The sequence below is a fragment of the Mytilus edulis genome, chromosome 2 (genome assembly GCF_963676685.1).
Source record: "Mytilus edulis chromosome 2, xbMytEdul2.2, whole genome shotgun sequence".
Taxonomy (NCBI): Eukaryota; Metazoa; Mollusca; class Bivalvia; order Mytilida; family Mytilidae; genus Mytilus; species Mytilus edulis.
Window position 1 is genome coordinate 64,110,541 of NC_092345.1, and position 66,143 is coordinate 64,176,683.

Sequence of the window (66,143 nt, forward strand, 5' to 3'; positions counted from 1 at the left end):
TACCATTTCAGACTAATTTAATATACTAGTAGTGATATCTTTTTGAAGATTTTTAGATAAAAAAATATACTGTCCAGGACATAATGTGCTATATCAATTAAAATAATGGCGTCCCGTTTAAACAATGTAAAAGAAAGAAATTAGTATCTTATTGTATGGTAAAGAATGCATTACTACATATGAAATATCGCAATCTTATCAAACAAGAAAAGATTAATCACCAATCATGAAATCTGTAACATTTAGCCTGAAAAGCTGTAACAACTTCAACAAGTCCGACTCTTACTCATCTTTTTATTGATATATCAGGAAAGAAAATTATAAAAAGGTAGTGGACCATATTGACAAATAAGAACTAGAGGTATATATTTTGCTTTCGATAATTAGCTATGTTTTATTTAAAGTTTTGACGTGCTAATACATACCCTTAACGATTAATCAATAGTAAAAGCTATCTTTCAATTAAAATTGTCCAGTGAGATGGTTAATGTATCAATATTTAAAATTTTTTAAGCGTTAACATCAGCTAATAGACTTCATATATGTATTTGCTTTCCACAGAGTAAACATGTACCATCCAATAATAGTCTGCTTCGTCGTAATATCTATTTGCGAATTAAAAGGTAAGAAAATCTTTAACTTCTCATTCATTTTGTATAATGATCATAAATATGATTTATATGAACTAGTAGGAAGCCTGTTGTTTAGTGGTTGTAGTTTTTTGGTGTTGTTCATAGGTGTTTCTCGTTTCTCGGGCTGTATAAACATTAGACCATTGGTTTTCCTGGTTGAATTGCTTAACACTTGTCATTTTGACGCCCTCTATAGATTGCTTTTCGTTGTCAAATTTTTATACATCGTGACTTGGATTAAGAGTTGTCTCATTGGCACTCATGCCACATCTTTTTTTTTAAGTTTGTCAATATCATAATTCAACTTTTGGGTTTTTTTTGTATAGCAAGCAGTAGTAGCCTGTAATTCACTGGTTGTATTTTTTTTTTTTTTATTGTACATCATGTTTTTTCGTATACCGTTTTGTATGTACTTAGTAAATCATTCCGTATCTTTTTCGTTTGAATTTATTTTTCTTTTGTCGTTTCAACGCTTGTTATAGTTAACTTTATGGTTTGTTTTTGTCAAATGTTTTATTAACTTAATCCTCATTTGGCCTCTGGTAAAGAATGTCATTATTAATCCTACCACGTCTTCTTATTGTTTATTGTTTATCCGCAGAAATCCATTTTAAGTATTTTTGTGACACCATGCAGCCTACTCTTGGTTTTCGTAGGTTGTGTAACCACATGGTAAATGCACACTCACTTTCATAAACATGTGTGATTTATAATTGAAAAGAGTAAATCAAAAGTTTGATGTAGAAAAAAAAATTACTTTAAAAATGTTCAGTATTACAATCCCTTCACAGTTATATTTTGATCTGAATATCTCCTTTAATTCTCAAGAGCCAAGTCATAAAAAAAATCAATCTAGACAGGGTTATTTTCTAAAAGGGAGTAATTGATAAATCTGAGTAAATAGGGATTAATTAATGAGATGTGTTATTGAAGCAAATAAAAATTACACTTTTGATAAATTGTGTATGAGTAACAAGAATAGCACTAGGTGTTGATAATTTTGTAGGAAAAGATTTATGTCTAGTGGAAGGAATGGTAATAATAAGATAGATTGGGGGCCTAAATGAAAAAAAAATTGGAGTTTTTAAATAGTTGTCAAAATATAATTTATATCATGTTTTTTTCAAAAACTTTCAAACTTCAGGTTTTGCAGATTTTGTATAGATTATATATGGAAAACCTAGTTTTGTGTGATAAGAGAAAACTAAACCATAGACAATGGGGTCAACGTACTCATGTGTTGGTTATATTAATATGAAAAATTTTACGCATGCATTTGAAAATGTCTGTACCAAATCAGGAATATGAAAGTTTTGTCATTTGATTTTGCCATGTGGTTAGGGACTTTCCGATTGAATTTTCCTCGGAGTTCAGTATTTTTGTGATTTTACCTTTTACATACTACTCACTAAATTTGCACATTCCATTAGATTTAGGCCGATTCTTATCTGCTCTTTCAAACTTCTAGATTGAGGGGGACACCATGGCAATATTCACTAGTTAATTTTGGAAAGGAATTGCATATCCCATTGACATGTAAGATATGAGTTTGGTGGGAAACTTTTGTTAATCTATTTTATATTGTAGACCGCAATTCTTCGTGCTTTGAAAACATTTACAACATAACTTCCAATGGATAAATCTAATTATTAGTATACAAGCAAATCTAAATAAGCTTTATCACTACTAGGTTTTGTCTATGAACCGCTCCCTAAAACAAGTAGTGTTTTTGAACGGTTACTGATTGTATAATCCCAACGGATTCACAATTTACTTGAGTTATTTCGCGATAAAAGAACTGAATATTTTCGCTGATGCAATCTGCAATCCAAACCATGATTATTTTTTTTCTTTTATTTACTTTATAATTAAAAAGCTAAAATTGATTTAGTACATTTGTGATACCAAACAAATACTAATGATCATTATTCTTAAAAACAATTTACAGTGAAATACAATATCATAATTATATGACAAACAATTTAACTGTTAATCGTTAATTTGTTCTCATCTCTAATTGATTTTAGAAAATTCAAATGTTAAAATGGAAAACGTATAGAATATAAAATTCCTAAAGGGACATTAAATGGAGGATATTATAACATAATTCTTTACGGACAGTTATGAACACTTCTTTTAAAATTGTCTTACTTTTTTACACATTTAATGACAATGGTGAGTAAATTCAAACTCTAAGGTTATTGCATGAATATTGGTGAATATTGTTCCGAGTAGATATTTTTTATTGCACGAGGTTCTGATTTTAATATATATATATATATATATATATATATATATATATTTCAAGATTTAGTAAAAGTTTAATCTAAGAAGACTTAAAGATGATTCATTTAACATCAGAATCTGACTGACGAAGGATATCTGTTATCCGAAATATTTATAAATAATTACATTTATAGTTCCTTTTTATATCATTGGTGTTGTTATGTACACTTTTTAGGCGTTTATATATATATATATATATATATATAAAAATTACAAGGGTTAATTTACACCAAAATCCATACAAAAACACTTTTATTGTAAATCTAAAAAAATAAAAGAACATATATAAAAAAGTAGATGTGGTATGATTGCCAATGAGAAAACTTTTACAAGAGACCACATGACACAGAAATTAACCCCTTTAGGTCACCGTGCGGCCTTCAACAATGAGCAAGCCCATACCGCATATGCAGCTATAAAAGGCCGTGAAATGACAATTTGTTTGTCACTGAAAACGCCATCAATTTGAAACTTTGTTTGAATTAGTGCAATGTAATATATTATGGCAAATTTAAAATTAAATATGTTCTGTGTTAAATATGTTTTTGCTATACATTATTCTTATGTTCAATGCATTCGAGATTGTCCAAAGTCATTTATATAACGGCCCATTTCAGGTGTTTAAAATGTTCAGGTTATCTGAAATTTTGACTTGTTCCCTTTTCTGAGAATATAAATACATTTGTAAACATACATTTAATGGGTTTAAGAAATCAGTAATGAGTAGTGATATCTATAAAACACAAATGTTTGATTATATTTGCAGCGTAAATCAAAACAAATTTCAGAATAATTTAGATGCTTCTTTTACCAGGTCGTTGATTTATACATACATTTATATGTTCAGAAGTGGAGTATATATACTTAAATAACTGTTTTTCCGGACCTAAGTTTGTTTTTAGGTGTCACACCACCAATTACTCCCTCCAATTTAGAACGTATATGACAGTAGGCCTACTCGGACAAAAAATAGTGCATTTGATGTCATTGTTTAGCTAAACTATTAACCAACAAATTGGCAGAAATGAAACTTTTGGTAAAAGAGAAATATATTAATATAAAAAAGAAGATGTGGTATGATTGCCAATGAGACAACTGTCCACAAGAGACCAAAATGACACAGACATTAACAACTATAGGTTACCGTACGGTCTTCAACAATGAGCAACGCCCATACCGCATAGTCAGCTATAAAAGGCCCCGATATGACAATGTAAAACAAATCAAACGAGAAAACTAACGGCCTTATTTATATAAAAAAAAAATGAACGAAAAAAAAATATTTAACACATAAACAAACGACAACCACCGAATTACAGGCTCCTGACTTGGGACAGGCACATACATAAATAATGTGGCGGGGTTAAACATGTTGGGATCCCAACCCTCCCCATAACCTGGGACAGTGGTATTACAGTACAACATATATATATAAGAAGACCATTCTGAGCTTAAATTAACTTGTTTATGAGTTTGCATTCAAAATTGAGGATAAATGCACTCCATAGTATACGAATTTAAGATTTCCAGAAAACCAGGGGTTATTTTCGGAAGACCTCTTCTTTCTTATATGATTTCAAACATCTGTTGAAAATTGGCATGTAGAAAGCTGATACATGTACAATTAATGATATACCTGGTTTCTATGAAGTTAAACTTAAGGTAAAATATTTAGAAAGCTGTGAAAATTGCAAAATTTGGTTGAACAGATAGGTCCTTTCAATTGGTGGTCTGACACCTATATATCTGTCTTGTTTTACTAACGTCATTCCGTCTTGCTGTTCAATATAGTTTCCTTCGACTGTTTTATTAATTGTTGATTTCTGGGCCTTTTATAGCTTACTATGCGGAAAGGGATGTGCTCATTGTTGAAGGTCTTTAGGTGAATTATAGTTGTTAATTCTGTGTCAGTTGGTCTCTTGTGAAGAGTTGTCTCATTGGCAATTATACCACATCTTTGTTTTTTATATCAACATATATATCAGAATGAAAAATCGTGTACACAAGACACGCCACGCCGTTCGTCTACAAGAGACTAGTCAGTGGCTCTCGAATCTAAAAAGATAAAAGGACAAATAAAGTATTGAGTTTAAGAGAATTGGTGGTCCAAAATTCTGTAAGATTCAATCAAATACAGCTAAGGTAATATATTCCTGCGTATAAACTAGTATTTCGTGAAAAAGAGTTTTTTTTATCACATTTCATCATAATTATGACCATATCAATGATAGGTCACATCAAAACACATATTCTGACTAGTCAGATTGTGATGGTGATAGCCTCGCAGAGTATACCTCCACTTTCAGTGGCATAACCCCACTACCTCAATTATTATTCGAATTAATCAACAATCAATAATCATTTGTGATTGTTATAAATTGAAAGAATGTGTATGCCTTTATACTAGTTTTTTATGGGATATGGGGTATGGGGTATATATTTTAATTGTGAGAACAATTGTGAAGTAAGAAGTTTAACAACCTGTTTATTTTAAGAAAGCTTACACCATAGGCTTTCATTTCAAACCATACATGAATATGTTCTTTACTCTTGCATATGGTAGACCTTAATAAGTGTATTGTCTTATATTTATAGTACCTCATGTCGGTCAAATTGAATCTTTTTTCGTGACTCCGCATCCAACAATGCACATTGGAATCGAAATAACAGCTGTGCAAAGTTTCGTGCTTTAACAAAAAGTAATTATTTTTTCTCATATCCGCCGTAATATACATGATTGAGCTCAAAAATGCCAATGAATAACATATTTTGGTCGATTTCACAGTTAGTGCTTCTTCTGATTTATAATTGGTTATCTAGAACAAGTAATTGCATGTACTTAAGATGAAAGAAACAAAATCAAGAATTGAAAGTGTTACTATAAGTCAGAAGAGCGTTAGCTACGGAGTAAAATAAGGTAAAAAATTGATAGATTATGGAGCTCCTTTTCCAGATATTTAAGTTAAAAAATAAAAGAAATCTACAATCTGGCTAAATTTTTGTACATTGGTAAACCACTCCTAATGAGCTATTACAGTATTATATGAAAAGAAAAATGGTTGTTATGGGGGGAAATAGTTTACTCTATATCGTAGGAAGAAAACCAAGGAGTCCGAATATCATTGGTAATCATACAACATCTCCTCAATTTGATTTTAAAGTCACATCGTGATTACACATAAATTGACAGTATTACTCTCATTGACATATTTTTAGAGAAACATTTTATTAGCATTAAGGTTGATAATCCGTTAAGAGTCTGAATTATATTTTGTTATTTTGAATGTATCAAGAACAATGTGATTTTTTTAGAATCAAGGTATTTTGTCTTTAAATCGGAAGCAATTACAAAGATGCTTTTCAGTGCCAGGTACCAAAAAACGATGCTGCAAAGAAGGAAATTAATTTTGCAATCTGTAAATGGCTTGATTATCAAGAATATAAGAATAAAAGAAAGTAGAAATTAGCATGCCGCAAATGTTGCATAGTCGATTAAGCAACATTACATGAAGGGAACATAATTGATAAATTTTTCAGTATTGGCTCTTCTTTATTTTGTGAAAATAAATAAAAGTATGTTCAGCGTTATTTAAAACACTCCTTACAATAATTTGATTTTACTAACAAATAATAAAGTGTTAGCAAGACCATAAAATTAGTTTTATAATCGATGATGAAAATATATTGTTTAAAGCATTGTACGGTTTTTTAAATTGCAGTTCCTGTTTTCAACAAATCGAGTTGAGCATATTAACCTTTTTCGTTTGCTTATTCAGTTGGAGTATAACATTTGAATTTTAAATATAGATTCACTTGATAGGAATACATATTTTGAAATTTGTTAAATAATTTAGTGTTTATGATATTGATTTGCATCGAACTTTGTCTTTTGACATTACAGCTAAAATCGATCTCCGATGTTAGTCGTATGTTATGTCTACATTCTTCACTCTTGAACAAAGCTATGATTTTTTAAATGCAAAACTACAGTCAAGATGCGTCATTTATAGACAAATAAGTGTCAGTGAACGTACATGTCAAAACAACTAGTCCCATCCTTTTGAACGTCAATAATCTGAATTATAAATGATTAAATTGGAAATTTTGCTTAAGATACTGTGTTCCAACCGGTTATTCAAAATAACCTGCTTACATTTGTCCGTTATATATTATTATGTCGAGCAATGGTGTATATTTTTTTAGTATCTGAACTTTTTTTCTTGGGCATGGCTGAGTAAAATTGAGTTTCAGGCAAACATTAGCTTAATATATATTAGAATAACTGCGACATTAATATTTAGACGGGATTCATGATTTGTATATAACTTTACGTTAACCTTTCCAGCTGCAAGTTCTTTTAAGGAGTAGGGGTTTATCTAAGTTTCACAATTATTTGTAAGGAAAAAATGAATAAACTCCAAAGATGTAACTCTAACTAGAGGAACAAGTTTTTTTCTTAAGTTATCCTACAACTAAGCCTTCCAGATGTTTTCCCTCTAATATAATCAAATTGTCCTTCTTACTTTAAGCGGTTTTTAACTCATCAGTTAATTTTGCTACTGAAAGACATTAATCGTACCTATATATATGATCGAAGTAGCAAGACGTGCTTATCAATCACGCAACAATATTTACAATTTTTCTCATTGTCAAGCTTCAATACCCCCAACTAGCTTTCTATATTTTAAAATTGCTGTAAATTTTGTTGGTTCAGAGCGTTATGTTTAGCAAATACGAGTACATCTTCTGTCATGAATAACACATTTTTCGTCAGGGGTAATTGTTTTGGTCGCTCTCCCACCCGTAACATATAACAAAGATGTCCTTGAAAAAATGACTGTAATTTGTAAAGGATAACCGTAATATATAAAGGGTTGCCGTGACTTTTAAATGATGACCGTCAATTTTAAGAATATCCGTATTTGTATTCAGATCTTTTTGCTGAGTTTGTCTCGGTTAGCGAATATAAATATGTCTAATCAATTTCTTTTTAACTATTTGCTGTATTTTGAATTCATGACAATGTTGTATACACAGAGGAACAAGTTGTCAGTAAGCTGGAGTCTCTTATTAACAACATTTTTGTTGAATTTAGAGGTAGACCACTTTTTTAAATTGTCGGCATTCCTATGAGAATGATAACTGTGCCTCTCCATGCGGACTTCTTCTTCCTTTCGTAACGTTTGGAGTTGCTTTAGACACTTGTGAAAAACAAAAAGATCAAAGAACTCAGATCATTTAATTTCACATTCAGATATAAATTGATGATGTTCTTTCTTTTAACTATCCAAACTTCTCCGATTGGATTCAATTTATATTTCCTCCATTGCTAGAAATTAAAGAAACAACAAACACGGCTTTCTCTGTCTAATGTTTAGACTTTTACAACAAATTTGGCATAAGCGGTTATCTCAGTACAAGAATCTATAACAAACGAAACGATTTTAATTTTTGAAAATTATCAATTTCTCCTACCTTAGAAGCAATATACCAACTGCACCTACATGTGGAATTATCATTTCCCAATCCATTTGGTTTCCAAAAACGTATTGCATCTGCCACTCAGACTTTGTTAATCGTCACCAGTGTCTGAGAAGAAAGTTGATGAAGAAGGTGTATGCAAGAAAAAGTCTAGTATTTTTTTTCTAAAAATGGGAAGATACCAAGACCTTGTTGATATATATGTATTCAAATATCATCTTCACAAATATTACACGATAGTATTGAAGTCTATATTCTAGGTACTGACGTTGTTTATCATCTCAATAACATTTTATATTATTTTTTTATTTGTCTTTGTTAATTATTGCTTTAAATGTCTATCCGATTTTTGGTAATAGTATGAAATTCAAAACAGTGTAGCTGTGGCCATTGATTGACACATTAAAATCATTCATTGACTGGGACAATTTAGGTGAACGTTTGTATGTAACGACCAATGCTCACTATGTACTTTTTAAAGACACTTAAACTATGGGGTCACCAAAGGTTCTCAACACCTAAATAAAGTAATTCGAAAAATTAATCAGAAATAATACGATATTTTGATTTATATCAATTATATAAATCAAAACACAAAGGTTATTCCTGATTAATTTTTCGAATTATTTTATAATTAAAGGCGTTAAGAAACCTTTGTTGACCCCACAGTTTAAATGTCTATCGTAGGTACGTCATGAACAGTGGTTGTTACAGACAAACGTTCACGTAAATTGTCCCAGTCAATGGATGATTTTGATGGGTCAATCAATGGCCACAGCTACACTGTTTTGAATTTCATACTATATACAAAAAGAAGATGTGGTATGATTGCCAATGAGACAACTATTCACAAAAGACCAAAATGACACAGACATTAACAACTATAGGTCACCGTACGGCCTTTAACAATGAGCAAAGCCCATACCGCATAGTCAGCTATAATAGGCCCTGATAAGACAATGTAAAACAATTCAAACGAGAAAACTAACGGCCTTATTTATGTAAAAAAAATGAACGAAAAATAAATATGTAACACATAAACAAACGACAACCACTAAATTACAGGCTCCTGACTTGGGACAGGCACATACATAAATAATGTGGCGGGGTTAAACATGTTAGCGGGATTCCAATTTCCATACCCATTTGACGTTGTTTGGTACTTCCACATGTGATAAGGTTACTTTTTGTATTCTTGTCTTTCATGTTTCATAATGTGCTATATAAGCCTTTATTTTCCTTTGTTGACATAGCTGTTGTTTTAAGACTATTACCACAATGTTTACTGCTGTACCCCTATTTTTGACATGCTTACCTATTACAGTTTATTTGTCATAAGAGTAACATGATTAGGTAGCTATAAAACCAGGTTGTATCCACCATTTTTCTATATAATTAAATGACTATACCAATTCAGGAATATGATATTTGTTATCCATTCGTTTGATGTGTTTGAGCTTTTGATTTTGCTTTTTGGTTTGGAACTTTAAGTTTTTAATTTTCTTTGGAGTTCGTTATTTTTGTTCTTTCACTTTTTTTTTAAATACAGGAGCCTTTAATTCAGTGATTGTCATTTGTTGATCAGTTACATATTTGTTTTTCGGGTTTGTTTTTTTTGGGGGGGATTAATTAGGCCGTTAGTTTTCTCGTTTGAATTGTTTAACATTTGGCATTTTGAGGCCTTTTACAGCTGACTATGCAGTATGGGCTTTGCTCATTGTTGAAGGCTGTACGGTGACCGATAGTTGTAAATTTCTGTGTCATTTGGTCTCTTGTGGAGAGTTGTCTCATTGGCAATTATACCAAATCTTCTTTTTTTATATTTAAATAACACACTTTTATTTAAGTGTAATTGATTCACGAGGGATTTATTATTTCAATGCGCGAAACTGTTTTATTTCAAAATCGATATGTATCATACCTGTTCGAATTAAAAATATAAAGATATAGCGCAAACAATCCAATAAATGACAAATAATTAATGAAAGAAGAAATTAAAAGAATTCTCTTGAGCAAATTAAAAACTAAGCATTGGAACCTGAAAAGGCAGTAAAAACTATTATAGTCTCGACACTGAAATGTTCTTTTGTGGCTTTCTGATGTAAAGATTAATAATTCATTGACATGTTGTAGTTACATGAACATTGCATTATAATTATTTAATGATTTTTGTTTTAAAACTTTTAGCCATTCGCAGTTACTTTAGTTACTAAAATAGTTTTCAATTAGTTAAAATATTAGCATTTTTTAAAAGGAAGACAATTACAGATTGCATGTGTACATGTAAAAAAGTATAAGCTCAAAGTACGAATGAAAACGACATACCTTTAAAGTTATATGAAACCTCAAATTAAAAAAAAATGATTCCTATGGATTTTTTTGTAACAAAATGGATAGTTTTCACTCTTTAACTTATGTACATATACTTTTGTCTGAAGAAAATTCTTTAATTTGTCCACATTTAGAAGAAGTTTACTTTTTTTAATTGCTTGAAGGATGCAATTCGCCGACATATTTTCCGTATGCTTAGTCACCTTAGCGTGACCGTTTTCGTACAAATGCGGTGATTGCAATACGCATGGATCTGTCACTAACTCAACTTTCATCTGATAGGACTTGTTAAACGTGTGCTCAATATCCACGCTTCTTTGTTGATGTTTACTATAAGATGACAATCGGTAAATTTCGGTTTAAAACACGACAAGTAATGAGCTGCCATATTTTCACATCATAACAAGCAGAGAGAGAAAAAAAATGATATGCTGGAAAAGATGGGTGACACACACCAAAGTGGCTTTCAAACTCAATGGTCCAAAAGAAATTGACAACGACCTGGCAAATTTAAGTCAATAACATGGATAATTTTAAAAATAAAGACAGTTTGTTAATTTCTAAAATAATTAAGCTCGAGTCGTAAAATATATTAAGAAACGGCTGCAAAGAAAGTGTAAATCAATCTGAAAAAGAAAGACACATATTAAAGAGTTATATGCCTTTAATGAAAAAATGATAATAGAATTCACAAAGTCATGTTTAGTAAAAACAAAAATGAATATAAAAATTCAAATAAAAAAAAGACGGACGATTCCAAAGGAAGGATAAAAGATTATAAAGCGAAGAGAAAGCGACAAAACCATTGCAAACAAGTGAAACTGTGAGCTACTGCTCACTGATGATACCCCGCCGAAATATTTAGGTAAACAGGGCGTTCTTAAGTAGTGACTCTGGAAACGCATCAAACGGTAAAGCTGCCTTATATAAACCCTGAAAACAAATTTCAGGATTCTTTGTATTGTAGTTTCTGAGGAAAATGTGACGAATATTTTTATGTGACGAACTAACTGACGGATGGACTGACGGATGGACAGACAGAGGTAAAACAGTATAACCCCACTTTTATACAGGGGTATAATAAACGAAAAGCTAAGGCAACGAACAACAGTCTACAAAGCACAGATAAGTTAAACAAAAAAACTAAAAGTGTCAGAAATTAATAACCTGCATTGTAAGAAAAATAAACAGCTGCGCCATGAGCGCATGATACGCCCGACGTCTTGTGTGGAAGTTTTATGCAATAATCATAAATAGTTTCTGAGAAAGTTTTAAGCAATTACCATTTATTGCTTTTGAGACACGGCGGGACATGTGAAACACCCCCCCCCCCCCCCCCCCCACCCTGTTTTTTTTTACAAATATCACTAAAATAAAATTTTGAATCAAACCAAAAAGGATACAGATCTTTAGAGTAATATAACAAAGAAGTCTGTACAGTTTCAAGCAATAATCATAAATTGTTTTTGAGATACGGCGCGAAATGTAAAAAAAAAACTCCCCTTTCTTACAAAATACTCAATAACTCAAAAATAAAATTTTGAGTCATCACCAAAAAGTATACAGATCTTTAGATTAATATAAAAAAGAAGTGTGTAAAGTTTTAAGCAATAATCATAAATCGTTTTTGAGATACAGCACGACATGTAAAAAGCCCCTCCCCCTTTTTTACAAAATACTCAATAACTCAAAAATGAAATTTTGAATCATCACCAAAAAGTATACAGATCTTTAGATTAATATAACAAAGAAGTGTGTAAAGTTTTAAGCCATAATCATAAATCGTTTTTGAGATACGGCGCGACATGTAAAAAACCCTCCCCCTTTTTTACAAAATACTCAATAACTCAAAAATGAAATGTTGAATCATCACCAAAAAGTATACAGATATTAAGATTAATATAACTAAGAAGTGTGTAAAGTTTTAAGCAATAATCAAGAATCGTTTTTGAGATACAGTGCGACATGTGAAAAAAAAACACCCCCCTGTTTTAGTTACAAAGTGCCGTAACTCAAAAAGTTTAAATCTTATTTTCACCAAAAAGTATACAGATCATTTGACCATCATAAAGAACAACTATATTAAGTTTCATGAAATTTAGATAAGTCGTTCTCAAGTTACGGTGCGACATGTTTACGCCGGACATGCAGACGGACGGACAGACAGACGGACGGACGGACGGACGGACGGACGGACGCACACCGGAAATTTGTATACCATAATAAGTCCCGTCAAAATTTTGACGGGCGTATAAAAAAATGTAAATTAATGACTTATGTAGTGGTCCGTTAATAGGGTAATTTTGTACATATAATTTATTGTTTTTCAAGTCATTGATGTTTTTTTTTTCCGTTTGCATTAATATTGTTTTACATTTTGTCATGACATGCCCTTAATAGCAAACTGTGATGTAAAGGTTATACGCATATTAAAATATCATATGGAGACACTACAAACAAGTCAAAGTCTGAAATGGCCTATATTTGTACTTATTTTTACTCGACCAGTGTAAATTAGTCTGATATTACTCAACTGTAGTCAGAACCATACATTACAGTCTAAACTTGTACTCGACCTTTACTAGTACTCAACCATTTTATACGTGTCTGAACCATGCTCGACATAGTATTAATCATGCCCGACCTAGTCTGAACCATATTCAATTTAGTCTGAACCATACTCGACCAAGTCTTAATCCACCTAGACCTATTTTGTGTATCTATCTATTGTATTTCATCAATTTAGAAACTGTTTATGTATTTTTGTCCATCTGATGAGTTAAGCCCTTTTCAACTAATTTTTATAGTTCGTTCTTATGTTGTACTGTTATACTACTGTCCCAGGTTAGAGGGAGGGTTGGGATCCCGCTAACATGTTTAACCCCGCCACATTATTTATGTATGTGCCTGTCCCAAGTCAGGAGCCTGTAATTCAGTGGTTGTCGTTTGTTTATGTGTTACATATTTGTTTTTCGTTCATTTGTTTTACATAAATAAGGCCGTTAGTTTTCTCGTTTGAATTGTTTTACATTGTCTTATCGGGGCATTTTATAGCTGACTATGCGGTATGGGCTTTGCTCATTGTTGAAGGCCGTACGGTTACCTATAGTTGTTAATGTCTGTGTCATTTTGGTCTTTTGTGGATAGTTGTCTCATTGGCAATCATACCACATCTTCGTTTTTATATTGAACAACAGCTTTTTTCCATGGTGTCTAGTTTAGTTATTAATGCAGTTTATTTTATTAAAAAACAATGTATAATATAAAAGAGTATATAAAGCAACTTAATAAATTTTAAAAATAACACCTTAGCTTTGATAAACTAAGAATTTTGATCTAATCATGAAAAAAAAAAAATGCCATAGAAATTCTTGATAACCTTTTAAAAAAAAGAAATGTGTTCCAAAATTACATTAAAAAAATATTTCAATTAAATCTAAATATTTTTTGTAAAAATTAGAGACATGACATATAAGAAGCACTTTCATAAGCTTAATTACCTCAGTGCATGTGTGTTTTACAGGTGAAAAGAAAGCCCTTATTTTCTTAAACTCGTGTATAAACAATACAACGTCAATGCGAATATAAATTTAACTCTTCAAATGCAGTGACACTCATATTAACATTACACAGAAGAGTAAAAACGATTCAAAACATTATGTGTATGCATTCTTTGGTGCACTAATGTTTTATATTTGCGTTAGGTTGTTATCCCTTAATAAAACTGCTGACTATCACAAAGATCAGAACCATCATTTGTTTTCAACACTTACTTAGTTTAAACAATATCACCCCGTATAACCCCGATACAAATGAATCCGGACGTTGACGCGTTTGAAGCGATAATCAAGACAACATTTGGAATGACAACGATTTCAAATGCCTCTCTAGAACTTATTTGAGTATATATAAATATGTCAATGTGCATGTTAGTTTATTTATTCAATTATACAGTTGTTGTCAGTTTTAGATATTTCATAGAACGTTTGATAAAACTGCTACATGCAAAACGCACAGACATGGTGCAATTTCGTACGTTTTATGAGCTAAACAATGCTGAATATCTTTTCGTGCATACTTTTTTGCGTATTAATACTTTAAGCAATAATAAATAACTATACGTTGAATAACTACGTGCCTTCAAATGTTCCCTAGAATTTAGAATAAACGCAATATCATACCAAATATTTTTTCTCTTACTGTATTGTTCGTTCCACCAAATGTGTCGCGTTCGTTGTGCGTTTTTAAATAATCACTGTACAGTTCGTTGACAAAAACCGTCACAAATCACTTTCTTGTCAAGATATTCGAGATGGTGTCGTCGACCCTTTTTCTGTATTTTATTGTAAATGTTTATCTGTTAACTTAGTCAAAGTAGTTGAACTTAAAATATCAGTCATCCAAAGCCAAAATTGCAATGTTTAACCACCGTACATCTGATAGGAATGTTTCTATTGAAAATTGGGACTTTCAACGTTATTCCAGATGAAATTAACAGTTAATAAATATATTCCAGAGGAAATAAAGTTTCAAAAAGTATAATATAGTCAATAAAACTTTAATGACTTACTTTTCACAATTACTCTTCCAAATGCCGATGTTGGTTCAAATTCGCCTAGACGAAAGCAGACATAGGAGCTCGTTAAATTTACTGTGTCGAATGCCTTAGATGGCATTCCAACTGCTTTATTTTTTTATCTATTTTTTTTTTTACATACAAAGCTTTGTAGATGTTGTGTGATGGCCAGTGAGACAACTTTCCACCAAAGTTTAAATGAAGTGTGTGTATAAAGCAATTATTATAGTCCAATGTACAACATTTAACAATGAGGAAAACCTATACCATATAGTCGGCTAAAAAAGGCCCCGATATAAAAAAAAATCTATATTACCAATGTACTACAGGCTCCTGACGTTGGACCGAATCACAAAAAAAATGCGGCGGCGGGATTAAACAACCCCCAACCCTCTCCTTAATCTGGGTCACTGGTGTTACAGCACAACATGATAAAAAAAAACTGTACAGTTGCAATTGGCTCAACTCAAAATGTCGGTACAAGGCACAAAAACCATATACATAAAATATCGAAAAAGGAGTAATTGTAGTAACTGATATTTATTTCAAAGCGAATTGTACTTAAGAGGTAAATCATGTATCTAAAGTATAATTAGCCAGTATATATATCCAACGGTTTTAGGTAAAGACGTAATAAACGCATGAACTTTTGCAATGCCAAATATAAGTTACAGATTTAACAGGTACAGCAAAACTTTCTACATTGTAGCCAAATTTTATTTATTTTTTTTATGAAAGAATTTGGTTAAGGGTGACTGGGAAATATACTATTAGGTATGGTCACTTTGGTCTTTTTCCGACCGACAGTAAAACCTGACCGACGTTGGCCACCCGTTTAGTTGCGAGGGATGTAAATGTATACAGTCACGTCTAGTCCGAATGGGAATATAAGATCCAATGTCTCGTGTAGAGAGAGCACTACACTGTACAAACCCTTGCAAAACCTTTATAAGAGGTCCATAAATGGCCTGTTGAAAAGCAACATTTGTGTCCTTATTCAATATACCTCATTTTATCCAGTGACAGTACATTTTTTTTAAGACATGAAAGAAGAATCAAAGCAAATGTCTAAGGTTGAGTTGATGATTGATGCTTTTTACTGCCGTCCTTGACAGGACCATTCCCGATTAAAATTTGACAAATGTCTGATCAAGATCCTGTAAATCGTGGATGGAAATTCAAACTTTAATTAAAATTTAAAATTTGTGTAAACAAATTTTTCTTAATCACGACAACAATCAGATATTATTCAGGAAGCGTCGATATTCAACCGTTTCCAAGCGAATTTGTCCCGATAATCCAGTTCTCAATCCGATTCTAATCCGATTTGTATCTTTCGCATGGTAAAATTCGACCGAGTCTGTCACGACTGCGTCCAGATTATACCGAATGTAATCCGACAGAGTTCAGACAGTGACCAGACAGTGAACTGACGCTGACGGAAGTTATCCGTTAGAAAATTGTCGTCATATTCGGGATAATCAGGTACTGTCGGAACGTAATCCTATCATGGTTCACTCTATTGCATTGCAAACGGCTTTGTCTGGTCTCAGTCGTATTGCTTTCTGTAATTGTCGGGACTCTGACATGGGTATCATTGATGAATTTCGTATTAATAACGGGACTGTTCCGGAACGGTTTCGACAAAGAGGGTTAGCAATCTGGACTCAATCGGCAGAAAAACAGCAAAGAAAAATTTCTCCAGATCATTCCCGTTCCACAGAACACCGTCCAAAAAACACAGAACCTTGTTAGGATTTTGATCCGATACAGCAGAATCTGTCACGACATAGTCACGATTGTAATCCGACTTGACAAAATCGGCTGAGTTTCCCTGAATGTTACGGGACGCACCTAACTGTCGGGGTGCTTCGCCGAACTACCAGGACCCTTCCCGACCCGTAGGAATCTGATTCGAATCTGTTACGAATTTAAAAGACTGAGTTTAGACAATGTCTTATCGCTGTCTGATCTCAAACGGGAGCAATAATCGGCAATGTGTGAACGCCGCATTATGCCTTAAAAATAAAAAAAAACATAATTGAAGAAAGCAAACAAGTTAATAGCAAGAATTATCTCTTCATCTTTATACCTTCACATTAAAAAAACTGCATTACTATTGAAGGCTTTAAGTTACATGTTCATTGTATACACATATTCTTTAGCCTTAATGTAACTGTATTGTAATCTATGACCCCTATGGTCTCGCCTCTGAGATTCAAACCTAAAGCCTATAATCCATTTATTGTTTTTGATTGCCGTCTATATAAAAAAAGAAGATGTGTTATCGAGACAACTGTTCGCAAGAGACCAAACGACACAAAAATGAACAACTATAGGTCACCGTATGGCCTTCAACAATGAACAAAGTCCATACCGCATAGTCAGCTCTTAAACACACCGAAATGTCAAATGTAAAACAATTCATACGAGAAAACTAACGGCCTATTTTACGCACAAAATAGTGAACAAAAAATAATTATAACCACTGACTTACACGCTCCTGACTTTGGACAGGCAGATACAGAATATGGCGTGATTAAACACGTTAGCGGGCACCCAACCCACGCCCTAACCGTACATTGAATGTCGTATGGTAAACACTTTTAAAAATGCCATCAAATTAGAAATCGGACGTGTATATATGTATGCTTAGTCATATTTGCATCTGTTAAGTTGAATTTTCCTACCAATTTACACTTTCGTATACATAAGGATTGTTTTTACATGAACAAAATACCTCAAAGATCGTTTCAACAATACAACGGATATTATGGGTTGCTGTCTGCATGTTATGGTTGTAAATTATTTTTTTCAAACATGCATATTGGTTATAATCATATCAAAGCATAATTTAATACATGCAAAATTCATTGAGAAACGCAATATTGTGTCAACGAAGCGTACAGTATAAAAAGATGTAATGACAACGAAGCGTACACAACATGAAAATAAAGACACTTTAAAACGTGTACTTTTGTGTTTCTAGATACAACATAAACATACGATCTTTATAAGTCTGTTAATTTTAAACTATGACATTTTCAAAAATGTATGTTTTAAAAACTATGAGATACGAGAAACATTAAGTTTTGAATATTTAAAAATACCAAGCACGTTTTATCATTGATATCGTCGTGCGTTTTTTGATGTTTGTATATAAAAATGTCACATATTTCAAAAACCTTTTAGTAACTAATGAGTATTATGGGAAAGAATATATTGGAGCAAAATATCCGAAGAATAGATATTGGATTTTCTTTAAAAGTATGAATTTCTAACTGTCCGAACTCACGGTGTGTTTGATTCGAACGCGTCAACGTCCGGTTTCATCTGTATCGGGGTTATACGGGGATTATATTTCAAAAGTGTACAACAAATACAATTATACAATATACATACTGGGATTCGGAAACAAGAAAAACTTATATAAATCCGTTTCCATTACTTGCACTTACTTACCTCAATTCAACCAAAGTATCGGAATTATTGCTACATGTATATGAACAGTAAAATACAATTAATATGTATATTTATATGCATACTTACATTCTGGAGAATATATGCATGTCCAAGATCATTTAAATAAATAAAATGAACAATATATAAGGTTAAGGATTAATCACTTTGTGCACTTTACATCATAAATGTAGCATGTAGAATGTAGTTAAAAGAAAAAGACTTATGACTAATTAAGCATAGTAAAAACTTACTATAATCATAGCTGTTCTATCCTAAAGGAAATTATATGTATGGAACATAAATATGAATCTAAAATCATTAAAATGTTTCCTAATTTCGTATAGATGTATACTGATTTCGACTTTGTCCTGCACAGCTACTTTTGCATAAATACTATTTTTATATAATATGTAGTACCCGAAATCTACTTTTAATATTCAGTACTATTTTTTTACTTTAGAATTATTGTAATATTTAGGTACCTGTATTTTATAGAACATGATTTGTATTTGAAATTTAAGTACTACAGATGTTTGGTTGCACGGTTACATTTTCAGCATTTTGAAAGTTTGTCATTTTCAAATCTCATAAAGTTATGATGTTCAAACATGGAATTCTGTGCTCATTGTTGGTATTATTTTTATACCAATATTTTAAGTACAAATCAAGTACTAGAAAATACAAGTACCCAAATATTACAATAATTCTAAGTAAAGAAATAGTACTAAATATTAAAAGTAAATTTCCAGTACTACAGATTTTAAGTACAGAAATAGTACTTATGCAAAGTAGCTGTGTAAATCTATTTAATGGATATCAGTTTTCTCAATTGAAAACCTTGTACTTTGCAAGTTTCCAGTATATTATATTCTATTTGTTAGTTTACACATATTTATTTATAGTGGATTGGGAAACAAGTGATTGAAAATTATTTGTTTACAATATTGTTACTGGAACATGCAACTTTCAAAAGTACATTGTACTAGTTGTTATTCCTATTATATTCATCGTTTGTACTTTTTCCTTGTAGTATCATCGCTTTTCTGGAAAGAAATCTTCAAAGCCAAAAATCAGACTGGTATGAAAGTTTTTGATTTTTGGAGAATGAAAAATTTACACTGTGGATTTCATGACACAAATAACCTCTACAGACATGACTATATTGACAGAATTAACAAGACTTGTATTAAAGAAGTAAGTATCTATAGAGATAAGATGTGGTATGAGTACCAATGAGACAACTCTTCAAGTAACAATTTATAAAAGTAAATACAGTATATACATACATTAAAACATAATCTGACTATAAATATGCGGACATAATAATGTAATGTTACAGTGTCGTTAATTAACAACAAAAGAATGCTACATGAAGGAGGATAATAGATATGTTGCATACTGTTATCTATGAATTTCAAATGTATGGAAAATTTGATATATATTGCAGGTCTGTTTGAATTTAGATGTATATTTCGTTGTATCTCAACGATATCATTTGCGTGTTACAATTAAATGAAAAGTTGATGTAAATAACCTTACGACACACTTAAGTAGAATACTACTGCCTTCAATGACAACGCATCCGTTTTGAATTTTCCTCGGAATTCGGTATTTGTGTGATTTTTCTTTTTTTTTTCATAATATGTAGCAATACAAGAATAACGTTATAATAATACAAATAATCAATGTTTATATTATACCTCAGTTATCTTTTTCTGTTTAAAATAAGAACACAATATTTTTACTATTTTTTTCAAATTGCAAGCGTTTAACTATTTAACCGGTCAATAGTTTCCAACTATTGGACCTCGATGAATCTATTTGACCACGAACGTCATTATATTTCGCGGAATTTCCAATGCAGCTACGTGATTGGGGGCTTTTGAAAATACTGCTGAAGTAACGACGTCGCGGTTTACCTATTTATGTAGGTGTGACGTCAGTGTAGGACGTATTCTTAGCATTTCCGAATATTTATGAAGTAAACGTTAAACAATATGTTGGATTTCACACTTTTTTATATAACAATAATGTACTTCCCCCGCTATTTATTGTCTGTTGTCTTCTTCGATATAATAAAACGCTTACTTACTGGATATTCGTGAAAAAGTAAATTTATTGACCACTCGGATACAACTATTGCCCTCGCCTACGCCTGGTGGCAATAGTTGCACCTCGGGGACAATAAATTTACTGATTCACTCATACCAAGCCAAAAAGTATACACTATAAAGAGAGAAAACTACAGACAGTCAATACATATCGAATCGCATTTATCTGAATTTTATCTGAAGACGATATAGCAAAAAAATTGAAAAGCCTTAAGATTTTTTTCAACGATATTGATAAAACATAAGCTATGCAAACAAATTGAAATGATATAGTATTGACAGATATTTCGACTAATAAATGTTCCTTAACCTTTCTTTCATGATCTACAACTATAGGGTCATCGGTAGCCAATTTGTCTAAGTAGTCAAACTACTGTATCCAACTATCCTATCAACACTGAGATTTTGAGTTTGTATCAAGCACGGGAAAGTTGTAACCGACTGCAATCTCAATTGACTTCTATTGTCAATATTCAAGATCGTGCAGCTCTTACTATCTTTGGATTTCAAATGTTTGGCTTTGAGCGGTAAATCCAGAAAAATGCTTCGGACACAAGAAATTATTAAACGTGTTGTTTTCATTTTTTTTTACAAGAGATGACCAGGATATTGACGAATGAACAAATCTCGAACATATCTTGAAGTAGGAACGTAATAGAAGCAGTAATTATTGTTAAACAAATATAAAGAAACGCATAAAATATACCGATTTTAAACGGATTTTATGATATAAATGAAAGACGTTTCAAATATTCCACTGATACATAATTATCTAACGATACAATGATGTTATTAGTGTTGAAAGCATGAAGACTTGAACATCACACGTATTATTATTCGAATACTAGTATATTAACGACTTTCGCAATGCTATTAGTAAAACAAATATTTGTAGGATTTTGTTGATTAGAAACAATTATAAAATTATAATTACTAAATTATTGTTGTCGGATCGTATATTTCCTTTACTCAACATTTTTCATTGGATATTCAAGTTTTAACCCGCCACCGCCAAGGGTGACTGGGGCATAAAAATATGGTCATATCAGGACTTCTGATCCAGGTGGAAACCTTTAAGTTGAGCGTCCGTTTGGCAGTGCAGGATGTACAAGAACGCAGCCAAACCCTGTCATAATATCATGACGTTTAATCCAATGCCTCGTGTAATGCTCTTTGCACGGTAAGAACCCTTGTATCAATTATATGATGGGTCCGTATACATAGGTAGCTTGTAACAAGGGTATATTTATTGCGAACCCTATGATAGTTTTCCATTTATTCACCTGCAAGTTACCTGTCGATTTAAACTTTTGGAAGTTCTATTGTCCTATCTAACAAATACAACAGGTATTGTTCTCTGTGTAGTTTATTCACTGGGACCTTTAAATTTCTTCCAAGAGAAATATATCACTCATTGATTAATTTACCTGAACAAAAAATCGAACTGTCAATGATGAAAAAATACTTATACCAATACTAAGTAAGGACTCACAAAACTGCATGTGGTGTTGTATTTATTCAATACCAATAACTTGTTTTTAATGTGTTCAATATTATTGCGAACCCTATCATAGTTTTCCATAGATTCACCTGCAAGTTACCAGTGGCGGATTCAGAGGGGGGCGTAGAAGGCGTACGCCCCCCGTTTGCTGGCACTTTTTTTTTTTTTTTTATATAAAATGATTAATAATCAGTCTAGACTTTGTGAATCTTGTTGTGTATTTAATTTTAATGCGACAGTTCTCCACTTATAAAGATATTTTTCGCTCGTATTCACTGTAATATATTATTGATTATGTCAAAGTTATGTGATTCGCTACGGTGGAGTTGACAAGTATGTCGAAAAGAAATCCGTCACTCAGTCATTTTGAAATTCAGATTACAGTAACACATGTTTAGGCTAAGGATGATGCCTTCAAAGTATTGAGCAAGACGTATTGACTTCTTTATCACAATTCCACCCAACAGAAAATTATACTCCATTACACTCTAAAAAAACCGGGCGTATTTTTTTTTTTTTGGGGGGGGGGGGGAGGATTGCATATGAATCCCATATCTGACCGGAAGGTCTGTTCCGCCGAACTTATATACTAAATATTTTTTTCAAAGCCCGACTGCAACCGGCCTGCTCAGTGCTTGGTGTGGCCTATATGACTCCATGTGTCGAACGTTATTCATAACTTCATTTTCGTTTCCGATTCATTCGTAGCCTTTTGGTTGAGTTGTAACCCTCGCTTCCATTGTTGAGTGAAACATTTCAACCAAACATTTCAATGGAAAAAAAATCTTGTTTGTTTTTCCTCGTGTCGGTCGTATTGTAAATTTCATTGAATAGCCGTATATCTTGTTCACAACAAGAAATCTGTAAAGTTATGCTAACTAACCATACAACAAACGGGAATTTCCCATGTTTTTTACTGACAAATTCCACTTCAAATATATTAAATAGTACATAGCTTTGGATCCATTCAATCATTTTATAATAGACAATCAATGAAGAGAATACGACACCAAAAATGTTCAGCCCCTACACTTTAACTAAAATGCATTTTAAACTTATTTTATGTTTTTTAGCCAAAAAAATGGTCCCCAAAATTTTTTCGCCTAGCTCCTCTCGGCAAAATTTATTACTTCGCCCCCCCTTTCCAAAATCCTGGATCCGCCCCTGGTTACCTGTCCATTTAAACTTTTGTAAGTTCTATTATCCCATTGAACAAATACAACAGGTATTGTTCTCTGTTTAGTTTATTTGATGGGACCTTTAAATTTCTTCCAAGAGAAATCTATCACTCATTGATTAATTTGCCTGACCAAAAAAATATCTTCTTTGTTCACTGAAATACATGTATAAACTCACATAAACTGCATGTGATACAGTATTTATTCAATATCAATAATATATTTTCAATCTGTTAAATATAAGCACTGATTTAATTATAAAATGTTTATTTCTGATTTTTTTTTTAACTACTGCATGCATTTATGTTTTAAAGAATTTGCATGTTTTTTGCGGTTGTTCAGTTATAAAGAATACATTTATGAAGACCTTTATCTAAACATTATCATTTCAAGTTTTTACTTATGAACAGACTAAAAAAAAGCAAATTTTAATAGGTAAAATGTTGAAATTTGATCAGAAATCAACATTAAATTTTTAAATCAGTGTTTATATCAAACAAATTGAAAATGTGTTTTTGATTGAATAAATACAACATCACATGCAGTTTCATAATTACTTATTTGTACATGTATTTCCATCATTGACAGTTCAATTTTTTGTTCAGGTAAATTAATCAGTGAGTGATAGATTTCTCTTGCAAGAAATTTAAAGGTCCCATTGAATAAACTAAACAGAGAACAATAGCTGTTGTATTTGTTAGATGGGACAATAGGACTTACAAAAATTAAATGGACAGGTAACTTGCAGGTGAATCTGTGGAAAACTATGATAGGATTCGCAATAATTCCGTATCCAATATACTATCGTTTACCAATGGCATTCTAAATTGACACGACCTAAATGTATATATTGCTATTGTTTTCTCGTTCTATTCATGCATGAACTATTAGCCACTAGAAGTTAAGCAACTACCAGCTAATAAACTTATCAATCAAGTTTAAAACAAAGAAATATGTCAGTTTAAAAAAAACCATAAAGTAGTTTGAACCAGTTAAGAATAATGATTTCTGGTTGTTTTTTTTTTTTTTATCAAATGTGTCAACCTCTGAGGATTGCAAAACTTCTCAAGTGGTAAAAAAAACACTAGTAAAAGGAGTAAATAACGTTTAAACGGGATTAAAAAATACACAAGGGGTGTATTAATAAACATGCGAAGAAAACTTACGACTATATAGTATTTTTACGGAAATTTTATCCTGTCCAGTATGTACATAATCATTGCTTCTCTTCAAGTTGATCTCACAGACAAATGCATGTAATATGAACGATAATAAATATTGTTTAGATGATGGTATGTCAACCCGTGTTTATTAAGAATGTTGATAATCATATTGACTTTCCCTTTTTGCTCAGCTGACGTGGGAAAAAGGATAGTTATATCCCTCCAATAATAAATATTTGTGGTCCCACATGTCTTTTTTATTAACTTTTGGAATGTAGATAACAATTTTGGCTAGTTATATACTTATTGATAAAGTGTAAAAAATAGATAACAAGCTAAGAAATCACTGGAAAATAACTTATTTTGTACCAAAAACTTAAGCTTATGTCCCAAAAAAATCGATTATCGCATGAGTACAGAACAAGCCACAGTAGTTGGAAACATTTCACAAAAAAACGTTGCCGTAAGTATGTTCAAATCAAGATGATATTATCCTTTAGGATCAATCATTCAACTTCAAAGAGGGGTGGGGGGCTAAAAAATTTCCGCGCGAACATTATATTCTTAGTTTTTCGACGCTATCAATCTATTTTTTCAAATTCTTTAACCAGAATGCAACTCATCTTACGTGGGTTTTTACACCTTCTGCAGAAAGGAAAAAAATGCCCATCCAAATCAGAAAAAGATTTTATCTTTCTGAAACACAAAATGCATTTTACAATTATATATATATTGATGCCAGGCCTTAAAACTTTCAAACTGGACAGGTAAGTCTGTACTCAGAGTAGTTTTTGTTGTGTAAATACCATTTTGTCCGTTTGTTATGATGAACCTTTAAAATCATCAATTCAATGTGAGGAGTTAGCTACAGAGAAATATTGTCATGACATGAAATATTTCTTGTAGTTTAATTGCAGACGATGCGAATATCTTTACATAAGTGTATATGTTACATTTATCCTTTATATGTACTATGTATAAATAATAGCTCCTGTTTCGTACGATTCGTCAAGTTACGTCTTTGTACAGTCGTTCATCAATATTCTGGTGCAGAACGTTGATGAACCAGGGATCTGTCAAAGAACGTCGGATGGGATAACACCTTGTTGCTACATATTCCGTATGAACTTCACAAATAATTCACTATGGTCTTGAAGTATAGATTCTGCGTTCTGATGTTGTTTATCATCTTAATAACGTATTATTGTTCTTATAATTTTTGTTTTCTTGTCTTTCATATTTGCTAATGCTTTGTCTCTATGCCCTTTTGTGTTTCTTGGATACATAATGACATGGCTCTTTTTAGAAGAAATTCACAACAAGCGTATAGTTATGCGGCAAGCGACAAGGGACACTTCTGATTTAGATTCTGCAGAGGATATACATAAAAGATCTATAGTATAAGAATAAGAATACTTTATTAATCCAATTATGGACCCTTGCAGGTTTCAAATTTCATACAATGATTACAATGAATTGTGTTATAACAATGAAATAATAAAATGAAATACATCACAATAGAACACTGAACAGATATTGCATGCACATGGAAGAGAAAGTAATATGGGAGACTTAAACAGATATGGTGTTTTGAGCTGCATAAAAATGAAATGCAGCCCCAACGGATTAGATATAAGGGTATTTTTCTCCCATGTACACACAGCAACCAATTACTAGATATTTATGTATATAATTATTTTTTTTTTTTATAATTGCAAGAATATGATAAGCACCTTAGAGATTTGACTGCAGTTTATTAATGCATATATAAGCATTTACATATTAATAGATGAAATATGCATACACATAGATAGAGAAATGTGTATTTAAATTTAATTTTTTGAATTTAAAATATATATATATATGGATAAACTAAAAGAGATTTAGCCATTTACAGAAATTGTGGATCTCAATTCAAAACTCTGGATAAGAAAAATACTTAACTTTTAAAGTATATGTTTATCTTCAGTGGACATTAACAATAAAAATTTTGATTTGCAGTCTAAGTTATTAAAATTTAGACAGTGCGCATGAGCTTGTGCAAACAATGATTCCCGACATCTATTATACAATGGACAGTTTATTAAACAATGGGACTCATCTTCTATATCATTATGAGAACACAAAGTCTTCTGTGACCTTTCAATAGGTTCTTATGTCGCTCTTTTTCTACTCGTAATTGGTGGGCACTTATGCGAAATTAACATAATATTTGTCTTGATTGAAAACTTTGAATATCAAGATATTTTTCCATTTGGAAATTACTTTTATGAGAAAAATATATATTTTGCTTTCCAGTAACATTATCTTTATCATTGAACCATGCTTTTAAAAATAATGTCTTTAACTTTTTCATAATAAGTTGTTTTAATCTATTAATTGAATAATCAAAACAATATGTTTCTTTCAATTCAAGCTTTTGTAAAATAAATTTAACAGAGGAATACCATGTCATAGTGTTATTTTCATGCGTATTTTTGTTACATAAAAACGCTTCTTTCAATAAATTTGAGTTACAATGAAGTTATCTATGCAGATAGCTTATCATAGATATAACAGTATTAAAATATATAGGAAATCTACCTAATTCTGATTGTACAGCAACATTTGTACTTTTATTATTTAAGCCTAAAATATGCTTACAGAACTTTAAGTTCATTTTATCAGCAACATTATTCTGGTATATTTTTTCAAGTACATTTGTAGCATCTTTTTGACAAGAAGCAGAGTTGGTTTTAAACATTCCCCATATCTCTGATCCAAACAAAATAACAGGTTTAATGGTATGGTCAAACAAATGTAAATTTGTTTTAATACTAGCATCTGAGCCAGATAAACATCTATTACGTGTACATGAAGCTTTTAAGGATTTATTAAAAAAGTCTTCTTTTTGCATAATTAAATGGGCCATTTGACTGGAATATAACTCCAAGGTATTTATATTTGAAAACAGTTTCAATTAATTCATTTTTAAAATAGAATGGCTCTTTTATGTGGCGTCCACTTTTATTAAAAATTAAAACTTTAGTTTTTGTAAGTTAACATTTAGGCACCAGGTATCACAGTATGATTCCAATGCCTTCAAGCGCTTTTGAGGTCCATCAGCAGAATCAGAAAATACAATGACATCATCTGCATACATAAGACAGTCTATGCGATAAGTGTTGAGTTTTACGCTATCAGGACAATTTAGTAAACTGTTAGGTAGAACATTCATGAATAGATTAAAAAGAGCAGGGCTTAAAACGTCCCCTTGTCTAACCCCAATATAAGAGTTAAAACATGGACCTAGTTTGTTATCAACTTTTATAGCTCTTAGATTATTGAGTGTATACATGTGTTTAATTAACTGGTAGAATTTTTCCCCAATGTCAGACTTGAGCATTTTGATAAGGATACCTGGGTGTATCACAGTATCAAAAGCTCTTTTAAAGTCAATAAAAGAAACATAAAATGTACTTCCCTTACAATTAGTATATTTATCAATTAAGCATTTGAGGATAAACATGTGATCTGTTGTCCTTGATTTATTTCTGAAGCCAGCTTGGCTATCAGTCAAAATATTTCTCTCATCTAAATGGTTAGAAAGTCTTGTTTTTAACACAACATTAAATAACTTTCCAATACAAGAAATTATAGCTATACCTCCGTAATTTTCAGGGTTATTTATATCTCCTGATTTATGTATAGGTATACAGTATCCTTCACACCGTAGCTTTGGATAAGTACTATGAGTAAATATATATGTGTCTGTCTGTTGCTGTACTGCTTCCTAATTTACCACAAGTTTCCAAAAAAGACAGTTTACATTAAAAAAAATAATGGTTATTTTCTGGGTAAATGATGTTTCCATTAAATTCTAAATTAAAAAGTTTATAAATGCAGCCTATAAGGGCTGTTTGTCTAGCTTTAAGCATGTCATTTGGTATCAGGTCCAGACCACATGCCTTTCCAGGTTTTAAATTGGTAATTTCTTTAAATATTTCCTGATTAGTCACTTTATAGTCTAATACATTTGACATGTTCTCTTTTTTTCTAAATCAACAAGCATGTTTTTAATAGATTTATTTTTGATTTATTAGTATCCGATAGAGAATTTAAATCTTGGAAGTATTTTGTCCATGTGGTGTTATTTATAGAGATTTCTGGGACATCCCTAGCTTCTTCTGTTTCCCCCTTTAATTTATTTACAAGGTTCCATTATTCCTTTGGATTCTTAGTTAGCAGCTGATTATCAAGTTGTTTAACAATTTTTGATTTAAACTCCCTTCTTGTATTTTTTTTTTAACTTTTTGAGTTCTCTATAATGTTTAAAATAGTTATTTCTAATATTAATATTATATTAATTCTCTCTTTTTATTGTAAGGATCTTGATCATACCATGTTTTCTTATTAATAGTTTTCTTTTTATATTTATAAGATTTGAATTTGAGTGACATTTTTGCTGCTTTAATAATAATATTCTGCAGGTCAGTAGCACAGAGCAGAGGCGGATTTAGCCCCCCCCCCCCCTTTGGGAAAAAAATTGGTTGCTTATATAGGGAAACATTGAAGCGTGACTGGAGCGGGCCCCTCTTAGGTCAGTCAGTGGGCCTCCACTTATGAAAATTTTTGGATCCGCCACTGCAGAGTTTAGTATGTTTGATATATCTTGATAATTGTTAGTTTAGAAAAGCATTAATATCAAGTTTACATGATGGGTAACATAAAGCATCCTGTATATTCTATTCTATTCATAATTTGAGTCAATGTTAACCTAACCATGTGTCTGTCAGGGTAAGGATTCGGTCCAAGTACTTTTTATCTTCAATCCTTTATGGGTTGATGTAATACAGATACATATAATCGCTTAATAAAAAAGCAATGAACGAGGATGTTAAATTTTATAATACCTTTTTGTGCTTCTTTGTTACACATTTGTTTGTTTTTATAGTGATTAAGATTATAACACAATGTTTAACTGTTGTACCAATATGTTTGACATATTCACCTATAATGTCAGTTTGTTTTGTTCACCCATCGTTGTCAATATAATGACACCATTTTCTACATAAGAAAACGCCTGTACCAAGTCAGGAATATGACAGATGTTATTAATTCGTGTGATGTGTTTAAATTGGCTTTTGATTTTGCCATTTGATTAGGGACTTTCCTATTTGAATTTCCTTCGGAATTCAGTATTTTTGTTATTTCACTTCTTATGATACAGTTAACACTCTCCTCTAAAAAAAAGAACTAAAATCGACCCGTTAACTGCTCTTGTCTTCATTCATCATCTAATTGTACATTTTCACAAAAGTACTGTGATATTCCAAATTGATGCTCAAGTCGTAATGGAAAAAGAAATGGTAATGATTTATATACTAGGCCTTGTATTCTAAGTTATGTTATTGCCAATTTTTTTTAATAAATTAAATTCAGTTACTGCTTTCTGATATTGAAAACGATAAATCATTTCAACAAAATGTAAGATATTTCTTTTTTAGTGGTATATTATGTTTGATGACAACAATTACGTCAAATACACAGAAAGTAGTGAAGATGAAATGTCGGGTAATCTTGAAATGGTTCTCCAGAAAACTCCAGATTTTGCTAATCCGCCAAGGACAATGACTAACGACCAATTTCTAACAAAGTGGGTACAATAAATTGTTATAATTGCTAACTTACAGATAATTACACTCAAATATGTATTGTGTGCCTAAATATGTGTCCGCTTATATTACCATATGAATATAGTGATATTGCCATATTCAACAGCGTAACACGAGGAATAAATCTTATAAAAAAAAGATGTGGTGATTGCCAATGAGATAACTATTCACAAGAGACGAAATGACACAGATACTAATAACTATAATAGATCATCGTACAGCCTTCAACCACGAGTAAAACCCATACCGCATATTCAGCTATAAAAGACCCCGAAATGACAAATATATAACAATTTAAACGAGAAAAACTAACGACAGGTTGATACAAATAGAAATACATCTAACAAAAAATGTTGACGTGGCCGGGTACTTGTACATTCCAACAACAAAAAACACTGATTACAGATATGAAAGTACTCGTAGTTACTGAAAGCTAGTTCAAAACAACTAACAACCAGTGAAAACAATCATGCATCTAAGACTAAATTATCAATCGGTGCACTGCGAGCATCCAATGGATTAAGTGTAAAGAAGTCATATACAGTCAGAGAAAAAAATGACCCTGTACAATTTCAAGAAACAGATATCACCATAATGTAGATCCATCAATGTGCATATGTATATAAAAAAATATTTATTTTATTTCATCTCCACATGTTTTAACTTTGTATAGAATTGTTATGGTGAATAAAATATGAGAGATAAACATTTATACATACACCATTATATCAAGAGATCTATATTCGAGACAAAACTTTTAAAAGTTAAATGTAACAATCAGCTTCCCGAATATATGGCCGATGGATTAAATTCATTCAGTCATGATAGTATCTGACCTCCTTTGTCGAGTTACTTAGATAGTTCCCATGTATAAACTTGCATATTTATTCAATTTTCAAATGTACCATAACAAATTACTCTTTTTTATTTTATTTTTTTCCAGTCAAAACAAATATGAATACCTTACCCTGAATCAAGACAGTAGCAATATATATTATGGGATATATTTTGACCAATCTGATCCAGCAAACTGTCCACAGTTTGTGTGGAGCCAAGCAGGTTCACCATACACAGGTAACTTTTATGAAACTGTAACAAACTGCAAAAAAAACACTATTCATTTGATTTTTTCTGTTGTCTACCTTACTAAAACTTAGAATATACCATGTTTCCTTCTTTTTCCATTTTAGTATTGAAAAAGGAAAAGGTTTACTAGTTCAGTTATTAAGAATAAAAATGTGATCGTCATTGGTTGAATTTCTATTGTTTATCATGTTTAAAACCAATCAAAACGGTTTTATGTACACTTTTGAAAATATTACCCAGAAATCATTAAATTCTGAAACGGCGAATTCGGGAGCAATATTGATTTATCATTTGTTAGCCAGTTTGATCGTCTGTCTTTCAACATTTTTTGTGATTTTTAGGTTTGTTAGAAATTTGAGTTGTAACAACATGGATTTTAGACGGTGTGCGTTTAAAAATAACAACTTTTGGACCAATTATGTTGCTTTTAATCGTCTTAATGAATTATTGTTAACCTTTTGAGATTTCATCGAGTTAACATTTTAATGTAGGACTTTGTAAATACAGCCGGTTCACAATTTTTGGGAGGTATATGATATTCATAGATATTTTGTTATGTTTACCTACTGGTTCCCGGCTCTCTATGGTTCATCTCGTAAGAGACATCGTTTGGGAATATTGCCGGTCAGTGTCTGCAGCTGAATGTTGTTTAATTTTTAGAGAAAAAAAATATTGGGTATAGACTGTGCTATTAGTCTATTCAAGGACCTTATTTCCCATTTATCAATTTCAGTTCAGTGAAACAAATTTGTCTTTATTAATTTCCTCTCTTTGACCCCCCAAAAAATGCAGCAGGATTACTCAGTTTACTGTAGTAACTTATTAAACGATTACTTTTACCAGGAGCAAATATAATATCTGTAACATATGATGAAGGGTCAGCAGGAACGTGAACTTTCAGTGTTTCTATATTTCAGATACTTTCTAGTTTCTTCTTAGTTAGTTTCTTCTTTGTGATTTTTGTTATCCATATTCATTAGTATTCATTATTTTTTTGTATATGTTATTCTATCCCTCTGATTAATCTAATAGAGATTACAGTTGAAATTTTTTATTTCCTTATTTTGGAGCAGATTTTATTTCAAATCTTTTTTTTCAGTTTTCTTCGTGATTTTGAACACATATTGAGTATCATATCCCTCCTTTGAAAAGAACATTACTGTTTTGAGTATCTAAACTTGTTTATTTGAAGATGTAATTTGAATGTTCTGTATACATGTATTAAGACACATTTGTCTTTGGCTGTAACTCAAGCAACATTTCATAGATATTCCTTCATGTATACATGAATATTGCTGATTGCTCATTGTTTGTTTGAGCAATTTTGAGACGTAATAATGACATAGCAAAAGAATGGTACTCTTATTCCACCACGAACATTTAAGAGTGCGATCAATGAGGTTACGATAACAGTTTAGAATACAAGCCTTTAAGGATAGCAAGTGTTCATACGATCATTTTTTTTTTAAATAGTATTTACCCGTCGTTTATTTCACATGTTTCATCACATATGTGGGCTTAAATAAAAGTTAATTATACTGAAATTATGAAGTCCTTTAAAAATATTGCATATGTACGCGATTATTAGGAGGACAATTCTTGATAACAGATTGGTTGATACCTTTTCCACCTTCAATCCTTTTTTGTGATATACATGGAATTGATAACTAATTTCATTATTTTTGTATATACTAGATGAACAAAGTCAACTTGTATCCAATACTTTTACGCTTTCTACTTCATAAAGTATTTCATTTCAACAAGGAAATTATTTTGATATTACTAATATGCAATATTTTTAGAAAATGTGTTAAACGAAGAAATTAATATCATTTCTTTTAATATCTACGAATTAATTGTTTGTCATTCTCATCTCTTTTTGTGTATGTTCATTTATTTTGTTCTGTTTGATAAATAGCAAATAGTGATTGTGTAAATGCAATGCTTTCGTTTCATGGTAACGATGCTTTAAGTTCTTTATTTTAAATAAGGTAGTCGATTGGCTTCTTCTTGTGTCAAAAACTCACTTTCTGTGTCAACTGATAGTTTACTTTTCTCGTATTCCAATTTATATTGTTTCTATTAAATTGACATTAAAACAAGGAGCGAAAAGTTACTACTTCTGGTCTTAAAAAAATGCACCTTTGGTGTCATATGATATCATATAGTTCACTGGTTTGATGAAATATGGTTTATATATACTTTTGCTCATGTCAAGGAAATAATTTTACAATTCTGGGTTTATATGTACCCTGATATGAAAAAAGTGGAAAAATGCTTCTTTCAAATTTTACAATATCACTATCTGTTGACTTTTGAACATTGTTGCTTATCGTGCACATATGAAGTTAAAGGTCAAAGGTCAATGACATCAAATATTTAGTATGTTTGAATAAGATATTATATCAAACTACTGTATCGACATTTTAACTGTTTCTTGAGAAAAATAAAGACTGAGCAACACGAACACCACCAAAACTGGGGGTGATCTCAGGTTCTCCGGAAGGGTAAGAAGATCCTGCTCCACATGTGGCACCCGTCTTGTTGCTCATGTTATTAAAGGCAAAGCTTTTCGAAATTACACAATACGAGACTTCATTTATGGAAATCGGGAAGATTCATGTCAACCATACCTTTTCAAGGACTAAACATCGTTAATTATATGTCTTGATAAAATAATAGGACAGAAAACATGGCGCAGATGTTGGTGTTAACTGTATATAAGATTTATTACAATGTTGACAATATTGTGTTTACATTGTGCACTGAACATGAATGTTTTATTGATATCATGAATTATTTTGATAAAAACAACATAATAAATTCCAAAGTTTCATGCCACTCTTATAAATCGAAATCAACGAATGAAACATTTGTATAATTTTACAAATTGTGTACTCGGTGATTATTTATATTTCAGAAAGTTAAGACACATCAATTATCATACCAACATGCTAACGAGTTAATAATATGAAATTGAGTGTGACACAATTTGATTTGTCACCCAAATGTTTGAATGTACGTTTTTTTTTTACAGCAAACGCAGACCCATTGACATTCAGTAATATTGAAACACGTGATCAGTTTTATGTCATTTTGAATATGTATGGTAGGTATCATTTTCAATGAGAACCTTTGATAAAAAGGGCAAAATTTATGATGGTCTATACTGATGAAAGTTGGGAACGTGTCGATATTAACTAAAAAATATTACAATTGATACAATAGCTCGATCATTAAAATAAATAAAGTGTTCAACATCTTTTTTCAGTTGAACTGTTTTTTCCTTAACAAGTACCTTTATTCATATGAAAATATCTTACCAAACTGATGTTACTTATATGTATTTAGGAAAAGCTGGAGCCCGCCTACAAATGCAGGATTTGTCTGCTGTGTTTAAGACCAATTGGAGACATTGGGCTGCTTTGGGCATTTGGTGTTGTCGTCTCCTTGATACATCACCCGTTTCCATTTTCAATTCTATTACTTGCATATGATATTGTGTAATACACGTATTTGAGCAACAACAAAAAAAACATTTATATAAATCATATTCTTATTTAAATCAATTGTACATTCAAATCATCACTTAGAATGAAAAAAGTGCATTGTCGTGATTTAATGTATAGATATAAGAAAATTTGACATTTATGTGGTATGAATAAACAAAAGTACCATGCCACTGCTGGTGGAGCCAAGAAGGCAGCACTTCTGTGCTGACATAAATAATCATTGATATGGACATATTTATAAATAAACTGTTTACAAACTTTTGAATTTTTGAAATGCTAAGGCTTTTCTGCCTCAGAAATAGATTTCCTGAGCTGTATTTGGCAAAACTTTTTAGGAATTTTGGTCCTCAATGCTCTTCAACTTTGTACTTTCTTGGCCTTTTTTACTTTTTTGGATTCGAACGTCACTGATGAGTCTTTTGTAGAGGAAACGCGCTTCTGGCGTTAATACAAAATTTAATCCTGGTATCTATGATGAGTTTATTTGATACTTTACGATCAAAATAAAAAAAATAAAAAAATTTTAAAAGGCATTTCTGATGGAGAAAATATTTCTACCTTCTACAATGGATATCGTCTATAAATTTAGGATAACAAATGTTTGCTTTGTTGCTTGAATACATAGATAATTAATGCATATCGCTCGAGTGATCTGCAAGTCATGTACATTTCTAACTTTCATATGTTTTCTTTTTTTTTTTGTAGATCGCTGTCAATTTGAAGCAACAAGCCAAATTGAAAATTCAGGACCATGCCCAGGTAAGATAGACTAAATTTTTGTGGTGATGCCAACTTTATCATGATTTTAAGCGCTTCTTTAATTTATGTTACTTGGGAAGATGAGCAAGCAAACCTGCAAGTCAATTACACTTTTACAAAACGAGCCCTTTTATCTTCAATGTTTATTGATTATATATATATATATGGTAAACACGTATAACTTCAATAGTTTTGATGTTGAATGAAGGCATAATAAAGATTAAGTGCGTCGAACATGTAGGTCTGAAATAAACTTTAATCGACCAGCTCAAGACTAAAAGTTAGAAAGGCAGAAAGGCGAGATAATTAAATAAAATTAAGTGCGTGACAACCAAAAATATAAGGAATAAAATCCTCATAATCGTCTACGGTCAGATTTGCTTGATGGAGGTGCAACCTGTAGCAGAGTTGCATTACAGTCTACGATTTTTACATGTGAATATGAATGTGATTGCATCGAAGCGTTAACTAAAAATTCACCAAAAATACCAAGCTTATAATCGTTTATAAGAGACCCGCGTTTCGTCTTCATAAGACTCATCAATGACACTCTTAAAATGTTATTATATGCACTTCTTATGATTTACACGTTCTCCCCGCTAAAACCTTCAACCTGTTTGTTTACTCCTATACTTATTAGGAATATAAAATAATCTTTTTCTTATCCGCATATTTATTGTTTAGTTCCAACCATTCCGATTGTAAGCACGTCTATGACATATGTGACCACACAGTCAGGAGCCAATCTTAATCTTGATTGTTCGTTTGACTCAATGGTCGATGTTAGTGGAGTGAAATGGGCATTTACTGACAGAAATAATGTATACAGAGAGGTTAATGAAACAACAAACGCATCTAAATACGGTGGATCGACTATTAGCACACCATCTCTTACAGTAAAAAGCTTTTCACAGTCTGATGAAGGCTTATACAGCTGTATCGTGGAGAATTTCATGGGACCTGGAACAAGCCATGCAATAAATGCCAGCGTAGCACCTTGTAAGATTTTCATAAGTATTACAGTCTAATCATAATGTGATAAGTTTTTTTAATGTTGTTTGTTACATATATTATCCGTAAACTTTAATAAATAATAGTTTTCTGTACAATCCGTTGTGGGTTTTTTTTCTCTAAAATTGCCTGCTAAACGGTATTCGTATTTTACATATTTCATTATTTTAAAATTAAAGGTTGTTGGATGTAGAACGAAATCAAGGTTGTGCAAGCCTGATACTGTTAGCATCAAATGCTCATAACATCTAAATAAATGTTTATAGATTTAGAGGTGTTCTGTAAACCACGTTACTACTTATTCAAATGATAGTTTTTAAACCAAATGTTTGAATAGCTTAGTGATTAAATGCTGGTTTTATGGTGGTGCTATACAACTATAGTCTTCTATTAAATCCAAGCTTTTTCGTTTAATATTTATGTAAGGAATGTATACGAAAATACATTGTTATTGATTTTATCGAACATTATAATGCTTTTTTCTTCTTCGTTTATTTTTAGATGTTGAACCAATGTGCCCATGTAATTGTGATTATAAAGATAAACTGGATTATTGGGCAGCTCAGAATCAAACCAACCACACTATGGAGGAATGGCGGGAGATTTTAGCACCAGTTCTTGAAAAACTCGAAAAGGAACTTAAAGTTGATACAAGTAATTTATCATCTACAGTTAATAAAAGGATAAGCGCAAAAGATTCCAGACCATCTTCACAGAAATTGGGAATGTTAGGGATTGTTTGTTTAAGTTTGATCGTTGGTGGCATTATTCTTGTTGATATCACATCGCTCCCACGACATTGTCAAACCGCTAAGAGCATTTGCACAGGTGGAAGTTAAGATTTGACACTAACCGATATATTTTAAAGCAAATAAAAAAAGGGTTTCGAGTGTAAAGGTCATAATGAGACCATTTACCAACATAATACAATGTCAATGACATCTTCTTGTCAACATACTGTTTTCGCTGATATCTAAATTTTATTTTATTATGAAAATCAAAGTATTTAGTCCTACCATCGCTGCATGTCCGTAAGAAAATAATATTGCTTTTTTACAGTTCATTTCAGATAATTTATTATAGAGAGCTAAATCTTAGACATAAACTGGTTACAAAATGGGTTGTAAATAAGTCCTTGCAACTGTTCCTTTACAATTTAAAATATTTAACTTCATTTTTATTCTTTAGAAGAAAACAACATTTACCATGTTTTTTTTTCGATTAGAAAAAACCAGTCCATTGGTGAACAGAGCATGCTGGCCTGAATATGTCTTTTAGTTTTTGTGTAGTTTTTCTCATTTACGTTCGCATTAAACAAATATTAAAATGGACTATAGCTATTCAATGCATAACTTAGCTGCACACATTAAATTGTCAATTTGTTGCTAAAAACAACATAACCGAACAATATACCTCAACAACCCAACCCTGCCCTCGCATCCACAAAAAGAATTAAAAAATCCTAGACCAGTATTATCTTAATTGTTTGTGGTTATGAATGCTTTTGTATATTTTTTATATATTATAAGTTTGTCATCTTTTTAATGTTTTATATAATTGGTAATCTGATTAAGGTTTGTCTGTGGAGTTTCTTCACTGATTTTTCACTTCGAATAAATGTTTGAATTTGACAATGCTTTGGTTTGTTTTATTTTTTGGCGTCACGCACTTAAGCATGAACATGTTTAATTTTTATTTATTTCTTGGCATAACATTTGGTAAAAATGGAAACATCTAATCATGGTCATCATACAGGATTTACATACAAAATTAGTATATTTCCTGACAAAACCATATTCCTCAATTATATATAACGTTTCACATAATGAAAATAAAAACAACGTGTTATATAATATAACAGTAAGAACTTCAAATGAATACACAAACAAAATGAAATCGAAGTGTATGCTACAACACTTTAAAATAAGAACTCTTAACAATATTCTCCTAAAAACAATAAAACTGACATTAAATCAATTATATTCGGCCGAGGTGCTTTCTAGATTCACATTCATTAGGAATGCTAAAAACAAATATTAGAAATTCAACCATGGAGACAAAAATAAATAAAATAATAAGCGATGAGCTAGTTTACCAGTAGTGACTCTATGAATATAAGGGCAGATCATATAAGTTAAACTCTATCCCTGTAGATTATCACATATAAAATGTTGCATAATTGTTTAGTAAAAAGTTCTAAACTGTTCATTTTTTTAAATGATCGATAAAATGGGGACATGTCGACATATTTTCGTTCTCATATGATGCATAATTAGTACAAAACCTTCTCAAAGAAAAAGTGAAAACACAATTATGCTGAATTATTTAATTACACTTTTAGTCTTGTCACTCTGTTACCCACATTTACTTAAATTTTTTATCTCATATAAATAACCAACATTTCATTAAGTGTTTATCTCATATATCCATGTAAACTTGAGATGAAGGAAACTAGAAGATACTTTTCTCAATATTGCAATAGAAGGACGCATTCAAACTTGGTTCTATTCCAAACCTGATGAATTTCAACTGTCCAATTGGAAACTTTCCATTTCTCTACAGAAAAAAGGAGGCGAACGATACCAAAGGGATACATTTAAACTCATCCGACTTTTTAAAAAAAATTGATTTTGCAAAAATAAAATACGACCAATAGACAAACAACAATACATGAAATACAACATTGAAAACTAAAGACTGAGCTATACAAATTCTGCCAAAAATCCAGTTGATCTCATGTGTTCAAAATGTTTAGGCAGTAACTGCTCCACATGAGACAACCATAGTGCTACCCTAAACAATATTTTGTAACCTATGTATATATATATATATATATATATATATATATATATATATATATATATATATATATATATATATATATATATATATATTTATATATATATACAACTCGCCTAATGAATAAATCTGTTGTAGAATTGTCACTGACTCAGACGTACTTATATATATACAACTCGTCTAAACATCAACCCAACAATGTTAGATCTGTAAATTTGCTTTCGCAAATTTCTGGTTCTTCCCTCGCCGGGATTCGAACCCATGCTACTGAGATACCGTGACACCAAATCGCCTGCACTGTAACCGGTGCACTAGACCACACGACCACCTGGGCTTCATAAAAATGACGCTTTCGGTGGCCGGGTTTTACCTTTCCACGTTAGTTTTAATCTAGCGTCGTACTACAGTTCATGATATATATATGTTACAGTAAATAGGTGAAATTAGGAATTACATGTAATTACTAAAATTTAGGTATTACATGTAATACCCGATGAACTTAGTAAATACAAGTAATTCATAAAACGGCCCAGTAATTACCAGTAATTACTAATTTCAAAATGATTTTTTACACCTATTTACTAACTGTAAAACCAATGTTGTAATATATGGTCAACTGATCAAAAGTTATGGTAATACTAACTTGAAAATCAGTAAGTACGCTTAAAAAGTGATCAGCCTAAAATGTGCATTTTTGCTATAGGTGCATTACCTACGAGATTTTTAAAAAAATATGATTTTTGTTGTTAAATTATTAATTAAAAATTATATAGTGAAATTATATTTCACTTTCAGCAGCCTATCTGTTTCTATTTTGTTGAATAAGCTGAGAAACATGGTTGATGACTTGTGCAATTGCAAGTTAATAATTGGGCCTCATTGAATACATATTCATTTGACCCTCAATTTAACCCCTAGCTGGAGATGGGTTACCAATGTATTCAGCTATCCAAATTATAAGGGTTTCTCAAAACCCAGTGTCTCGTCTACTTTTGCTGTGTGAGTCGCAGGTCCAACAAAAATAGGAAAACAATCATTAAAATTTTCCTCTAGATACTATCTTTTGACTAGTTCTATAAGAAGATTTTGTCCAAATTTGGTAAAAATTAAGGATGGTTTATGAAATCTAATATTTAAAAAAAAAAAAAAAAAACTGCAAAGTGTATGTTATGTTAACTGCATAAAAACTAGTCCATTTATAAGTAATATAAAAAAAAGGATTTTTTTTTACAAACTTCACTTCTGGGTATTATCTTATGATCATATTAAGCTTTTGTGCACCTTTGGTAGAAATCCAGGATATTTTGAGAAAGTTATTAAAATTTAACAAACTTTAACCACAGTGTGAATGTAATGTAAACTGGCATAAAACTAAGTCCATTTATAAGTAAAAAACGGAAAAACTTGATTTTATTTTTACAAAATTACTTCTTGAAATTTATCTTTTGATCATTAACAAGCTTCTGTTCAAGTTTGGTAGAAATCCAGGATGATTTAAAAAAAGTTTAAAATTTAAGAAAAAAAATAAACACAGAGTGAATATTTGTGGACGCTGCTGGCGACGGAATTAAGGTTAGTTCACTATGTCTCGCTTTGCGACAAAATTCGCAGGCTCGACGAAAAGTAAAAAAATGTCAACATTGAAAGTAAAAGAAAAAGGATGGACCATTTAGTTGACTTATTCAATCCACAAAAATATCTTTCTCATACAGGTAAAAACGATGATAGAAATTGATGCAGGTATATAAGCTTCATTTTGGAGAGTTGGCAAAACTCATAAGAGAAACACAGAAACACAGATATGAAAATGTGACTGTCCCTCTGGTATCTTTTGTCCCTCTTTTTTAACGCCATCAATTTGTATAAATTTGTTTGTGAAGAATGTCAGCTTCATCGCAAATGTCTGACAAGATAAGTCGTAGTTAAACCTATTTTGTAAAAGGAATTTAACTCATGTCATTGGCCAAGTTGATATGCAAAGTATGCCTGATGGAGATTTTAATTTAACAAAATTATGAGATCTTATGAATTATCAAGATCATTTAACCAAATTTGGCATAATCTAATGTCTATTTTTGATAGAGCTGGCTAAGTTGCCTATAAACCTCTCGAAATTGTATTTCTCAATTTTGAATTGATATCATTGTCTTGCATGCGGAAAATGGTTTTTAGGGAGTTTCAAAACTAATAAACAACCATTTTCCACTTTAAATTCACAAACACTAAAGAAAAGAGTATGAACTTTTAATGTGCCTTATAATCATCAATCCTGAAGTAAACCCTAAAAATCCCTACACCTTTACTTTTTTATTTGATATCTTGAAGTACGTCTTTAATTCTTAAACAAGAATATCAAGTTAGTAAATAGCTGCTAAAAATGACCAAAAAAAAATTAGTGATACCAGTAATCACTGAAACAACTAGTAAATACATGTAATTACTAAATTGACTAGTATTTTCTGAAATGTTTAGTAATTACGTGTAATTCCTAATTTCACCTATATACTGTAACATATATATATTTATATAAGTATGTCACGTGACTTGAAAACAAACATAGATGGAGTAGTTACTGTCTGTATCTCACGCTACGACATCACCATATATGTTTACCAACGGTTATGTAAATTCTCTAATCTTGAAATTTCAAATTTGGTAAAAAAAACACGATTTACAATGATAAATGTTGTTACCGGTATAAACAACAAATACATGAAAAAATTATAAGACCACACTAAAAACTAAAACAACAGCAACACGAAATCATTTTAATAAAACTAGGGGTTGTCTTACGTTTTTTCCATCCGTAACCAAGGTCATGTTGCTCATAAAAGTAGAGAACTGGTGATAATCCTCTTTTAGTACATACTATTCGAGCAAAATAGAACGAGGTTCAGTTGTGTTTACTTCAACTGAAACATATTCGTCGTCATAGAGCAGCTAAATATACAAAAGAGACATTCAAACTCAAAATAAACTGACAACGTCATAGTTCAATAAAAAGACAAACAACAGAACAAAACACGACAAAGAAAACTAAAGATGGGGCAACAAGAATCCCATTATATAACTGTGAGTGATAGCAGGTGTTTCTAAAAGTTAATCAGATCTTACGCCACATGTATCACATGTCGTGTAGTACAAACTCGATACTAAGTCTAACTTTGTAGGTCACATTTGAGACATAAAAATCTGTCAAATCTTTGAAGGTGATGATTTCAACCTCACCAGTCGGACTTCTTGGTTTATTAGCTTCCTTGTGATCAGCAACCTCTATCGAGGAAATCACGATAGGAAATACAAGACATGGAATATCGTATCAACTGAGTGAGTGGTATATACTCCGTATGTAGTCGCTGCTAGAATGTTCCTATATAGAAGTGTAAGTTCACAACTCGTCTGTGAAACACGTATTCCAAAACAGTCAACCCTCTAGTGATGGATTCAATACATTGTCAAGGGAATGATTTCAATTTCACCACTTGGTACTCTTGGTTAATTAACTTTCTTGTAAGCAGCAAACCCCTTATGAAGGAAATATAATAGGTAACAAAGCTGTGAAATATCGTATCAACTGAGGTAAACATACTTCGTATACAGGTTCTCATGGTCAACCTACCATTATTGTCAATTGATGTAAGTCAAGATACGAGACACATTTAAACATTTCTGTTGTATCGTTAATTTCGTGTTCAATGAAATAGATGCTTTCAAGGTAACCTAGTAACCAACCTTTGAATTATTTAGTGAGATGACGTCATTTATGAAGCGGAACTTGATGTTAAAGGATAATGTTAGCTCTTTTTCATTCTTCCTAGAAAAAAGCTCCTGTATGATGTACGTTTCGCATGAATAGTGTCATAAGTCAGCTAAAACTTATCGTTTGCCCTATCATCCTCTTCCAATGTGGTAATCCTTTATTTTCATCTCAGGGGCTTTATGATATATAAAGAATGAACTCCGTCCCTTGCTTTTAAGGAATTTTTCATATAAGGAGAACTATGATATCATTACCAGTACAAGTTGGACTGTACTTGATGTCGATTTTGACAATTTGAACCATTGATTAAAAAGCTGATATAACAAAATATAGAAAAAATAAAGCATAAGTAAAGGCATAAAGTATGAGTCTCTTTTAAACAAATTTGTGTGAACTCTGTGAGAGCATTATTACTCCCCACATTGGATGCAGACACAAAGTAATAATAAACATTAACGAAACCTTATGTCAAAATGAAAATTAATTCTAATATGACGTGTCCTTTCGCTTTGTAAACAACACTGTGCTAAAATTTTCGATATATCTATACTTAGCGCAGACTCAGAGATATACATAAAAATGGCTGTTACAATATACTTCCCACGTAAATCTACATGTATTGGAACCTATTTGCAGACCCTTTGCCGATTGTATTGTTTTTAAAAGTGCAATTAAAAAAAGACAAAATAACTGTTATTCTTATTCGGATGCATAATAAAAAAGAAGTAATGCAGAAGAGCACGGAGAAATCAACAAAATAAAAATAAAATAAAATTCCATGAAAGTCTATTAATTTTTTTTGGCGCATTTAAGTCATTTCAAAACATGACGTTATACAAATGAAACCGCTAAAGTTGAAAGTTTTCTGTTACGTGAACCATCGAAATTCGTATGATATTGTATTAAAACTGATTTTTGAGGTAGGTTTTGTTTTATTTTCTATTCTTTTGGATTATTTGCATATTTACTAATTTCAGCAAGTCAACCTGGCGGCTCCTTAGTTACGAAATGTCAACTTTGGATTTGACAGAAGCTTACGAGAAAATCATGTAATTCAAAAATGGCAAATTTTCGGTTTGAGAATTAGAAGAATTAAACAGTTTTTTTTTTCTGGCGGTTATTCATGAAATTACCCATGCAAGCTACGGATTAATTAAGATATTTGAGCTTTATCTAATAGAGAGTAAAAAAGATCAGCATAACACACACCAAACCAACCATCGCTTCAGTATTTTAATGACCGTATGTGTCCTATTAGAATCGAAATAATTCATGAAAGCCATAGATTGTTGGAAATTTACACATGGCCTGGACTGTGATATTCGTTAATGTTATCCCTCGCTAACGCTCAGGATAAAATTCGAATATCACGGCGCAGGCCATGTGTATATTTCCAACAATCTATGGCTTCCATGAATTATTTCTTAAATGACACATGGTCAGTTGACGTTAAAATACACTTTACAATTTTTATAGAATAAACTATAAAATAAATGATGCACGGCTTCTGAGAAGTTTGATTACTAGACGTACATTATACTGCGCCGTTCAATTGTAGTGGCACTGTCGTTGATATACATCCTTTAGCTTTCTTAAAAAATGTTTTAACGTCACAAATTATCTGACTGAAAGTTACAAGTACATGTTAGAAATGCAACACATGTCATCAAACAAGTGTATGTATCAAAAATGACAAGGTGGAAGTATTACATAAACAAAAACTGAAAGATAATGGTAATGCCGTATTTCACTTCTCTCATTTTCCCACCACAGAAAACTCCAAATGTTTTAGTGAAAAACGCTGTCATTAGCGTGTGCTTAGGAACCCAGTCAACAGATGATAGTCTTTTACTAAATGAAGAAGCACAGAGTCCCTAGTCACAGAAGCATTTGCCGAAAACTAGATCTAGGTACAAACGGGACTGTAACAGTTCTTCTTTCCGAATTCGGAGAGCAAATCAAATAAGGCTTTGTTCAATCGGCAACGAGTCACTTACAAACTGAAAATGGAGAAAACATACAGCTTGAGGTACTCGTGTTACTTTAAATAGATTACTGCTTCAAACACACATGAAATCAGAAGTTAGTACGAAGTATTTCCTTGGGTTCAAATAAGCACATCCAATTACCGAATATGATATGTTTTATATCAATTTAGTTGGAGCAGATTATTACTAGAGTAAAGAATGAGATCAAATCATATGAGGTAATGGACCAACTGACATGGAATCTGAATTGGGATACTTACTTCTTGTATCAAACACAAGTGTTAGAGGATGAAACAGATTCAATGTTAAACATTATCATGTTTCATCAAACAAAGCAATGTAATCTAACATAGTATTGGAAATATCTAGTCATTTGGTATAAATGGAAAAAAACTAATACAGAACTACACGAATTTCAAATGGTGTATGAAAGCTCATTTTACTGGATAACAAGTATATCGCAAAACTACCTTTAAAAGCCAATTATCCGCCGTTACAAAAAAAGTAAGCAGTTGTCTTTCGTAGAACTGAAAATATAATTGAACATCTTAGAAAAGAACCCCGATTATTACAAAAATATTGAAAATCATGAAAGAACAAAAACAACGTGAAAGTCGATAAACACTTAGTCAAAAGTAAAATCCCAAAAATTCCGAGAAAATTTAAAACGGAAATTTAATAATCAAATGACTTAATCATAAGCTCTGATACATCAAACGAATGTGTAACAACTGTCATATTCATGACTTGGTACAGGTATCTTGCTCCTATTATCATGACTTTTGTCTCCATTAATCATCTACGTTAATCATCTTCGTTAATCATCTTCGTTAATCATCTCCGTTAATCATCCCCTTTATTTGTTATATGTTTCTCCGTTTAATATAATTAAGTATCTCCTTTAATGATTACAGAAGCTCATTCCATTGTTTTACAATTTCAAATTCACAAATATATCATGTTTTTATGCTTTATTTATCACTATAAATAAGAATGGACAAATGATTTGATTTCTAGTTGAATTGAACTGTGTGCATGATGAATTATAAATGATATAATAATTGTTAAAACGGTGATGTACTTTTCGTTATCGAATGTGGAATAAGTAGTGAACCTCTATATCAAGACAAACAATAAATACAGTGTTCGTTAACAATTACCTACACAACATTGGTTGGTGCCGGAACCCAGAAATTGAATAAATTGAAAAATAAAGAAAATGAACGATTTATTCAATAAAAATGTCAAGCATTAGTCACTTAAAAAGTATAAGAACACGATATAGGAATAACCTTTTGGCGGAGATTCAAACTGGATGTAGTCAAAGAGGATTGTAGTATGTGTTCTTACACTTTAATCTGGATTTTAACCAATTCGAACAGCGATTAGTACAATTTACTAAGAATGAAGTTTGAATTGTTAAAGAAAGTGCTATTCCAAGTGATATGGTTGATCTTTAAATAAAAATGAACGATATATAGAAATTTCAAATAGAACAGACAGCAAAAGAAAGTGATATACCAAGTGAAATTGTTGATGACCAAAGAAAAATGAAGGACATTAAGATTTCAAATTGTCGTGTTCCATTTGGAGTGATTTCTAGTCCGTTTCTCTTAGGAGCTACTATTGATTGTCTTTTACGTGCGTGTGAACAACCGATCGCAGAAAAAAATAAGGATCGACATGTATGTAGATAATCTAATCACCGGGGCAATTTCTGTGACGGAGGCGATAAGTATTTATTCAGATCCAAAGAAGATTTTCAGAGAAGCCTCTATGAACCTCAGAGAATGGATTTCAAATGACAAAGTGGTGGATACCTTTATTCCAGAGAGCGATACGGAGGGTGTCTGTTCAACAAATTTTTTTGGTCACGTGTGGAATGTTAATACAGATACTTTGAGTTTGGAGTCAACTCTTTTGTGTCTTATAGGAGGAAATCAAACAAAAAGAACCACTCTGAAGAAAGTAGCTGAAGCGATTGATCCACTTGGTTTCTTTTCACCTGTTAATATTCAAGGAAAGATACCTTTGATAACTATCTCCAAGATCTATGGAAGAAAAGATTTGATTGGGACGATGAATTAGATAAAGAAGATTACGTCAGATGGAATGAGATACATTCACAGTTACATAAGATAACAGATTGTGAAATTCCGAGAAGTGAAGTATTGCAATGGATAGCTTGCCAAAATTAAGGAAGTATAAATTAATTTGTTTTTTGGAATGTTTACATATATAGGTAAAAATGTAAAAAGAGGGGTACAGCAGTCAACATTTTGTTATAATCTTAATCACTGAAATTACAAACAAATATGTAACAAAGAAATAGGAAAGGACATATAGACAAAGCACAGAAACAAAGCTTAAAGACGAAAATACAAATTATTACCATAGCACAATAACAATGTATAACGGGATGTATAATTACCGAGCCATACCAATTGGATATCACCAAAATTTAACTAAACATTAAAATGTAAAATCACAATAATACCGAACTCTGAGGAAAATTCAAAACAGAAATTCCCTAATCACTGTAATACTCAAAAATACGAAAAACTTTTTTTAAACTGGAACACGTTATTAAGATGATAAAGAACGTCAATACCCAGAATCTGTACTTTAAGGCCGTCGTGTATTATTTTTGAAGTTGATACGGAATATTTATCAACAAGGTATTGATACCTTCCGGTGAATTCTTATTTAGAAAAAGGACGAGACGTTCTTTGACATATCCCTGGTCCATCAACTTTCTGCTCAGACACTGGTTACGTTTGAAAAGTCTAAGTAGCTGTTGAAAGCTCTTAAATACCTAATAAATTTATATACAGGTGGTGGTATATAATTACAAATGTTATTGACATTGATAATTTCAAAATCAAAATCATCTCGTTTATCATTGATTCTGGAACTAAGATGAACGTGTATGTCAAATTTCAGGTATAAGTTTTAAAATGAGGCCGACAAAGTAGAGTCGTTTGTTTCTTTAATTTCTTGTTCTGGGGAATATATTACTGGAACACCATCAGAAAAGTTTGGATTTTAAATGAAAAGGACATCATCAATATATATGAATCTGCAATCAAATGACCTGGCTTCTTTGATCTCCATGTATTTGACAAGTGTCCGAAAGGAACTCCTGCTTATGTGAAAATATGAAGATGTCAGCAAGGAGAGGCGCACAGTTTGTTCCCATTAGAATGCTGACAACTTGTTGAAAATTTCTACCTCAAAATAAAAAAAAAAAAACAATAATAAACTGCAGCACACTGATCACTTCCTCCACTGTGTAGCATGTTTTACCTTTTTGTTCAATATTAACAAAATATGCCGTACGGTATCCTAAAATAATAGATTTACAGCGTATGATACAATTTTATGTTGAAATGCGTTGTGTATTATTTTTTTTAAACGATTTTTAATTTCACATTTTAAATAGTGGTATACAGGGTTGAAAAATCAAAACTTTTGATAGACCTAATATCAGAAAAAGATCGAAATTTAAATTAATCCTGAAGTTCTTTAAAAATTCTGTCTTTCACAAATAGAACAGATCTAATAAAAAGTAAAATCTCAAAAATACTAAACACCAAGAAAAATTCAAAAAGGAAAGTCCTTAATCAAATGGCATAAACAAAAGCTCAAACACATCAAACAAATGGATAACAACTTTCATATTCCTGACTTGTTACAGGCATTTTTTCATGTAGAAAATAGTGCATTGAGCGTGGTTCTATAGCTAACTAAACCTCTCACTTGTATGACAGTCGCATCAAAGTCCATTATATTGGCCACGATGCTTGAACAAAACACACATACATAAAAGGAAGAAATGACAATAATACAGCAGTCAACATTGTGCTATAATCCTAATCACTAAAACAAACATACAAACATATAACAAAGAAGCACAATAGGGCTTTTAGACCATTAGTAAATCATGTTTATCAAACCACATCAATAACTACTAGACAGAATTTATTGACAATTCAATTAGATATGTGTACATGCACATTATTATTTCGAGTTTTAAATCTGACGGTGAGAGTATATCAAAGTTATTCTTAAATTATTTTCAGATGGTAGATTAAATTTCCGCGCATTGGCATAAAATGACAAGCTATTACAGCAACTTGATTTGAAGAAAATGAAAAAGTTCCCTACACAGCAAAGGCATTCAAATATTAGGATGGCATTTGAATACAGATCACGATACACTAAACTATGATAAAAATATTGTAGACACACGGAAAAAGACCTAATCACGAAACGCGAGGTACTAAGAGAATCGTCCAATATTTAGTATCTATTTCGGCTCATCAGTCCAGGTAACGCACGAGTTAGAATGTTAATACAAATAATTTGGGCAAGCCATGGTTTAACCATATGAAAATAGAACGGATTTACTTCAGACGAGATATGAATGCAGAGACAAAGACCGTTATGGGTTGTCATTATTGTATTTCATTGATGTTTGTACATAAATTTTGTACTGCTTGTAATACGAAAATACGTTTGCTTGATTTTATAAAGAATAAACAATGAATATCAAACAAAGCAAAGATATTATTTAAGTATTGTAGGTTCATAGTATTCATTGTGAAATAAACAACAACAACATGATTAGTTTTTGGCTGCGTATTTATCATGGCAACTTAATTTACAACAAACAAATTGCATAAATTGTCAACAAGTTGACTATCATACACTGACGGATGTACCAGTCAGTGTATAGGTAGCACGGTAGTATTTGCATTCCAAATTTTAGGTTCCTATTTTGTGTACCCTACTTAGGTCAATATATCTGACCAGTGTGATTGGACTAAAAATACAGTATGAACTGAACATACTTTCCCAAACTGAGGGATAAATCAGGTGTTGAAAAATATGAAATAATTTTATCTACAGGTGAAAATGAATTTTTGAGATTTTTTTTTTAATTTTTTATTCACTGCATGATAAAAGACCTAAAAGCACTATGGTCCTATGGTGCTAGAAAGTGGTCAAATTCTTAAAAAGGCTATCATTATCCCTTAAGCCACGATTCATCTATACATCTCCACGACATGAAATTTTGTCAAATTGCGGGTCATCTGTGTGATCGGCGTACGAAAGACGAAAATTGGACATGCACCTTTTTTGCTCTGCGATTTTTTTGTCGTGTAACTGTCGAGTGACTGTCATGCGATAAACATATTGTCATGAGTACCAACAAAAACCATTTTAATAATGGTTGTCTCACGAATACCAAATGCCACACGATGCTCACACAACATGGATTGTCTGTCGTACGACAGTGGTACGTTCGTTGTGCAACATATTTTCGTTTTTTTTTTAGAGGAATACAATTCGGCGGAATCAATGTTTGGAAAAACATACAGTCTGTCGTTTAAAGAGGATAGTTATTCACCGGAACGATTACGCTTAGCCCTGCTAAATATGCGCTTTGTCGGACTCCAACAAGAGCAAAATATGCGCCTGTTAGCGTTGATTCAAGCCCGAAGACAGCATATGAACCAACGAAACGCACAAAGTTGGTGGGTTGGACCATGGATCAAACTGCGCCTGATGTTTGGGCAGTATAGTACACTGATGCAAGAGCTGGAGCGGGAATCTGTCGGTGATTCCGTTGGATTAATGCGGGTGGAGCCTGGCATGTTTCAAGAGCTTTTGCTGAGATTCGACCCTTGCATCACTAACCCAATAAATAGGGCCTTCATAATATACTAGTAGTTCATGTCATGTTGTGCGACAGTCGTATGACAGTGACACGACAGTAAGACGTGCGTCACATGACATGAACACCTGAAAAATAGCCACAAACAACTGACGATTGTCGTACGACTGCCGCACGAATGATTTGCGACAAACCCACGACAGTACAATTACATTTTTTTTTCTGTCGTGTACCCATCGTGGAATAATCGTGGACATGTCGTAGCTGATGTGACCACGGGAATTATTTTTTTGACATTTTGAACGACAGTGCCACGACAACTATTTAATAGATCTTCCAAGACAAAAAATCGTTCGATCTGTTGTGACCGGGGGCTTTATGGGCCATGAAATACTACCGTCCCACCTTAACTGGGATATATATGTTTACACCAAATCATTAAAGGTATTTTTTTAAATCAAATCAATAAAAAGTTGATTAAGGGCCACTAGACCAAGAGACGGTCCTTAAAAGAGGGACTAAAGATACCAAAGGGACAGTCAAACTCATAAATCTAAAATAAACTGACAACGCCATGCCTAAAAATGAAAAAGACAAACAAACAACAGCACACATGACACAACATAGCAAACTAAAGAATAAACCCCTGGGAGTGAAAATTGCTGATTCAGCAAATTTTCCCTGATCTGTGGGTAATAATGTTAAAATCTACCTGGAAAGTACAATTTCTTTATTTTTACTTGCAATGCATTTCTTTATTAAGTAACTAGGTATTCTATCTAGTCCTTCGTGTAACACGGTGAATGTGATGAATATTTTCAACTCGACTCCTCGACGTAGACGCAGTCATGGTCATCGTCATTCTACATCACCTTCTCTGCATGATGTATCTATTAATGACTTGCTGCCATTTATACAAAAGCCGTTAGGTATTCATCACATTCGCACGAAACTTTATTCATTACTCCTTTCAAAACTTCATTCTCTGTTCAATTTATATTTGGAATCCACTGTTACAAACCCTCATTCAAACCAATACAAAATTACAGCTATAATTTCGGATATTGCAAGTCACAGACTTTTCAAGCCAGTGCGCATTGGCAAAGATGAAAAAGAGAAAAGATCTTTCCTTAATCTTTCCTTTGCCAACAAAGGTATCGATGTCGTCAACTTAGGCAATATCCTTCATCATAAATTAGTTCAATCGAAAATACCTCCTTATTTCAAAGACCAGTCTGTACCAATCATTTCTTATACCAATACCATACCTATTGCAACTAAAATTTTCAATTACAAACACGTTTTGCAGGATCTCGATATTGACGACTTCTAGTCTAAACCTCCTGATTGCACTTGTGCTAGTTCCCAATTCACATATAATCCTGTTGGCCACGTTATTACCGGTGACCTCAACACTGTTAATAATACTTCTCTACGAAATGTGTTATCGAAAGGTCCGAAATATCGTGAGCCTAAATCCATCAATTGGAAATACAACTTTAAAATTTTGATGGATTCAGTTGAGGATTATGCCAGGCAATGGGCTAAGCGCGAGAAGGAAGACGTAGACACTCTTTCTGAATGGATTAAGGTGGTGAGGTCGTTGATAAAAATCAGAATTAAGAAACTGAATGGGTCTATCAATGCCCATGCTACTTCAATCTTTAAAGACCCACATGTTGCAAAACACCTATCCTACCTCCATGACAAATATGTTGTTGTCCCCGCAGATAAAGCCCCAAACAACATCGTTTTTGTATGTAAAACTCATTACATTAACTGCTTGATAAACGAATTAGGTATTGACAATTCACTTGGAAACTCAACATATACCCTCACGACACTTACCAAAGAGGAAATCCTGGATATTCATAGGTCTTTTCTGTGTTCCTTTGGAATTCCAACCAAAGATGAAGAACTGGATCTGCCATCACTGTATTGGATACCTAAACTACATAAGTGTCCTTACAAACAACGGTATATTACTGGGTCTTCCAAGTGCTCCACGAAACCTCTTTTTAAATTATTAACATCTATTTTATCAGCAATCAAAGACGGGCTTCAAAGTTATTGTGAAACTGCCTATTCTATAGGGGGGTGAATCAGATGTGGAAACTTAAAAATTCCAAAGATCTTTAAGAGTACATACAATCTAACTCTCTTTCATCTTGTAACAGTATTAAAACATTTGACTTTTCTACTCTGTACACTAGTATTCCACATTTCAAACTAAAAGACAAATTGAAAGAGTTGGTATTGCTTTGCGTTGTAAAAAAGAATGGCCAACGTAGATACAAGTATCTTGTCTTGGAGAGGGATAAATCCTACTTTGTAAAGGATCACTCTGATTCGAACCAAAAATTCTCTGAAACTGATATTATCAAGATGCTTGATTTCTTGATTGACAACATATTTGTTACGTTCGGAGGACGTGTTTTTCAACAGACTGTCGGCATTCCAATGGGAACAAACTGTGCCCCTCTACTTGCCGACTTGTTTCTTTATTATTATGAGGCTGACTGCGGGAACTTCTTATGAAGAAAGATAAGAAGTTATCAATAATCTTTAACTCTACTTTTCGCTATATAGATGATGTTCTTTCACTAAATAATTCAAAATTTGGTGACTTTGTGGAACGCATCTATCCAATCGAGCTAGAGATAAAGGATACTACAGATACAGTTAAGTCGGCCTCATATCTTGACTTACATCTAGAAATTGACAATGAGGGTCGGTTGAAAACAAAACTTTACGACAAAAGAGATGATTTCAGCTTTCCAATTGTGAACTTTCCATTTCTAAGTAGCAACATTCCAGCAGCACCTGCATACGGGGTATATATCTCCCAATTGATACGATATTCCCGTGCTTGCATTTTCTATCATGATTTTCTTGATAGAGGGTTGCTGCTCACAAGGAAGCTATTAAACCAAGAGTTCCAAATGGTTAAGTTGAAATCATCCCTTCGTAAATTTTACGGACGCCATCACGAGTTGGTTGACCGTTATGGAATAACCGTTTCACAAATGATATCGGATATGTTCCTTACGTCGTAACTACAATCCCCTTCCCTTTCATGAATGTAACCTACCGAATTAGACTATTTACCGGATTTGTTATCACATAAGCAACACGACGGGTGCCGCATGTGGAGCAGGATCTGCTTACCCTTCCGGAGCACCTGAGATCACCCCTAGTTTTTTGGTGGGGTTCGTGTTGTTTATTCTTTAGTTTTCTATGTTGTGTCGTGTGTGCTGTTGTTTGTTTGTCTTTTTCTTTTTAGCCATGGCGTTGTCAGTTTGTTTTTTGTTTATGAGTTTGACTGTCCCTTTGGTATCTTTCGTCCCACTTTTGCAATACATTTTTAATTATAAAGTTTCTCTTAAACTTTTCGCAGTGTCTGACACTGCAACAACTGGAATTTGAGACGCGACATATTCTAGTTGCCTGTATGTCCTATAATTTTCACCGTAATAAATAAAGTGCATACTTTTTTTTTATCTTTTTCCACACAATTACAGATTTACTAGTTTTCTTCTGGTTTAACGGAAATTGTAGTTGTAACATTACACCAGTAAAGAGCTTTTTGGAATTCACCGTAATAAATAAAGTCATTCTTTTTTTTATTTTTTTCCACACAATTACAGATATACTAGTTTTCTTCAGGTTTAACTGAAATTATAGTTGTAACATTACACCAGTAAAGAGCTTTTTAGAATAAGTAAATAGTTAAAGAGGTCCTTATTTATTCATTTAACCCTCATATTTGCTGAAATAGAGGGGTTTCTTTACATTGACAAGGCATGTTTTTGGACCAAAAATGTGATTATGATTGTATATCAGCAAGATTAGATAGTTTATTATTTTTTTCATGCAAATATTATTAATTTATTTGATTGTCTAACCCTTAAGAGCACAATAAAGCTAAATGGATTATGTAATGGGACATGATTTAACTGAATGAAAACATGAGAAATAGACAATGATTCAACTTAAAGATATATTCTAGTCATATATTGTCAAAAAGAACTTTAAACAATAGTTAACTGCCATCTAAAGTTTAACCCCGCCGCATTTTTGCGCCTGTCCCAAGTCAGGAGCCTCTGGCCTTTGTTAGTCTTGTATTATTTTAATTTTAGTTTCTTGTGTACAATTTGGAAATTAGTATGGCGTTCATTATCACTGGACTAGTATATATTTGTTCAGGGGCCAGCTGAAGGACGCCTCCGGGTGCGGGAATTTCTCGCTACATTGAAGACCTGTTGGTGACCCTCTGCTGTTGTTTTTTATTTGGTCGGGTTGTTGTCTCTTTGACACATTCCCCATTTCCATTCTCAATTTTATTGTCATATTGCCTTCATAACACATGTAACATGAAAATGCTTAAAGAAATGTAAGGCATGCTGTAAAATGTGGAATGTACTTTTTTTTTATGGAAATATTCTTTATAAAGCACAAAGGTGTCAGTATTCACCTCAGAAACTTACAAAACCTTTGAATAGACTTATTAAGAAGGGATATAATTACGATACTGTTGTCAAGTCATTAAATATTGCATATTTTGGCGTTAATATTGAGTCACTGATAAGGTCTTTGCATCGGAACTAAACCCATTTATTCTAAAAACAGTTGTTGGCATGACACGGGTTATGTTCTTCTCATATATGTTATGATGGTATGATACTAAACCCCTAACGGGAAGGATTGTGCCTGATGTTCATATGATGAAATCATAATCTTTCAGTCAGTTTAATTGAAGTCTGGAGCTGGCATGTCAGTTAACTGCTAGTAGTCTGTTGTTATTTATGTATTATTGTCATTTTGTTTATTTTCTTTGGTTACATCTTCTGACATCAGACTCGGACTTCTCTTAAACTGAATTTTAATGTGCGTATTGTTATGCGTTTACTTTTCTACATTGGTTAGAGGTATAGGGGGAGGGTTGAGATCTCACAAACATGTTTAACCCCGCCGCATTTTTGCGCCTGTCCCAAGTCAGGAGCCTCTGTCCTTTGTTAGTCTTGTATTATTTTAATTTTAGTTTCTTGTGTACAATTTGGAAATTAGTATGGCGTTCATTATCACTGGACTAGTATATATTTGTTTAGGGGCCAGCTGAAGGACGCCTCCGGGTGCGGGAATTTCTCGCTACATTGAAGACCTGTTGGTGACCCTCTGCTGTTGTTTTTTATTTGGTCGGGTTGTTGTCTCTTTGACACATTCCCCATTTCCATTCTCAATTTTATTTACTATCATTTTTCATGATTTGGTGCTTAAACAGCTGCTTTCAGTCAGATTAACTATAAGAAGGGTTGGCAATCCAATAATTCCTTCTAAATCGCCATGGTTTACTTCTGTCTTGATTTGAAACAACAGATATTTGGGTTTTGTTCTCTCCTTAAGTAAAATGTTCAGATGAAAAAAAGTGAAAATCTGCCAGCTGAGGTAGGAGTATACTTGTTATAAATATTTTGGTAAGAAATAAGCTAAGAATAGTATTCTTCATTGTAACATGTTTCCTAATAAGAAGTCTATGCATCATACGTGCCATGGCTGATTTCAAATTTGTGATGTCTTTGTTAAGGTAGCACGGTAGTAGTTGCATTCCAAATGTTAGGTTAATTTTGTTTGTACCCTACTTAGGTCATTGTTTCTAAACAGTGTGATTGAACTAAAAATACAGTATGAACTGAACATACTTTCCTAAACTGAGGGATGAATCAGGTGTAGAAAAATATGAAATAATTTTACAGACAGGTGAAAATGAATTCTTGAGATTTTTTTTTTTGATTTTTTATTTACTGCATGATAAAAGACCTAAAAACACTAGTGGCCCTAGGTTTTTAAAAAAAGCAAAAAAGTAAACGGTCATGATACATATTCAAATTCAGTTCTGATTAGTATAATAAAAATACTTCAGTTAAGTCTGTATGTAGAATTTTTTTTGCAGTGCTAGAAAGTGGTTAAAATCCTAAAAAGGCTATCCTTTATGGGCCATGAAATACTACTGTGCCACCTATAACAATTGTCTCTGGTGGGTCAACCAAAGCAGTGAATTTCATTTATCCGCCATTTCAATAATCAATTAAGTCCGAGCAAATTCTGCCATAATGACTTTTGATGATCTTCTTATCATGTACATTGATAGAATGTCCAGAATATAAATGAATATTGAATAGCTTGCTTAGATTTGACAAGTAATACAATAAATGAATTTAATAAATAAATGATTAAATCTTATTACTTGAAAAATTGCTAAGATTCAGACAGAGACAATATGAAACATGTTATCATGGATGCTAGCTTATGCATACCTCGTTTCTGAAGGAAATGTCAATAAATCAAGAAGAACATTTAAAACAGTTAACGAACTAATGGCTGAAGTGATATAAAGTTCCTTATATTTTTACGCACGTTATTCGTGTCATATTATAAATATATTGTCAGAGTGTGTGGAATTGGTTGAGTTCGAACACGACGTTAAAACCATTTGTCGACAACAGAATGAAAGAGTCACAATATTTTCATAGACAATTACTGTTTAGTGTCTTTACATATAAGCTGTATTTGTACGAGGCTAAGAAACAGGTATAATGCTCGCTTTAGTTATTGTCTGGCAATTAATTTTGTATATGGTTTTGCTTTAGAAGACGGAATAACATTTATTGCAATTATTTTCGATTTAAAATCATTTGAGGCCCTCGTAATAATATTAAAATCACACATTTGGCTAAAAAGGATTCCCAGAAAAGAACCTCGAATGGTCGAATTAATACATCGCTTAAAGTAAATAATTCTTTATTAAAACTTAACAACTAATTCTAACATAAAAAAGTAACAAAAAATTGTCCAATTTAAAACAAAAGTGTATGATTTGTCCAACGCTTCAGAAGTTTGAACTGAATTGTGAATTCTCTGAACATGCTGAAACTGGCATTGTTACATGGTTGATTTTTTGTGTAAAACATGTACACAAGTTTTGAACTCGATGATTGGTTCCTTAGAAAATGGGGTTAATCCTGCTGTTCTTGTTGTAGGCTGGTAGTGAAAGGATTTAATTCATATTGCTCAAATGAAATGCTTAAAAACAAACAGAACGTAGGTTCATACAACACTCGTCAACAGCAATACACAAACTAATCCGACAGAGGTCGCAGCTTTAAATCGATATCTGTATAGTATATTATCTGTTGGGCTGTACATTTATGATAAGACACTCAACTGCAGGTTAAAGGGAAATACTGTCAAAGTGAATCCAATCCCGACATTTTACTAATAAGAGGAATTACAACTGACGCGTTTAGAACCAACCTGTTATGGATGAACGGCCATAATTGAATAACAAAAAAAAAATGGTCTGCATGGAATAGTTGTTACACGTTACGGTTGATGCGTGACGCAAATACTGAATATGCACGGTGTAATGCAAAACATCAATTATTAGTACTTAATCAACATTTACAGATTTAGCTCTGTCAAGAGAGTTACAGCCTAAGTAAAAAGATTAATAACTTATTTGTAGATTAAGAAAAAACGAACTGGAACCATTCGTTTGTTATTTGTGGTCTTTCGATTTTGTCATTTGTGTCATTTGATAAGAGACTTCCGGAATCGAATTTTCCTTGGAGTTCAGTATTTTTTATTTTTTTTTTTTTTTTACTTTTTATGGCAGATTTTGTTTAATCACTTACTGAAACATATGCTATCGCAATATAGATTGTCTATACCTTCTAATTTCTAAAATATAAAGATAAGTCAAAACAGATCAACGTATCGTTTTTTGACAAATTAAAGTATGTTCAAATCTTTTACTTCAGACATATAGGGACATATCCATCACACATTTGTTTTACTTGAGAATTTCAAATTTTCAAATAACATCAACATTTGTAAAATTATTCTTCATGTCAACTCCTAAATAATTTTCAAGGTTTGTTTTTTTTTTCTTATACCTACCATCTATTAAGACACATTTAAAGGGCAATCTCCGTGTTGCCTATGTTCCTCCAATAATTTTTTGCATATGTTCGTGTTGCTTTAGATTTCTATGTTGTGTTTTGTGTGTTACTATTTGTCTGTTTGTCTTTTTCATTTTTAGCTGTGGCGTTGTCAATTTAATTCCGAGCTATGAGTTTGAATATCCCTCTGGGATATTTTGCCACTCTTATATACACACGCTCTTAAATTTGATATAGTTGTATATGAGTTAATAATCAAGCACCTTTTTTCCACCTGCCCATTACTGTAACCTTGAACGATCTATTCCTAGAGTTATCTACAGACGTTTAAAATGTTGCAAACTACATGTACTAACAGCTAATAAAACGGGTGATGTTTACATTGAAGGATACGCCACCTTTTGCCGCCATCTGTACCAAGTCAAGAATATGACAGTTGCTATCAATTCGTTTCATGTGTTTGAGCTTTTGATTTTGTCATTTGATTAGGGACTTTCCTTTAAAAATTTCATCGGAGTTCAGTACTTTGTGATTTTTCCTTTTGCTTTGTATTGCTCTTTTTAAAATTCATTAAAGTTTTTCCAAAACTAACACCAACCGTTTTCTGTGAACTGAAAGTATGTTTCTTATCCTAGACAATGGCATATGGTATACCCATTTATTTATTTCTGAGTTATTTTATAACATGTTGTATTCGAATATCAACAATATCATACACTTATAAAAATAAAAAATAAAAAGATATGTGTATCTGATTGATTGTTGGTTGATTGTTGGTTGATTAACGTCCAGTGGCAAATATTTCATGCATATTCAGGACGATATGTGTATCTGATATTTTCTGTTTACACCAATATATCAATAGGATGAATAGCATATCGAATTATGCGTTTGGAACATCGGTTCATTACTGTTGTCTCGAATATGTATTTGAATCGCACGTGTCCCTTGAAACTTAGACAATCAAGAAAAAACACTTTTGTACTGGTCCCAAAGTGTATCATTAATCATACATCATTGGCTATTTGGAATTCTTAAGTTTTGGCATTCTTTGAGAAAGAAATTTAAAAAAACATGTTGCAGACGCAGGAATGTATATTTGGTAATGTTTTGTTATTTATAAGCACTAGGTTCAACTGCTGATGGAATGTAGTTTCCATGGGGAAAAATCAAAATAATGATGTGGTCTACTTCAAACAAATCTATGACAACAAAAAAAAGAATTGAAGATTTCAATTCACAGGCACGGTTGACCTTGGCATTAGTTTGACTTTTATTTTATGTACCTAATAGTCAAATACTCCAAAATTATCTACGTATCTGCATATACGGCTCTCAACTTTTTATATTTTGAGTGTTCACCGGGACAGTTAAATCAGAAAAGCGCTATATATTCAATTTTTTCAAGATGAATAATTTGCCTCACTTATACAGGATCGTGGTTGTTAGAGATTTACAGGTAATGATATGGCCGTACTTCATATCTAACCTTTTCTACAACTGTATGTTTTCAAATGGTTATGTAGCTATCAGTCTTCAAGAATGGAGGAGTTAATTGCTTAAAAAATTCTTTGCTTTGTTCTTATTTTGTGAACCAAAAGTTTCCAAAGCAATGGTCGACATTTCAAATTAATATTAAATAATAAGGTTTTCCAGCTTCTTTATAGCCTATTCAATTTTTATATCGCGAAATTTTCTTTATTTACTATTTTCAAATTTGTTCCTGGAACCTTGTCTCATTCTCTCAGGATACAGTAGAGCAAAATTTTCGTTTTACATAATTCTCACAGACGAACGTGACATTTCTGTGCCTGCAGATACTATCATTGCTCATGCTCTGCTTTTATTGAGTAATGCCACGTTGCTTGATATGCTGATCTCCTTAATGTCTTTAGTTTAAGTTATTTTTTTGTTTTTAATTGGTGACGGCATATTGATTTAAATATACGTATCTAGTTCCTGTGTTATTGTTATAATACTCTCTCTTATTTAAACCTAAATCTTTAGTTTTAAAAATTATACATATGAGTTGACTCTTTAGAATGGAACTGTTTCAGTTTTGACCGATTTCTTTTTTAAGATGTGCAGACGAAAAAGTTGTTAGATCTTGACATCTATAATAACTGCATACAACAAGGTTGACATTTATCAATTGTGCTTGTTGCTATATCAGTTACATCATGGCGTCAAGGTAATAAAAGATATTGAAGCAATCAATATCGTATTGCATGGCAAAAATGCATTATTGATATGGAATTTTTCAACAAGTTGTAAATACTTCTTTTTTTAATGTACATGTAAACAGTTTAATCATTACTTTATGAAATATTAACTTTTGGATTTGCCCATGTTCTCGTAAAGATTAAATGAAAGTAAGAAAAAGGAACCAGTCACGGCAGTGACAGTGTTTCCAGTTAACAAATAAATGGTTAGGGAATAAAGACAAAATTGTAGGAATCAGTAGTAGTTATTGAAAAGACCAAAGTCTCTTTGTATAGTTTTGGTGTTGTAAAGTAACATAAAAAAAGTCACATTAATAATGAATACATTGCAATTCCATATTCTAAAGAAAAAACTGCATTATATTTATTTTAATGTTCAGAGGCAATGCTGGTTAGGTTACAGGCAAATATTTGAAACAAAAGAAAAATAGCTTTTTTTTTAATTCATTTGGAATAAATAGACAACAATATGACTTCCATATTGGTTATTGAAATGATAGATTTTAAAATAATCATGAATAAATTGTTCAGGTCGTCTGCAACGGAGTATGTACGAAAGAGCACATTCTAAATATTTCAGTAGGTTCCGTTCAAAAATATTAAAAGTATATAAAATTGCAAATGGAAATGCGGAATGTGTCAAAGAGACAACAACCAGACCATAGAAAAAATAACAGCAGAAGGTCACCAACAGGTCTTCAATGTAGCGAGAAATTCCCGCACCCGGAGGCGTCCCTCAGCTGGACCCTAAACAAATATATACTAGTTCAGTGATAATGAACACCATTCTAATTTCCAAATTGTACACAAGAAACTAAAATTAAAACAACACAAGATAAACAAAGGCCAGAGGCCCCTGACTTAGGACAGGCGCAAAAATGCGGCGAGGTTAAACACATCCAAAGAGATCCCAGCCCTCCCACACACCTCCAGCCAATGTAGAAACGCATAACAACACGCACATTTAAAATTCAGTCCGATTTCAGAAGATGTAACCAAAGAAAATAAACAAAATGACAATAATACATAAATAACAACAGACTACTAGCAGTTACCTGGCATGCCAGCTCCAGACCTCAATTAAACCGACTAAAAGACCACGATTTCACCACACGAATACCAGGCACAATCCTTCCCGTTAGGGGTCCAGCATCACACCATCACAACATATACGAGAAGAACACAAACCGTGCCATGCCAACAACTGGTTCCCGAACAAATTCGCCCAGTTCCGATGCAAAGACCCCATAAGTGAATCAACACCAACGCCAAAACATGCAACCCCCAATGACCCAACAACAGTATTGTAACTACATCCCTTCTCAACAAGTCTATCCAAAGGTCCTGCCAGTTTCTGAAGCGAAAACCGACATTTCTGTGCCTTATAAAGAATATTTCCACAAAAAAATGGATGCAAAATACCCGAACGCATAAGAAGTCTGCATGTCGAGCCATATTTACGAACGATGTCCCCATACCGACGACAAAACCCAGCAAATGTTTTGACTACTTTGTAATATCGAAAACCTTGGTGTAATAATTTTTCAATAATACATAAATTTCTCTCGTTAAAATCTAAAACATTGTTACATACACGAGCGAATAGTACAAGTTGAGATATATAAAAATAGATAATTAACGATTGGAAATGAAAATCATCTCTTTTATCATAAATTTTGGTATTAAGCTTTCCGTTAGTGATATAGATATCAAGATCGAGGAAAGGGCAGTGGTCATTGTTATTATTAGCTTTATTTAAAGTAAGTTCAACATGATAAATTTCTTTAATATACATACTGAAGTCGTCATTATTGAGAGCTAAAATATCATCCAAATATCTAAAAGTATTATTAAATTTGTTTATAAGATGTTGTTTCGATGGGTCTTTGCTGATTTTTGTCATAAATTGTAAGTCATAGCAATACAAAAACAGGTCCGCACTTAGTCCCCATTGGAATTCGGATAATCTGACGATATACGGAAACTCCAAGGCGAACAAAAATGTTATCTAGTAAAAGTTCAAGGGCATAGTATCAAAGCATGTCCAGTTGACATAGTTTTTTGTTTATTGCTACTAAAAAATTACCTTAAAGAGTTTGAACATATATATTCACATTCTGACTTTTTCAATGCCCATTTAATTAGGTGTGTGAATTTTTTCTTAATGAGAATGTGAGGCAATGTGGTATACAGGGTAGAAAAATCAAACTTTGAACAGATTCAAAATCATCAATATAAGCATGCAATTTATCAAGTACTTCCAACGAGTTCTTGACACTCCAAAAGTAATAAATTCCACTATTTTCGAAAGACTTATTTGAACAATTTATGATCAGGCTTTTGATTGTACCAAGTGTACTGGTAAGGAGAATAGACAATTTAGTAGTGGAACAATGGCTTGAAGACGAAATAAATCTATATTTGTAAGGTGTTTTGTGTAGCTTCGGAAGCCAATACAAAGTTGGGACTTTCATTGTATTTGGTTCTGCTTGTAAAGCGGTAGCTAAAAGTTTATGTTTGTTACAGATGTCGTTTTCTGAAAATGGAGTCAGTTGGAATGTTGGTGAATTGGTCATTTATTTTTTTTCAGAACCTCAATGTAAAATTTACGTCAAACAATAATAATATTATTAGCAGCTTTATCGGCCGGGACAAAAACAAATTCCTTGGCAAGTTCTTTTAGTTTATGTTTGATACGATAAATAGGTTTATTGTGGTTATTGTTAATAGTAAAGTGTTCTTTAAAATGTTGAATACGTATATCAACTATGTTCATTACTGAATTAAAAAAAAGAGTCCAAAGATTTTTTGTCAGCTTTTTCCCGTTTTATCCATTTCATACAGTAAGTACCGAGTGAGTCGTGGATGATATTACGACACTCATTTCAATTAATAATTGACGGTGGACGATATTTAGATCCTTTACTGAGGAATGATTTTAACTCTCGGTCTTGAACAATGTTAAGATCTCCTGTTATAACATGGGAAATGGGTCCATAAATGTATTCGGAATTACTACAATTACATGATGTAGGTGTATTTTCATTGATATTAACATCTTTACACAATTGGTTATAATTAAACACAAATTTCCGGGTAGATTTCTTGTAAATATAATAAATAAGAGGGAGCTCAGTATTGTCAAAATATCCAGGAATTTGTTCTTTAACAGAATGGTCGTTAAATATACCGGCAATATTTACAAAATCAAAACCTTTATTGACATACTTTAATTTGATAAAAATAAATTATGATCTTCAGGGCGATCAATTTTGGGAAATAGTTTAGAATAACAATATGCCATAATAATTTGAACTATTTCATACTTAGGACTGCTATATGAAATTGTGTTGCAATCCTCTAAAATTTTATTTAACCTATTAACCGGTAATGAACAGAGCTTTGTTAACAGATAATGTCTGCCGTTGTTTTTTTAAATATAAATGAAGTCCGAAATATTGGTATGATTGGTCCGAAATTTTCTTTGATTGCAATTTTTTCTACGACCGTGAGAACGGTTTTTACGAACAGGTTTAGAAACTATATCATCAATTTTAACGGAATCGGTTCTTGATATATTACCAATTCCCATGATATTATCAGTAAGACCGGGAGGGTAGACTGTCTGTAATCTTTTAATCCAATTTAATTAAATTATTGGCCGTGATCGTACAAACTTTGAATGAGATTCCCCAGGCTGCTTATTTACTATTTCTCAAGGTTGAACTGCTAAATGTTTAAACAGATGATTGTGCTTTTTAATGTATTGATAAATGATACTTTTGAATTTATTGGGTCTTTTTAAACGATACAAATGTTCTTGAGTGCGTTTAGATAAATATCGTCCAGTTTCACCTACGTACTGAATACCACATCCCGGTTTGTTTCATGTGAGTAAATAAATAAGACTGTTTATTTTAAGTTATATCAGTTTCAAAATTTAAAGAAAATGTGCGACCATTACACGAGGACCTTACCGTATTGTTGGTGGAAAGACGGGGACATTTAAGTCATTGTTTAGCATGACACTTATCGATAGAAGGGTAACCATGATTTTTATTGTTAAAAATGTTAGCGATGGTTGTATTTTTAGATAACCGATTTTGACAGATCAAGACGTGTAGATAAAGGAGCTAAGACTGGCGTCCAGAATATGAACCAGCATACAATAAATTAATTTATGTAAAAATGATAAATCTGTTAGGCTAAAAATGTCAAACGCTATTAGTATTAGTTACCCGAAAAACATAGGGTATATTAGGGTAGCGACTGACCGTTGACTAAATAGAAGAATCGGGCTGAATATTGAAATACTACTTTTTGATAAATATTCCTAAAGTAATGAACTAGAGAAGTTCTCGCTCGAACACACACTCCATAATCTAGTATATTATAAGAGCATAAACCTGAAGCACGGTGAGGCACTCTACTGTCTCCACACGGCACTAAAGACAAACTCTGTAAAAAATAAAATTGAGAATGGAAATGGGGAATGTGTCAAAGAGACAACAACCCGACCATAGAAAAAACAACAGCAGAAGGTTACCAACAGGTCTTCAATGTAACGAGAAATTCCCGCACCCGGAGGCGTCCCTCAGCTGGCCCCTAAACAAATATATACTAGTTCAGTGATAATGAACGCCATACTAATTTCCAAATTGTACACAAGAAACTAAAATTATAACAACACAAAACTAACAAAAGCCAGAGGCCCCTTACTTGGGACAGGCGCAAAAATGCGGCGGGGTTACGCACGTCCACGAGATCCCAACCCTCCCCCCACACCTCCAGCCAATGTAGAAAAGTAAACGCATAACAACACGCACATTTAAAATTCAGTTCAAGAGAAGTCCGAGTCCGATGTCAGAAGATGCAACCAAAGAAAATAAATAAAATGTCAATAATACATAAATAACAACAGACTACTAGCAGTTAACTGACATGCCAGCTCCAGACCTCAATTAAACCGACTAAAAGACCACGATTTCACCAC

The 66,143-nt window shown here is 32.2% G+C and overlaps 1 protein-coding gene across 1 annotated transcript; it reads left to right on the plus strand.

Moving 5' to 3' along the window:
- The first annotated feature begins 437 nt into the window (after window positions 1-437).
- On the plus strand, window positions 438-38,377 carry LOC139512664 (uncharacterized). The gene is made up of 8 exons (XM_071300447.1): window positions 438-623; window positions 19,799-19,962; window positions 30,208-30,356; window positions 31,319-31,449; window positions 34,499-34,570; window positions 35,679-35,732; window positions 36,417-36,731; window positions 37,245-38,377. The coding sequence occupies exons 1-8, from the start codon at window positions 569-571 to the stop codon at window positions 37,580-37,582; spliced, it is 1,278 nt and encodes a 425-aa protein (XP_071156548.1). The 5' UTR covers window positions 438-568; the 3' UTR covers window positions 37,583-38,377.
- Window positions 38,378-66,143: the final 27,766 nt, after the last annotated feature.

What these genes read in the sequence shown, in the direction of transcription:
- LOC139512664 (XM_071300447.1), top strand. Translation starts at nt 569, where the DNA reads ATGTACCATCCAATAATAGTCTGCTTCGTCGTAATATCTATTTGCGAA. An exon ending in TGTCATTTTGAATATGTATG is followed by an intron (nt 34,571 to 35,678) that starts GTAGGTATCATT and finishes TTTTTTTTGTAG; the next exon opens with ATCGCTGTCAATTTGAAGCA. An exon ending in AAATGCCAGCGTAGCACCTT is followed by an intron (nt 36,732 to 37,244) that starts GTAAGATTTTCA and finishes GTTTATTTTTAG; the next exon opens with ATGTTGAACCAATGTGCCCA.